This window comes from Periplaneta americana, chromosome 16 (assembly GCF_040183065.1).
Source record: "Periplaneta americana isolate PAMFEO1 chromosome 16, P.americana_PAMFEO1_priV1, whole genome shotgun sequence".
In the NCBI taxonomy this organism is placed as follows: Eukaryota; Metazoa; Arthropoda; class Insecta; order Blattodea; family Blattidae; genus Periplaneta; species Periplaneta americana.
The window spans coordinates 153,061,846-153,133,934 of NC_091132.1; the positions used below are offsets into that span (position 1 = coordinate 153,061,846).

The following is a 72,089-nucleotide window of genomic DNA, read 5'->3' on the forward strand; positions in this document are numbered from 1 at the left end:
CTTCTTTAACATAAATGATATAAATAAATGTTCTAAATCCATTGCATTTATCTGTCAAAATAGTAACAATCTATAATAATAAATCTGTAACGAACATTTATCTCGTAATGTTCGCTTTTCCAAAAATAATTGATGTTAACATGTTAATTAACCATACTGAGACCGAAAATTGCATTTTTGAAATTTTTGTTTGTATGTCTGTCTATCGATCTGTCTGGATGTTTGTTACCTTTTCACGCGATAGTTGCTCAATCGATTTTTATGAAAATCGGAATATAAATTAAGTTCGCTCCATCTTAGATTTGAGGCTATATGACATTCAAATTACTTCATTTAAAAGAGAGGTTATAAGAAAACCTGAATTAAATAAATCGAAATATCTCGCTTATTACAGATTTTCGTGACAAATGGTACATAACAAATGTTTTTAAATACGATTTTCTATAAGGTTTATTTCCTGCAAATTTTTTATAGGATTAATATTTAACGAGATACAAGAGTTTAAAAATAACAAAAACTTTTATCACCGCGGTCTCAGACTAGTAGGCTATAATGAAATGAAAACAAATGACTCCGTCTATTTAAGGCGACCTTGCACACAACAAAAGGAGAAAATTATTAATTTAACACTATTTTATAAGGATATATTTGTATTATATGATAGGACTATATAAATGTTTATCAATATTAACATAAGACAGAGAATGTTTGTGTGTTTGCATGAAGTAATCTCAGAAGCTACTTAACCGATTTGGATAGTTCTTTGAGAAGATGCGATGAGCAAGAAACCTTAGCCCATATACTGGGTTTTTGCCGGAAGGTAGAATTACTGAGAATTGACCATCATAATAAAATTCGCTCCATGATTGCCAATGAACTTCTCCGGGCTGATAAGTATGAGGTGTACGAGGAAATTTGGTGCCTTTCTGCTGACGGTTCAACTCAAAGAGCAGATATCATTATTACAGACAGAAAAAAAAATTGTGGACTCATTCTCGATCACACAATCCGTTTTGAGAACAGCGAGGAATAACCTAGAGAAGCTGCAAAGAAAAACGGCAATTTATCTGCCATGCTGCAGGGATTTGAGGACAAAATATAACATCAAGACATGGGACGTTATAGGAATTATGATTGGGGCTAGAGGCACAATCCCACGGGAGTCCTTAGGAGTCTTCCGAAAATTAAAAGTTCCTGACAGCACCTTGGACATGATATTCTCCACTGCACTGAAGTCGTCGATTAGCATAATTAATCATCATTTATATTCTTTATAAAATGTAATTTGTCTTGTAGCCTAAATTGTTTTTTTTCATTTCCAATAAATTTTTCAATCATAGCCTAAGTAACTAGGGTTTCTATTAAAGAAAAAATTAAATTAAATATAAATATTCATTTAGAATTTATTAGAGGCCGATTATTAAACCCTGGTTGAGACGGCTATCAATTATTATTATTATTTGAAATTGTAGTTTCTCTAAATGCACGTAATGCTATACGAGGACTAAGGTAAGATTAAAATAGATCCTTACGAACAGAAAACTTAATATTCTGTCCAAATGCTGTATAACTTGATTATTTAAACTTTATTTGGTCCATATAAAATACTCCAATTTTATACACTTCTGTTTATTTTTGTTCACAGAACATAATAGTATTTTTAAGAGTTTTGTCGTAATGATGAGTATTTTTACTGGACCAAAAAATACAGAACATATGGAGTAAAAATTACAGAGTGATTTATCTAGAACTAACACATTTATTTATTTCTTTATTTCAAAATGAATGATGCTAGCCACAATTTGTTATACCTCAAATGTGGAGTAACTTTGGGAGATTACTAACCTCTGTAGCAAATGTTGAAAATGTCCTCCATCCTGCATAAGGCATAACACGTCGTTCCATGTTACTGGCCGCAACAACAACCGTGGGCAGTCTAGATGAACGATGTTTGCCTTTTTCATTCACCAGAGATCCAGTTGTTTCCAATTTGTTTCCCAGTTACAATATTGTGTTTCTTTGAGAGGATTGCGAAAATAAATACTCTCTGGTATGCCCTTTGTGTATTTGAATCCGTAATCCAGTATTGCTTCACAAGGGAAAGCCGTTGATTTAATGTGTACTACATTTTCAGTGACTAAAACAAAATGTCGAAAACAACGGTCAACAACAAGGAATGAAGAATAAACATGTGTGCATCTCGTGACAGGGAATCAAATATCCTGCTCTATTTGACGTTAAAACTGGTCATTAAGTGAATTTCCAGCCCAATAAATAAAGAATTTTCAACATTGCTATTGAAGTTAGTAATCTCCTAAACATACGCTACATTTGAAGTATAGCAAAATTCAGTCATTAAGTGAATTTCCAGTCCAATAAATAAAAAATGTTTAACATTTGCTACAGAGGTTAGTAATCTCCGAAAGATACCCCACATTTGAGGTATAGCAAAATTGCAGCTAGCATCATTCGTTTTGAAATAAAGAAAGAAATGTGTTAGTTTATATAAATCACTCTGTAGTATTTTACTGTTGAGCTCAATATAGCAAAGTTATTTTAAAAAGTGTCACGAAATGGCGATCCTACGTTCATAATTTACACATATTCGTTTCCTGTGTTTCTTAAAATAATATATTTATATATCACATTCATTTTCATTTTATATTAAGATAAACAATGATGCACAACCGAGCGAGTTGGCTCAGACGGTAGAATTTGAGACTAGCCTTCGGGAGATGACGGATTCAAACTCTGTTGCCGACCAATCTGACTGGGGTTTTTTCATGGTTTCCCTTAGTCATAAAGGCAATTTACAAATTGGAAATTTACATGCCTCAATTACCAATACAATAAACATTAATCAAATCTATAATTAGTTACATTAATACAAGCCATCTACAACACACTATAGAAACAGGAATTAAACAAGAGTAAAAACGGCCCACTGGTATACCCACACATTCTAAACACGCGACATGATTACAGATGTTAAAGCATGTATAAAAAAAACTTAACAAAGAACGAAAGATGCGCAGTAAGGTCAACATAAAAAATTACCTTCATACACAATCCACTCTATATTGACATTAATTTGGAATGATTTATTAAAGGATGCAGTCAAACTAATTTAGAAAAATGTTAACCTTGCACCAAAAACGGATGTTTTCTGAACCAAATGATCCTATTTTAAATATTTGCATATAATAAAAATTAAGAAACATGTTAGAGGAATTATTCTTGCATCAAATGAGTGATCTCTGGACCAAAATGATCGTATTTTAATTATTTAAATACAATTTCAATTAAGTAACATATTAAGCAATTTATACTTCTGTCAAACATGGATGTTCCCTGAACCAAATGTCCTATGTTAATTATGTAATTACTTTAAATTCATTTCTAACAAGTGCAGCGAAGCGCACGAGATGGTTAATAATATTCACAACATTAAAACCTTCCCAAACATCTGGTCCTCTAGGGAGTTACGCTTGCTAAGTACAGAGAGGTCTTCATTTGCCGGCATTAAAGACAAATATGTGTAAATAGCCATAACGTCATTGGATTGCAGACGGTTGGAGGTTTGTTGCTGAAACTGCTGCAAGAAGGGTACACTTCCTTTGTTATTAATTTTCTTCCGTTGCCTTTTTAAACTGTACGTTATTATTTCTTTTAAATTACAAGTATAAAAATCTACCTTTATGCAATGTGTACTGTATAGCAGGGGCGATTTCTCCGGGCATGCTATGCTTGCTGCGCAAGCCCAATATTTTCGTAGAATGTATTTCTCAAAATGGGATTACGTACATTAAAATTTCTTTTGATTTTTGTAATAATGTCTAGGCATAATAACATCCGCAGGTTGCACACCGCAAGATCGCAACGCTTGCTCGTTTCTCGGAGCTACAGGAAAGACGTAGAAACAGCGAGAATATGATGCGCGCGCAGGTGCCTTCTTCCTAATCCATCCCAGTCGCACATGCTTCTGTTATATGCTGTATGAAGCTCTGGTCCGAGAGCTACAAACAACGACTATTTAACGTTGCCAATTCAGCGGTTTTCCCGCTAGATCTAGCGTTTTTCGGCGTTAGTTTAGAGGGTAAAATTTATGAAACTTGTATTGCTGATCTAGGGATTTAGCGGGTATTTTTAGCACTCACAGCGGCAAAATAATATAATTTTACATTGACAATACAGCAATTTAGCGGTTTCTGCAAGGCTTCACAGCGGATGTTTAAGAATCAAGTTGGCAACACTGACTGGCAGCAGTTTTTACCAGTGAATGTGCTGTGATTTGCGAGTGTAATGTAATTTTATGAGCGGAATGCATATGTTAGCTGCTGCATGTATTATTAGTTCTTAAACGTTAATTTGAAGTGTTGCAATGAGTTCGGAAAAATGTGTTATTGAAACTTTATTATCAAATCCATTTTCCCGGAGGACTATTCAAGTGAAGACCGACATTATAAAGAACGGCAGACCATGTCCAGGGCTCCCAGGTTTAAAAAGACAGCATAAGGAGAAAAATAGAGAATATGTGCGCTCGTTCAGTGCATCTCAATACAACAATACGCATTGGTTGGCAGGGTCGAAAAAACTGAATAAACTGTTTTGTTGTTATTTTCTACAGATAACGGTGTATGGTGTAAAAGTGGATTTGACAATTTAAATATTTTAACATTGTTTATTACAAGACACGAAAAGTCTGCAAACCAGATTAATTATATCCTCCCATCTTCCCCCATCAATAAAAGAGCAAGCCTAACTTTCGTGACCAGCATTCGCCCCTGCTGTATAGCTTACTTACTTACTTACTTACTTACTTACTTACTTACTTACTTACTTACTTACTTACTTACTTACTTACTTACTTACTTACGGCTTTTAAGGAACCCGGAGTTCATAGTCGCCCTCACATAAGCCCGCTATCTGTCCCTATCCTGTGTAAGATTATTCCATTCTCTATCATCATACCCCACCTTCCTCAAATTCATTTTAATATTATCTCCATCTACGTCTCGGCCTTTCCAAAGGTCTTTTTCCCTCCGGCCGCTCAAATAACACTCTATATAAAATTCTGGATTCGTCCATACGAGCTACATGCCCTGCCCATCTCAAATGTCTGGATATACTGTTCCTAATTATGTCAGATGAAGAATACAATGAGTGCAGTTCTGCGTTGTGTAACTTTCTCCATTCTCCTGTAACTTCATTCCTCTTAGTCCCAAATATTTCTTGGAACTTGCTCTCATAGCAGCGTTGACAGCAGCTTTGGTCTCAGAAACACGTTTACGGCTACCAGTATGTGACATATTGAGAGACCCAGTTTCCTTAAAGCGCGAAACTATAACATTATCGACTTGTAACTCGGAGCCCCCAGACACCATACTCCCGTTGAAACCGCCGACTTACAATTTAAAATTGAGGAAACCACAAGACACATTTCGCTCGTTGTTGTGCAGTAAACGGCAATTTGTTTATTCGGTCGTTGCTGAGTAATTCCTTTTGCTTTTTATGCGGTAAAAATGATTATACAAAACTCCCGTGTTTCAGTATTAGATTGAAACTGACATCAATTCCACAGCATCTCCATTATAAATTTTGTAGTCATTTTATTTTATGTCTTTCCATACGGATCGCACTGCAGTTTCTACCATCAAACCAACTGTGAATAGTAATGTTATAGACTGGCATAGTCCCTCAATATCACCAATTGGATATCCTTCGGAAACAAAAGACATAATGTGAAATAGCACGAACATTTTATTATTTGAATTAGAACCAAATATTAATGAGTTAGTATACGAATTTGGTAGTGAAATTGCACGAAAATTCTTTGACTTGTAAACAGAAATTAATTAGGATATATTAAGCATTATTTACAACATAATGTTTTTAATAATAGCTCTTATGAATCAGAATCCTCTGACGAGTGCTGAGGAGAGTCCCTAGGAATGTCCGAAGTGTCCGAAAATACTGATTTTATTGTTGCTTGGACATCTTCACTCTTTCTTTAAGGTACCGGTACTGTAATATGTGCACAAATTTAGTTAAAAATATCTTATAGTAGTAATGACACGACATTACAATTTGTTGAAATAATCTGTGATTGTTGTAATGTGTCTTTATGGCATTAGCAAAAATGCCTGGAAGAAGAACAGAAGGCACCTAATAAAAATAACTAACTTATGCATATTTTGTTACTTTACGTAATATTGTATGAACAGCTTCAATCCCTAAGGTAATCCGTAAATTTGAAACATTTTGAGGAACTGTGTCCAACAAAATATAATAAAATTATCAGTATAGTAATGGCACCAAATGATTTTTAAAAAATATTAAGATGATAAAAGGGAAAAATATCTATATTCGTCGAAAATTTGTGATAAAACATTTTGGCTAGCAGGAATTCGGGAAAGTAATTTATTTTCAGCTACATCAGAGGAAGTGTTAACAGGTGATTTGGGAATGGCTGTCTGATTATTTAGTGAATCGATTCTCAAAACAGATGAAACATAATAACGTCCTTTTTTTTCAAGCGGACACAAAAGTGTCCGACATCTATTAAAACTGAGAACCAGAATACTGAAAATGAATTTCATGTTTGCCATAGTCTATGTATAAAATTAAAATACACGAAAATAAATATTTGGCAAGATTTGCTTGGAAGAACAGAATAAATAATCTTTCGTGGTTGTCGGCACAAACTTCGAGGGAACACAGCAACATTTATTAGAACACTAACTTCCGTTTTGTAGTTCATAATAAATTGGGATGGCTTGATAATGGAGTATGGAAGTTCTGTGAAAATCAGGTATTAGAGGACTTACAAGTGCGTCATCAAGCCGTTATAAATTATTTCAGAGAAAAACATTCTTGAAAGATTTAGCTTATATCAAACAATTTCACACTCGCATTTTGGAAAGTTACCATCATTTCCGTCTCAAATATGTCCACTAAATAATACTTTAATTATAAACGTACAATATATGCAACAGTAATAAACAATTATTGATGAAATGAACTAAACGGTAATAAAAGTGAATTGCCATCAAGAGGATATATGTTGGTAATAGGACAACCTGTTTATATTAGAAGATAATGGAGAAATTAAGGAACTAATAAAAATTTGGATCGTATATGAAATTAACTTCTATTACAATCATATGGTAAATATTATTTCGAAAAACGTATTAGTGTCTTTCACTTGTTAAATTTTATGTTACCTTGTTACATGTTTCGGCCTGCAACTGACCATATTCAGAACTGGTTGATGCTGGTCTTGGCGCCTTTTGTTTTGTTTCCTGTGGGGGTGTGATTGTGTAGTGTAATGTGGAGTCAAAGAGTGTTTGTATTCTGAAATTGAGTTGTGTGATGAGAATTTCATTTGGACAAACATAACCCACACACTAAAACATTAGCAACTTTCGACATAACTAACCTATACACAAACATAGCCGTAAAAGATACACTACAGATACTCGAACAAATGCTCAAAAAACAACACACCACAAGAACACATTAAAGAAATCATCCACATTACAGACATCATCACAAAACAATATTACTTCACATACAATAACAATAATATTACACTCAAACCGAAGGTCTACCTATGGGATCACCCATTTCCAACATACTAGCAGAAATATTCATACACCAGCAAAAACACACACAAGATTGCAACCTCATTAAAGAAATTAAATTACAACATCGCATACAGAACAGCTAATACTCTACAAAAACATCTCAACATACAAACAACACAAACAAATACAATCACACAGGCGTATACAAACTCAAATGTAACACCTGCAACAACTTGTATATAGGACAGACAGGCAGATCATTTCAAACACGTTACAAAGGAACACATCACAGCCATAACAAAATTACGAAACACTTCCACATATGCAGAACACATCACAAATGCTAACCACACATACAGAGACATCAACATAGACATGGAAATTCTACACATCCGACCAAAAAGCCAGAAACTAAACACACTAGAACAATAGGAAATATATAGACACAAAAACACATCCAAATGAAATTCTCAACACACAAATCAATTTCAGAACACACTCACTCTTTGTCTCCACATTACACTACACAAACACAACCCCACAGGAAACAAAACAAAAGGCGCCAAGACCAACAATAACCAGTTCTGAAGATGGTCCATAGCAGGCCGAAACATGTTAACAAAGTAACAAAATTTAACACGTGGAAGACACTAATTCGTTTTCCGAAGTGATATAGTGTTAAAAGTTGCGTAATAAAGATATATATTAAATATTGTATTTCATAAACTGTGGAGGGGATATTGGTTACAGCAATTAAAACAAAAATGCTGAACTATTTATTTTTCTAATTCATAAATCTTTCTATTTTTTTATTTGTTATAGCATTGTGTAAAGCGAGATTCTATTATCTGTTAAAAAGATTAACGTTGCGAAGTTCATGTTTACAGGAAGTTCAAACAAGGAAAAAAGTGAAATGATTTACAGCAATTTTTTTCTTATATTCAGTTATAAATACTAGCGTAATCGGTCTCTGATTTCCATTATCTTCAAACAACAGCTCAGTTTCCAGATTCAAGTACAGCAGAAACAGAGGAGGAAAACGGTAGACTGTATGCAACGAAGTTCAGTAAGTGTTAAATATACAGTATCATACTCAGAACTAAAGATGCATTTCTGCATCTACATATTTAGCATCACCAAGGTCTTCCATTTACAATAGCTGAATGGCTAAATTGTAAGTACAGTCAGCAGAAACTTCTATTAACAAAGCTCGTCTAAATTACATCAACAATACATTTTCAGAGATATTAGCGGCAATGTGCAGCTGTATACTACTACATACTATAAATAACGTGTAACAATCCTGGCAAATTTTAGGGAAAATGTTGTGGGCGGAGAGAAAATAAATGGTTACACACAGAGTATATACTTTAAAATAGGCCATACTTAATGAAAAACTGTTATTTTCTGATACAGAAAGTCATACCACTTACGATACATTTCAAATAATTTCAACATGTTCACTCGCAGTGGTCCGGCAGATGTCCAACCTATACTCCACTTCTATGCAGGTATTCAGCAGCATTTGCAGTGTGGACTTTGGCGATAAATGTTTCGTCGTAGGCCTATACGATCTAAGTTTTCCAGAGGAGTGCTATACACTTGGTTCTTCACTAATCCCCATAGGAAAAACTCCAGTGGGGTCATATCTGGGGATAGTGGAGGAGAAGCGAATGGTTCAGACCCCTTCAAATCCATCAACCGAGGAACGTCTCACCCAAAAATTCTAGCAACTGGGCTGTGAAGTGGGGAGGGGCCCAGCCGTGATAGAAAATGATTCCAAGAGGTAATTGAGGCACAGCGTACTTTTCCAACACACCTAAATAATTTGTTCCTGTCACTGTTTCTCAGCAAAGAAAAACGGGCCTATTACCCTATTTTTCATTAGTGCACACAACACATTTAATTTTTGAGAGTCTGTTTCGATCTCAAGAACCTCACGAGAATTTTTATTACCCCAGATAGAACAATTAAATCTGCTAACTTTGCTACATAATATGTGGAAAGTCGCTTCATTAAAGAAGCACACTTTATTCAGGAAAGCACCGTCCTCTTCAATCTTATTCAAAATGTCTGCAGTAAACTTTGTCGTTTACGTTTGTCATCAGGAAAGATTCGCTGATGTAACTGAATCTTGTAGATCCGTAAAAGTAATCTTTTGTGCACTACATCATGAACCGTGGACCGTGGCTCTACATTGGTGTGTCAAATTGACTTCCTCGGACTTCTTACGAAGGCCATACGAGTCCTTTCCACAATTTCCGCAAACACATTCCCGTTTGCTATGGTTCCCACAAGTAGACAAAAGACTACCAGTTTCTCTTAACAGTATGTCCCAGTTCACAATGCTCAAATAGGAGGGAATATCGTCAAGACGTCCAAGGTTAAATTCACGGCGAAAATTTCGTTGTGCACGCTTCACATACTTCGATTCATCCAGTCCAAGAACAGAGAAAACTCTTTCTTGTGGTGTCCACATCATCGTCTTTGCATATATTAATCATGTGATCATTGTCGTCATTCCTGCAAGCATACATTTCATAAATTGCAATAGGCCTACTAAGCAAAGCTACATGAAAGAAATTTTGATCAGAATCTGATACAACAAAAGTTATAAAAGTTTGTAATGTTAAATCTATAAGACGGACACATTGTATATAATCTGTAGGTCCCATCCCATGGAATGAAATGTGTATGTTGTTATTAGATAAGAATTCACCCTAGTACATGACACAACTCTCTACAGATACACATCGTGTACAGCGTGGCCCGCCGAAATAGTGTGCAACTTCAAAATGGGTCACAGCTCAGCCATCTACTGCAATATGCGGTTTTCCACAAAATAGCAATGGAAATACAGGGTAACTACAGAGTGATTCAAAAGGGCGGCGACATAGACAAACTCCGTACTTGGTGTAAATAGCGAAAAATGGAAAGTGGGCAAGGTTGTTTGATATCTGTACTTTTCAATCTAATGTGCTTGAATTTTCAACATATAATACACTGTTGAGACTGTACACCAGTACAATACATCAGCCAGAAGCAATGCTGCCAAACTAGTGGCTGTTTCGCTAGTATCGGGTAAATTACGAAATGTCGAATATAATTGAATCGGTTATTGTTGAAAGGAACTAAGTCCACTTTTTAAAGTTTTGAGATAATCGAAAAAAAACTTATTTGTGAATAATCTATCGAAGATTAAACCAAAATATATTGTACGTATGAAATATATGTGTACAATATTATTTTGGTTTAATCTTCGATAGATTATCCATAAAACAGTTTTCTTTTTTTGGATTATCTCAGAACTTTAAGAAGTGGACTTAGTTCCTTTCAACAATAACCGATTCAATTAGCAGTTGGCAATACAAGTTCAGGGAAAACAGCAATGCTAGAATGAAATTTCCCCGAATTCTTATGCTACCAACGTAAAGAAATGTTTCTTTGCACTATGAGAACTAAAATAACCGTTGAACTCTTCATGTCAACTATTTTTCTCCGTAATAATGCAACTTACTTACTTATTTACAAATGGTTTTTAGAGAATCAGGAGATTCATTGTCATCCTCATATAAGCTCTCCATCGATCCCTATCCTGAGCAAGATTAATCCAGTCTCTACCATCATTTCCCACCTCCGTTCAATCCATTTCACTATTATCCTCCCATCTATGTCTCGTGCTCGACAAAGGTATTTTTCCCTCAGATCTTTCAACTAACACTATATGCATTTCTGAATTCACCCATACGTGTTACATGTCCTGTCCGTCTCAAAAGTCTGGATTTAATGTTTAATGTTAATTGAGTCAGGTGAAGAATACAATGCGGGAAATCTGCATTCTGTAACTTTCTCCATTCGCCTGTAACTTCATCCCTCTTAGACCCAAATATTTCCCTAAGCAACTTATTCTAAAACACATTTATCGTCTGTTCATCTCTCAAAGTGAGAGTCCAAGTTTCACAATCATACACAACTACCGGTAATATAACTATTTCATAAACTCTAGCTTTCAGCTTCTTTGACAGCAGACTGGATGACACAAGTTTCTCAACCGAATAATAACAGGCGTTCAATATTTATTCTGCGTTTAATTTCCTTCCGAGTGTCGTTTATATTTTGTTACTGTTTCTCCAAGATATTTGAATTATTCCATTCTCTTCAACGAATAAATTTCCAATTGTTTTATTTCCATTTCGCACTATGATCTGGTCATTAGACATAATCATATCCTTTGTCTTTTCGGGATTTACTTCCAAACCTATCTCTTTACTTGCTTCAAGTAAAATTTCCCCAATAGTTTGTGGATTTTCTCCTGACATATTCTCCTCTGATTGAGGTTCTGGCTGATATGTACTGCACAGTTCCCCAAGAAAGGACTGAAACGATGGAATATTCTTAACTCTCAGATGTAAGACACTGCGCATGACCGGAGACCAGAGCACTGATACACAAGACAATGAATATGTGAATTAGGCCTACTTATAATTCAGGATATTTGGTCTGTTGCTAGCATCGTTCCGAAATTCACTTCAAAAACTGAACAATATATGGTAATGTTGACGAAAATAATAGATTAATATACAGGATGTTTCTGGAGGAATTAGTAAATATTTTAAAAGGTGGTAGTATAGACAAATTCGAATAAAAAATTCCATATAACATGTGTCCAATTTTTATTGGGTACAGAGATACAGCTGTTAGAATGCAACCCCAGAAAGTGTTAAATAAAGGCAAATGATTACGTTCAATGCACTTTCGTTTCGTGTGTTGCTACTCCGGATGCTATGGGCTTAATTATCTATTGTCATTTTTGTTTTGAAGGTCAAGTTGTGAAGTTGTGCTTTAGTTTACATAATTGAATTTTTCAACTGTGATTGTGATTTGTTGGACAATTCTACTGTATCGTTTAAGCATGCCGCACGAATTTACAAATGCTAAGTATGCCGATATGTTATTTGCGTTTTGTAATGTAAACGCTGTTGTTGCTTGTAGAGAATACGGCAGACGATTTCCTAACCGCACGTGCTTTCACTAACCTGTGTGATACTGGTGCAGTTCCCAGCAGTCATATTTAATCTGAACGTGTAAATGAACAGAATGTGGATGAAGTAGAAGACATTATTCAGTTGATAGAACGTAGTCCTGCAACAAGCACACGCAGAATTTCTGCACGTATTGGTGTTCCACATACAAGAGTATGGCGGAAAATAATTTAAAAACTTGAATTGCATATAAGTTGGTACAATTGAGAACAAAAAGCAGCATGTTCACCCGACAGTCCCTGAGGTCAGTGTACAGAGACCGGTCCCCTCTATTAACACGAACAATAGCAATCCTACCTGCCCACTGCCCTGTACCGCAGACATACTCAAGGCTGCGCTTTCTTTCTCTCCTTTGTCACTTAATGTTGTTCACGTGAATGCTCAAAGTCTGTTGTGTCATTTTGACGAATTTTCTTCTATCTTCTCACCTTTAGACATTCACGTTATTCTTATCTCCGAATCTTGGTTACATCCTAATCTTTCTTCCACTCTCGTAAACCTTCCTGGCTATACGCTTTGCCGTAATGACAGAGAGGGCAAGAGAGGCGGAGGGGTGGCTGGTTATATTAGATCCGATTTGCGACCTAAAATTATTCATCACTCTCCAAGCCAGTACTCTGCCAAACCCGAGTTCATGTTCATTGAAATTTGCACCTTATTTACAAAATGTCTAGTGTGTGTCGTATATAAACCCCCACATATATATGACGTAGATGATTTCGAAACCTCCTTACTAGACGTAACGCCGCAATACGAGAACGTTATAATCATGGGTGACTTCAATTCAAACTTACTTGACTTACATTCTAGTACGACTAAAAGACTTCAATCATTCTTTCAGTGCCTTGATATGGTAATCCTACCCCTAGCTCCCACACATCATACGGAAGGTACAGACACATTACTGGACTTGATAATTACTAACAATGCTGACAAAATACTGACGCATGGACAGTTGCCTGCACCAGGACTATCAGGGCATGATATCATTTATCTATCGTTTAATCTGCAGTGTCCTAAATCGACTCCTAGAGTAATTACTTACAGGGATATCAAAAGAATAGATGATATTGCACTGAAAGAAGACGCTGCGCAACTTCCATGGCACATGATCTGGACATTACGAACTGTAGACGAGAAAGTAGACTTATTCAATACGTTAATACTTCAACTTTATGACAAACACGCACCATTAAAGACCAAACGTACCAGAAAGACCCCAGCCCCTTGGATGACGACTGAAATACGTAGCCTGATGTCCGAACGCGACTTAGCCTATAGGAAATACACCCGCAATAAAAACGACGAATATTTTAACTTATATAAACACCTAAGAAACAGAACGACTCAACTAATAAGAAACGCTAAACTCAAATACTCCTACAAACTTATAGAGCCCAACACAACCCCTTCCGAGTTATGGAAAAATCTGAAGGTCATTGGACTTGGAAGGGCTAGTGAACAAGCAGACATACCCATCCCACTTGACCGATTGAACGAACACTCTGTAAAGGACCCGACCTTAAACAACACAACGAAACAAGACACAGTTTTGCCTGACTCAGCTCCCCCAACTCGAGACAAATTCTATTTTACTGACGTCACTCCTATTGACGTAATGAAAGCCATCCGACGCATCAAGACGAAAGCTCAAGGGCCAGACAACATTAGCATATTACTCATACAGAAAATACAAGACATAGTAATACCTACAATTGCACACATATTCAATAGTTCCTTAATCACTTCAACTTTCCCTAAAATATGGAAGCAAGCTTTCGTTCTTCCTCTTCCAAAAGTCAAAGTTCCCACCGACCCGAACGACTATAGACCAATCAGTATCCTGCCAGCCATATCAAAAGCACTGGAAAGAATCGTACACAGACAAATTACTAACTACATGAACGAACACAAACTATTCGACAAGTATCAGTCAGGTTTCAGAGCTGGACACAACACAAGCACTGCTCTACTTAAAGTGACAGAAGACATTCGTGAAGCAATCGACTCTAATAAAGTAACAATACTAACACTTCTTGACCTTAGCAAAGCTTTCAACTCTGTAAATTTCGACCTGCTCACCCATAAATTGAGAAATCTGCATTTGTCAGAGACTGCTGTGAGTTGGTTCGAATCCTACTTACGGGAAAGACAACAATGTGTTGTATCCGGGAATCGAAGCTCTTCCTGGTTTAACATAACATCAGGTATACCACAGGGTTCGGTACTCGGACCATTGTTGTTCACGATATATGTCAGTGATATTACATCTCATGTAAGGCATTGTAACTATCACTTGTATGCTGACGACCTTCAATGCTACATCTCTTCCCGCTTAGATCGAATAAATGACGCTATAGATAAATTGAACAAAGACATTGACTCGATTGTGACATGGACAAAGAAATTCCATCTTAATATGAATCCTGGAAAGACACAAGCAATCATATTAGGACACAAACGGCAAACCGACGCTGTAAAGCACCTCGACATTTCCCCCGTTAAAGTAAGTACAATGCATATCCCTTTCAGTTCTTCGGTAAAAAATCTTGGCATTCACATGGGTAATAATCTCAACTGGGACATGCAAATCACAGAAACCTGCAGAAAAGTATATTCTATTATTCATGTGCTAAAAAGGATAAATGTTCATCTTCCCTCTTGCTTAAAAAAGTCCCTTGTGCAGACCCTTGTATTTCCCCATTTTGACTATGCTGACATTTTACTGACTGACCTTTCCAGCGACAACAAAATGAAACTTCAACGTGCTCATAATTTGTGTGTACGTTTTGTAAGCAATGTTCGTAAATATGATCATATTACCCCATCCCTGGAAGCAATAGGTTGGCTTAAACTAGATAAGAAAAGAAATTTACATTCACTTCTCTTTCTCTTCGAAATCTTGAACTCTTCTATTCCTTCGTACCTGTCGTCTCGCTTCACTTACCTTTCTTCCCACCACAATCTGAACACACGCTCTCGCCATGAAACAATACTAACAATACCATCCCATCGCACCTCCTCATACTCATCCTCTTTCACAATAGCCCTGCCAAGACTCTGGAATTCGTTACCTGCTAGCATCAGGGACTGTCGAAATAAAATTCAATTCAAACGCAAACTTACTAGGCACTTGGTCAGTAATTGAGACTCGTTCAGACATGGTTTCTTGTAAATAGTTCTTTTAATCTACCACAAAATATCTCAATATCCGGTAATTTCATCACTATAGAATTTTGTTATTGTAGGTTTAATTTGTAATTTTGTAAATACAAAAATATTTCTTTGTTCTTAACTTCTATGATAAAATGTCTAGCTTTCATTAATCAGGTATTCCTGTCGTACTTTAATTTTTATTGTAATTGTAATTGTAAATTTAATATTAATTGTAATCTTATTGTTCATGTTATAGTTGTAATCCCCTGGTAGAGGGGCAGAGAAGGCCTGACGGCCTTATCTCTACCAGGTTAAATAAATAAATCTAAATCTAAAAAATTACGTATTCACGGATTCCATCCTTATCATATACAGCGTATTCAACACCTTCGAGCAGGAGATGAAGGTAGACGATAGGAATTTTGTCGTATGCTACTTGTAAATCGCCGAGTAATCCCATTCTTACTCTTCACTGATGAAGCCATTTTCACTCGTGACGGTATCAATAACACTCGTAACTCACATCAGTGATCCGAAAAAAACCCACATGCCATTGTGGAGACACATTTTCAAGAACGCTTCTCTGTAAATGTGTGGTGTGGTATGATAGACAATCAGTTGCTTGGGCCTGTTGTATTACCGCATCGTCTTACAGATCCCCGTATCTAGACTTTCTTCAAAACGAGCTTCCAGCATTATTGGAATAGGTTCCTTTGCCTACAAGGATGGGTATGCTCTTCCAGCATGACGAAGCCCCTGCACATTCTAGTCGTCAGGTGATACATCATCCAAACCTAACATTCCCCGATGGATCAGTATATATGGTCACGTTTCTTTGCCACCAATGTCCCCATTAGATTTTTGCCTGTGGGGATGGCTGAAAGGCGAAGTCTACAAAAAGAAAAAGTAAACACAAGAAACGATTTAATCGTTCGGGTTATGAATAATGCTGCCTTGATAAAAGAACGCCAAGACGACATCGGAAGAGCTACACGTGGTGATGTCAAGAAGAGTCGAAAGTGCATTGAAGTCGGTGGTGGAATTTATGAAAATCAACTTTGAACGTAATCATTTGCCTTTGCTTAACACCTTCTTGGGTTACATTCTAACAGCTGTATCTCTGTACCCAATAAAAATTGGATACATGTTATATGGAATTTTCTAACAGCTATATCTCTGTATCAAATAAAAATTGGAGACATTTTATATGCAATTTTTTATTCGAATTCGTCTATAGCCTACTACCACCTCCTCCTGAAACACTCTGTATACATAAATAGTGTAGTTAAATTGACATTTGAACCTTCATGACTAGATCGACACTCCGCGCAGAAAGGAAAGCTTTCGTGTCGTCTCAATAGCTCAGACGCTATGACTTCTGCGTATTGTTAAAAATTCAGCTGATATAATTCTTAGACTATAACAAAGACTTCTTTTGCCTCAATAACATTGAAATAGAATTTTACAGAATCCTGAGATTAATTGTTAATGATCACAGAAAATACAAAATTACAAATTATAATAATACCTATAAACATTAACCTAATGAATGCATTTACACCATTTATATATTACACATATGCAAATATATACACAGTGTAAATGCATATACTATATAATTAAAACTAACATTTACAATGAAATTTAAAAAAATGTAAAATGCTTTAACAATAAGCTTTAGGAAATTGATTTTAATTAAATAACTACATTTAAATATTAACCGTATCAGCCACGCAGACAAGATGGAGAGACAGACATTTTTACAGCTTTTTAGTTTCACCGCAGGCAGGTTCCCATTTAAAATACTGACAAAGAATATTATAGTCATTTAGGAAGACGTTCCAAGAGGGAAAACATGCGAGTGAAAGTGCTGACTTCCCCTCCTCGAGAAGGCTTTAAATCGAGTTTTTTCATTTCATTTACTATAATTTATAGAACATTCGCATTGAAGCTTTAAGATGTGGAATAAGTCACAATTTTTTAAGATTTCAATTTTACGTACAAATTTTTTTACTGTATATATGAGGAGGCGAGATAAGGTATATGAGCTGTGTGGCATGGTAAAGAATGAGCTATCAAAAAGAAAGTTAGTTTCATGATTGTTAATATTATACGAATGTGCTGACACGAAAGTTCATCTATCTTCCCCCTCTATACTCATTGGTGATATGGTCACGACACATGATAAGATCACAGGAAAGATCTTGTCTCCTCGACAACAGTATGGCTCACCTCAAAATTAGTTACTTGACGCTCGATAGAAAATATCCTGAATAATATGTGATCGGTCAGGCTGCTATAAAGCAATTTAAGACCCCGCTTTGAAGACTGAATTATCTACCGTGTGAAACAATAATCACCTGCTAAAGGGGAAAAACATTATTATTTGAAATGAGAATTGTAGAAGCATGATAAAAACAAAAAGGACAACGATAGGAACAAAGACGAGGACGACGACAAGACTCACATGAGCTGCGACACAACAAAGACCAAAATAAGGACCACGAAAAGGATCACGATAATGAACAAGACCACGATAACGACCCTGACAAAGATAATATGGACCACGATAAGGATCACTATAAAGACAAAAATCGTCACGATATGGACCATGACAAAGGCAAGGATCACAGTAAGGACCACAATATAGACAACAAGGATCAGCATAAGGGCCCTAATAAAGACAACAAAGACCACGATAAGGACTACGACAAGTTCAACGAATAGAACCACGATAGGCCTAAATATCACGACCTGAATCACGGTCCTTTTCGTAGTCTTTGTCATGATCCGTGTCTTGAAACTTGTGATCCTTATCGTTGTCCATTTCGTGATCCCTATCCTGATCATTCTCATGGTGCTTATACTGGTCCAAGTTGAAATGTTTATTGTGGTCCCTGTCTTTGTTATTGTCATGGTCCTATACCTATAGTGGTTCTTATCAATCTCATACTTTTAATCTCATAGTTTTAATCGCAAACCTGTTCCTTGTGTCATTACGTGGCCCAATTTCGTGGACCCTTTCATAATTATTCTCGTGGCGCTCGTCATGGCCCATATCGTGATGCATATCGTTGTCCTTGTCTTTGTCCTTATTGTGATCATTGTCATTCTCATAGTTCTCATCTCAATTGTGGGCTTGGTGATCTCTATCATAGTCCTCCTTGTGATCATTGTCGTGGTTCTTACAGTGATCCCTAGCAAACTGCTTTTCGTCATCCTTATCGTGGTCCTTGTCTTTGCTTTGTCCTTGTCGTGGTCCTCGTTATCTTTGATCCGGTCCTTATCTCGATCTTTTCGTGGTCATTTCAGGGATCTTTCTTGGTTCTTATCATAGTCCTTTCGTGGTCCTAGACGTGATCCGTGTTGTGGTACTTATCATTCTTCATGTGGTGGTCCACAACGTAATCGTTGTCGTGGTGCTTATCATGGTCCATGTCGTGATCCTTATCATGGTCCTTGTCTTTATCGCAGCCGTTAGAGCAGTCCTTGTTGTTTTCTCCATGGTTCTTATCATAATACTTGTTGCCATTGTAATGGTCTTTATCGTTCCACTTTTTGTTTCTAACGTGCTCTTTTGAGTGGCATTTCTTTTCTTTGCCATGGTCGTTATCTTGCTGAATTTCGAAGTTCTTATCGTGGTCCATGTCATGGTTTCTACAATGATCCTACTTTTGTTTGTCGTTGTCCATGTCTTGATCCTATGTCGTGGTGTTAATCGTGGTCCATGCCTGTGATCCTTATCGTGGCCCATGTCGGGGTCCTTATAGCGATCCTTGTCATGGTGCTTGTCGCGGTTCAATCCCATGATCCTTATCCTGGTTCTTGTCGTGATCCTTATCGTGGTCCATGTTGTGATCCTTATCGTCGTCCTTCTTGTGAATTTTATTGTGGTTCTTGACGTGATTCTTATTGTGGTCCATATTTTGATTCTTAATGTGATTTTTATTTTGACGCTTGTGTTTCATGTCGTGATATGTCGTTGCCCTTATCGTGCTTTTTGTCGTGGTTTATATTGTGACCCTTATCGTTTCCCTTACTGTAGTTACTTGTGATCCTTATAGTGGTTCTTGCCGTTTATATCTTTGTCCTCTTCGTGGTCCTTATAAATGTCGTTTATATCTTTGCCGTGGTCCATATTGTTGTCCTTTCTTTCTAATAATCCCTTTCGTGATCCTGGTCTTTGTCGTAATCCTTATCGTGGTCCATGTCCTGTTATTTATCGTAATCCTTTTCGTAGTGTTTGTCGTGTTTCATGTCGTAGTATATTATCGCGGCCCTTATCTTTGTTCTTATCGTGGTCCTTGTATCCTTTATAATAGTTATTTTCCTGGATCTAGTCCTTGTAATCCTTATCGTGGCTATGTCGTGGTATTTACCATAATCCTTGTCGTGATGTCTGTCGTGTTTCTTGTAATATGTTATCGCAGTCCTAATATTTGTCCTTGTCGTGGCTCTTGCCTTTGTCGTAGTCCTTACAATGTCCCTTGCTGTCTTTGACGTGAGTCTACATTTGTCATTTCAAAAATTAATATTTTTCTCCCACTTTTGCGAATGACTTTCGTGTTACAGGTATATTTCAAACTTTCATAAAAGGTAAACAATCAAGGACGTAAGAAAGAGACCTATACCAGATATAGACACTTGATAACATTTTTCACTGGCGTGTACTTTGGAGTAGGATGAAAATAGTCGTACGCATGCACGACCAGATGTCTTCCTGGCTACGTCGATATCGCATGAACAGCGCTGTAGAACTTTAAGAGTCGTCTCATTTCTTTTTTGGGAAACTGTACATCTATTATCAGACAGTACATCACATTTGACGATATGTATCAGAGGAAGGATGATTGTTTGTATGCATCTGAAGTCAGATTAGTGCAAATGTAACTGGTAGGCGATGTATGTAATGGAGGAGGAAAGGAACTGCCCACCCTACCCCATTGTCTCCGGACTTAGTTGCTTCATAAGTGGTGTCTCCTTAGTATCACTTGTGAGTTTCAGACCTGTCCTCGGACAGTCGACATCATCCGTATAAATAAGCAGCTGATATTACACGTAGAATTTAAAACCCTCTCTGTTATCCTGAACTATTGTAATGGCGTATTCTAGAACAAGTTAAAAATTAAAGACGATAGTGCATCTCCTTGCTTTAGCCTTTAGTGAAGTGGGAAAGCATCAGACAGAATCTGGCCTATATGCACTCTGCTGTACGTTTCAAGAGAAACATTTTAATTATTCGAACTAGTTTCTTGGGAATACAAAATTCAATATGATTGAATAAGCAGTCCCGGACAGCCGATAACGGGTGTCCTACAGCTTGGGGGTTGGGCGAAGGGCTAAGAACATATCACCGTAAAATATAGCTTTTTACGAAACCTTAACATAAGCCTCCGTTTAATAATAACTAAGTTATGTAAAATCTTGTAGAATCAGCGGAAAAGTTACTAATTTGGCAGCATTGGAACTGGTGGTGTGTCGTACTGTTGTACAATCTCTACGGTGTATTCTACGTTGAAAATTCACGCACATTAGATTGGAAACTGCATATTTCCAACAACTTTCCACTCTTTCCATTTTTCGCTATCTGCAGTAATAACGGAGTTCGTCGATGTCGCCGGATTTTTTAATCACTCTGTATATACATTATGTGAGTTATGTATACATACATGTTATAGTCAGAACGCGAAATCCGTCAAAACATGAATGCATATCAGACAAAATACACTACACTACGGTGTTGAATAAAATACATACCGGTATTATGTTTTATTATTAATTTACGTACTGTATATTGTCTCTCGCTCTCCCTCCCTATAGGCCTATACTTAAGTACTTAGTGAATTATTTGAAAGTAGTCTAGAGATAAATACTATATTCTTAGAAAGCCACATTTTGGTCTACTGCTAGTCAGGATGACACATGAGTGGAAATAGCGCTCAGTAACAGGTTCTATTCCCGTTTGGGCTAATTATTTACTAAGTAGTTATACATGACTGTAAGGCGAATGTCAAGTAATCCCAGGGGTAATCTTCCAACTCATCTTGCTGAAATTAACATCGATTTTTTTAATAATTCCATCGATACTATTTCGTTAATACTGCGATATGATAAATTAAGCAAATTCATTTGCCTGTGGATTACATAAGCGCTTTAAATCAAATGACAAAAATTCTCTTAGAGGACTATGTCAGATTAAACAATATAAATATATAAAAAGAAGTGATAGGATTGTGTGTGACGTCTATACGGGAATTAGAGTAATTCAATAAGGATAAATAAGTACAATTTGCTGTAAGATTTAAGTGTTTAATGAACGGAATGAAATAAGCTGTCGATAACTGTGAATCCTATAATAATAATAATAATAATAATAATAATAATAATAATAATAATAATAATAATAATAATAATAATAATAATAATAATATAGAATTTAAAAGGAGAAGGCTATGACAGCCATAGCACTGCGACCTGAAAGAACTTGGCACTACTGTCCATCCCCGATATAATATTCTATCAGTCCAATAGTATGATGTTCTTAATGAAGTGAATCAAACTAATGACTGGGACAATTGACAGCTCATCAAACTCTTGAAATGTTTTCCTGAGATGAGAGCTCTTTGATTGGCGAGTGCATTGCAGTCGCACAACAGAGGAGGAATACTCATCTCCCATTGAACAACGAGCACAGGCTGTGTTGATGTTATATCCCATCTTGTGCACGATCTTCTTGAAGGCACAGTGTCCTGTAAGGAATCCGACTGCCCAGCGGAGCTGTTTCTTGCTCAATTTTAACAAGTCACTTGACCTGCTTTTATCAAAATCTCTTATGAGGGCCTTAGAGTGTCTGCAACCCTCACTTGAGTTTCAGTAGTTTCTGTGTTTCTTGAGAGGCCAGTCCCTGATAACCTGCTTAACTGGTCTTAAGAGATAATCCCAGCACAGGCTCAGGTCCTATAAGTGGGATCCCAGTCCCGTCTTTGGCAGCCTCATCTGCTCGCTCATTACCACGAATCCCTGCATGTCCTGGCATCCATTTCAGTTGAAACTGTCTTATGTTCGGTCAGTATCATGAGGGACTCACGACATTCCGAGACCAGTTTTGACTTAACAAATGGGGCTTTAAGTACCTTAAATGCCGCTTGACCATCTGAAAGTATAAAAATATGTCAACGATTGTAGTCCTTCATAATACTTTCCCTAACGCTGGCTAAGATAGCAGAAAACTCAGCCCGAAATAGTATGGCGTATTGACCCAAGATAAAAAAAAAGCTTGATGCCATTTCCGAATAATCCAACACCAGTTCCTGACTTGGTTTTGGAACCATCAGTGTACCGGACTGGGCTCTTATTGTTCTCAGGTTTATCCTGACTTTTCCATTCACTACGCTCTGGATGAGTGACAGTGAATTTATTGTCAAACGAAACCCTTGGTTCCAAGATGTCAGTTCTCATATTGAGAATCCGATGAACATCGTTGTACCAAGGCAGTTTTAGATGACCCAAATGTTCAATATTGAACACCAATGTCTGGCGACCAATTCTTTGAAATTGCATGAGGGTCTCAGTCTCAACCCAGAATAATAATAATAATAATAATAATAATAATAATAATAATAATAATAATAATAATGCACTTATACGATGTACTAATAAGATGTCAAATAAAGAACTATTTTTGAACCACAGACAATTAACAATCAGAGTACTGTACATTATTAGCAATGTTGTTACAGTTATTTAACCAACTGTACTAACTTTCTATAGTTACGAATATACAGAATTTTGCACGGTTTTATTTTCCGTCCACGTTAAAAACATAATGAACATTATTGTTTTTAATATATTCTGCCATTTAATTTCTAAATCTTTAACGTATTTTAATTACCAAGGGTTAATTTCGCCCATTGTTGCCAGTAAAGTTAGCTAAATTCAAATAGTCAATAATAGATAGAAGGAGAGAGAGAGAGAGAGAGGGGGGGAGTTACAGAAATATAAAAAAGAGAAAATTCATTGTTGTGCTTCTTACAACGTAGAACTTTGATTTTCTTAAACAGCACTTCACAAATAGGTAAAAGAAATTACAATTTTACTGTGAAGCGTGAAATAGGTAAAACGTCAAAACAGGCTATTTTAGGCATTCTCAAACCGCTCTCTTATGCATAAATGTTCACGAAACGCCATACACGTTATCAATACAAAAATAAGTTTCTTTTCCTAAAGATCCGCGGTCTACACTTGGCCTATAATTCTTTTGAAATATTATAGTACTATGTAATAAAGGTTAAGCTGAGGGGCTTGTTTGCAGATCCCAATTGGCGCTCGGGCATGGGTTCGATCCCCTCTTGGGCTGATTACCTGGTTGAGTTTTTTTTTTTTTTTTTTTTTTTTGAGGTTTTCCTCAACCGTAATGTCAATTTCAGGTAATCTATGGCGAATTCTCGACTTCATATCGCCAAATATCATCTCGCTATCACCAACCCCATCGACGTTAAATAACTAGTACTTGATGCAGCGACGTTAAATAACCAAATAAACAAAAAAGCTGAACAAGTTCACAAACATTTCAAAAGAGCAAAATGCGTGTGATGTTTGTTTGCGCGAATTTTCACTTTACAAATCAAATGCTGACTTAATCTCACTGTGTGCTATAGCATTGTCTCACAACCGACCAGTATCAAGATTGAAGAGGACACTTGAAGGTACACGAGGATTGGCTGCACAGAAAATGTCAGTGAATGATGAAAATTTACCTTATTAATCTCTGCAATGTGTAGGCATGCACGGAGTATAGGTAGGCGGCATCTAACCCTACTTAGACAATTTATGTCTGCTGTTCAGTGAACATAAGAAAACAAAACAAAGCTAGGAGCTTGGAGATTAGCGCTTTAATAGAAGAATTTCGTAAGAACACGTCATAAGGACATGAGAAAATGTATTTATTAGGAAGGAGAAGAAATGTTTGATTCGAAACACTTAAAACATATTTAGAGTAATTGATTGTAATGTGCACTCGTAAAGCACGCGCTCATCATTTGTTTTATTTTAAGTTTGTACTGACATGTATGTATTTTCATTTGATTACAAACTTTAATTACATGTAATGTCTCTACATGCGTTTTACTTCTTGTAAACACCAGGGGCAGACAAATTCTAGATGTCACATAGCCATGGCAACTAAAAATGTTATGTTGCGCCTGAGTTTTATTTTATTGATTTCAATTTTTTTTAAGACTTTGATTTTCTTCAACTCCCAATGATTAATACAGTCGTAATGTTAAAAATTGCGAGTTTTAACATCAATATTGTTAACATTTGTTAACTGTCTCAAGATAGCATATTGAAGAGCACAGAGCGTCTCTGAGGGCTTGTGCTCTGAGGGCTAATATATTTCACCGTACTGAAATTGCAACAATTTCCGTTATCGTTTACTTTTCAACGCTAAAAGGAAAAATAACATAAACTTAATTAATTAATTTGCAAGATATAATTAGATACCGTAGGTTAATATAGTTAATATCAATTTTACTATTAAAAACTATAAAATAAATCAATTACATCTTCCTTAGACTGTTTGGACACTATGCATAATAACACTGATTCAAATAAGTAGTTAATTTTTTATCATTAATTTAATATATTTAAATAACGAAAGAAAATACAAAGTTACATACGGGGTGTATCTTACTTAGACTGAAAAACTTCTGGATCATACTGATGGACAATTTCGGTATAGAATGCATGGATGCTGAGCGCATGTTTTCATGTTTCAAGGCATATTTTTAACGTTAGACACTGTACTAGCGTCTCTTTAACTTCCCGTGCTTAGTGTCATTTCCACGTAGTTTAGTAACCTCAGTAAACTGGTTGGCTAGTTAAGTGTAAGAGAAAGCCTTATGACCTTATCTCTGCCAACGAAAATAAAACATTCTATTCTATCTTACAATGTGTAAGGGGTATAAGTGCCATTATTTTAACTGATCGACGTTTTGCAACGTTTCTGGATGGAAAGGAGGGCGTTTATAAGTACACAGTACAGCTCAAGCGGGTACAAACATACCGGTACAAAACAGATGCTCTGTTCTAATGCAGGGGTGGACAGGACAATTGTTGTTTACATAAAACGAGCGGCAAATACAAACTTTCAATCTCATTAATAGAACATTATGTTAAATTTACATTTTATTTAACAATATTGCTCCATTTTTTAATTGTACGTCTAAAAAAATAAACAATAATGGTTTACTGCACAAAATCACACGAACTTTATTTTTCTAAAGAAATATTTTAATCTCTCTCGTTTCCGTAAAGCAGTATCATCTGTAAAGAAATTTCTCGTTGTGTGATTTTCGAAACGGGTAAGAGACTGCCAGTGTCTAATAATCGTTGAGAAACTGCTACAAGATTTCGCTGATTAGGTAACTTTCTTTGCGGAAAACTTTGACGGTACATCCTTCTTGCCGCACTTGAATTACGAAGACTTTCGACATAAATTAACAACATATCATGATATTCCTGAATTTTGAATGACATTTTAAGTTGTTTATCGAATAGGTCTACCTGTACTGAATTGCTGTCCATTCGGCAGGAGACCTATGGACAGGGAGCTTGAACTCAGCTGATCTGTAGTCTGTGCAGACTGCTGTCAGCAGCATGAATCTGCTAAACAAGTTGCCACATCTCTCACGCCAGAATATTAACAAATTTAAGCATGCATTATTATTTAATTTCACGAAAACGTAATAGAACACACAAATTTAAACTAATATTAACTCTTTGCTAGATATACCTACTGATGTAGTAATTTTACTCACGATAAGGAAAGAATTTTTTTCTGGGAAAACTATAAAGTTTTGACCCTATGTTGTGTGGACATTTTCTGATCCTGTAGACCGTCCCCAACGACTGTGAAAAGGATGGCACTTATACAGTGGCGATTCCTCCATGAAGGATATGAGGATGATCCTATAGTTTAATTTCGTGCCTCTGAGGATAGAAAACATTTTAATTACAGATTTAGATTTTCAATTGGTCCCGACGTATTAATTTCCTTTAAGCTTCCACTTTCTATTGTGAGTTGTCGTCACTGCACAGCTCAGAAATAATTTCCTAGGAACCATCCAAATATATTACAGCAAACGGTAATTCTAGCAGTGAAGTTAATGGACAGAGGAAGGTGCGGAAAGTGGGGTACGGCTTGAGTTTAGCCGCGTTTGAGGATATGACCGAGTATCCTAATACTACGACCCTTCCTTCTGGGTGATGGAGATCCTGTCAGAGACTACAATAAGAATTTTAAAGTATTCTTATAGCCTCCTTCAATGCAGTTCATTGGTCATTTTAAAAGAATAGAATAAACAAAATAATAAACAATTTAAAATGATATAATATAAAAACAAAATGAATAAATAACAAAATGGCATAAAATTAATAAAATAAGCTATAATAAATACGAGATTTAAAAGGATTTTCAGACGACAGGACAGCCGAAAGAATATCTGAAGTTCTATTTAATCGTTTAGAAGAATTTAACTGTAGCAAGAAATGAACTGCGCAAACGTACGACAGAACATCGGTAAATATCGGACAGTACAATGGCTTGGGAGCCATATTCGCAACTAAAACGGGGAAGAGACTCGAACTTCACTACTAATAAATTGCCAGTTCCAGAATGGTGAGTCAAAAACTAACATAGGCCTACTTGTTTTGATTATGCATGCTCTATTATTATTATTATTATTATTATTATTATTATCTTTATTATTATTAATATCGTTATTATTAATATTATATTATTATTAATATTAGTTTCTGTCTTGGTCATCAGTCGTCAATCTCATATCCTAAATACAAAAAAATCACGAGTCGTCACTGCACTTATATCCCTTACATCCTGTATACCAAAGTGCATCATGGAATGTTTCGTATCCAGTGAGTTTGAGGACATGAACATGGCATAATGAGTAGCATCTGACTCTGGTCTTGGTCTCAGCGAATTTACTAGAAACAATTCCCCAATTGACAAATTACTCACCACTCTACATTAAATTTGCCAGAAACGATAGCAGACAAGTGACTGGGGCTCATTAATTTAAAAATAATTGATTACCTCAATAATTTCCTGTAAATTCGACGAACATGGTTTATATATCATGGCGCTTTCGAATCATTGATATTATACTGTGTCTCGGCATTTCAAAATATACTTCACAAAAAGTGGGTTCAAAACTAATACAAATTCAACGTGGATTCATTCTACGAATCACGAAGGCTTACAGAACCACATCGACAGACGCAGCCCTAGTGATCGCGGGTATACCACCATTGTTTTTAACAGCCATGGCTAGAGCTGAAATCAATAACGTAAAAAGAAATGGGATATTTTTAGAACAAGAATCACATCTTGAGGTGGAAAAAAGGTCACGTTTTCAATTAACTGGTCATCCGAAAGATTTTCACCGTGCATCAAATACATGTACAGATCGACATGAATACAACATCTATACCGATGGCTCTCGGATGCAAAAGGAGAACGACGTCACCTTGGTGGGCTGTGCTTTTGTTACCTACTACAACACTACTGAAGTCCACTCTGCCACGTTTCGCCTGGCGCCCATGTGCTCCGTGTTCCAAGCAGAAATATTTGCCATCTTGCAAGCAGTGAAATGATGCATTACCAACGGGATTGACTCATGTATTCATAGCGACTCTCGATCTGCCTTACAAACCATTGACGATAAATACAACTTGCATTCCATAGCCGTCGAAATTAGATCCCTACTACTTAAATTTGAAGATCGTATATGCTTACTGTGGGTGCGCGGCCACACAGGTACTGAAGGAAACGAAAGAGCGGATACATTAGCGAAACATGCAGCCTCAACCAACTCAGAATATAAATATTCCACCTGTCCTATTTCATGCATTAAGCAGAGGATCAAGCACACAACTACACTCAAGTGGAATACATACTGGAACTCTAGTGTTAAAGGCTCTGTGACCAAGAAATTATTCTTACCCAATGTACAAGACAGACTATGTTGCAGTCAGTTCTCACCCGACTTCTTTTTCACTCAATTTATGACCGGCCATGGAAAATTCGGTTCCTAATTTGAAAGATTTAGGATCAAAAGTGCAGAAGGATCTATGTGCATATGCAAAGACAATCAGACTGTTGAACATTTGATTTTTCACTGTCCAGTCTTCGAAAGAAAAAGACACTTTTTAAGATATCATATCTCGGACTGCAATTAAAATTACTGCACACTCCTTTACCATTTACTTAGGAAAAAATGTTGTTACAAACAATTCAGAGAGTTTATACACCACATCTAGGCAAGACTGTAGCTATTAAGTGTATGTAAATTCATGATGATATAAAATCCTAATGCACTATCTAAAACAAGTTGTCTCTCTTTGGGATATAATAGTGATAACAATAATATTGGGGGATTTCAACGCTAAAGTAGGACGGGAGGATATTTTTAGACCAACTATTGGAAAAGAGAGCCTACACGTAACTAGTAGTGACAATGGAGTTAGATTAGTCAACTTTGCCACATCGAAAAATTTAATTGTCAAAAATACAACATTCCCCCATAAGGATATACAAAAATATACTTGGACTTCTCCAGATGGATTGACACACAACCAAATAGATCACATCTTGATAGATAAACGGAGACACATAGTATAGTAGACATTCGAACTTTCAGGGATGCAGACTGTAATTCTGACCATTATTTGGTAATTGGAGAATTAAGAGAGAGATTATCAGTAGCCAAGCGAGTAGAGCAACAAGTTAATATTACTAAATTCAATATTTTGAAATTAAAGGACGAGGAAACTAAGCAAAATTATCAGGTCGAAATTTCGAATAGGTTTGCCACTTTAGAAAGTTCCGACGAAGTTGAGAAAGAATTAGATGTTAAAAGCGTGTGGGAAAATATCAGAGATAGTATCAAAATTGCAGCTGAGCAGAGCATAGGTTATTATGAAACTAAGAAAAAGAAACCGTGGTTTGATGAAGATTGTTGCATGGTAGTAGAAAGAAGGAAACAGGCAAAATTGAAATTCTTACAGGATCCAGTTGAGGAGAAGAGAGATAATTATTTCAATGAAAGACGGGAAGCAAGTCGTACACTTAGGAATAAAAAGAGAGGTTACTTGAAGGAAAACCTGAATGAGGTAGAAACAAATAGTAAGAATAAAAACATTCGAGATTTATATAAGGGTATAAAGGAATTTAATAACGGATATCAGCCAAGGGTAAACGTGATCAAGGATGAGAATGGTGACTTGCTTGCAGACTCTCCATCAATCCTAAACAGATGGAAAAACTATTTTGCGCAACTACTAAATGTACATAGGCCAAATAGAAATGATCGGGACGAAATTTAAATACAAACTGCTGAGCCATTTATACCCGAACCCACGCTTTCAGAAGTCGAAATTGCGATAGAAAATCTGAAAAAGTACAAGTCTCCAGGTATCGATCAAATTCCAGCAGAATTAATACAAGAGAGTGGAAGTGCATTATATAGGGAAATTTATAAACTTGTACTTGCAATTTGGGAAAAGGAAATTGTACCAGAACAATGGAAGGAGTCCATAATCGTACCTATTTTTAAGAAGGGGGACAAAACCCACTGTGGTAACTTTCGAGGAATATCACTTTTGTTGATGTCGTACAAAATTTTGTCCAATATTCTTTTGAGAAGATTAACTCCATATGTAGATGAAATTATTGGGGATCATCAGTGTGGTTTTAGGCGTAATAGATCGACTATTGATCAGATTTTTTGTATTCGACAGATATTGGAGAAAAAATGGGAGTATAAGGATACAGTACATCAGTTATTCATAGATTTCAAAAAGGCATATGACTCGGTTAAGAGGGAAGTATTATATGATATTCTTATTGAATTTGGTATTCCCAAGAAACTAGTTCGATTAATTAAAATGTGTCTCAGTGAAACATACAGCAGAGTCCGTATAGGTCAGTTTCTATCAGATGCCTTTCCAATTCACTGCGGGCTAAAGCAGGGAGATGCACTATCACCTTTACCTTTTAACTTCGCTTTAGAATATCCCATTAGGAAAGTTCAGGATAACAGGCAGGGTTTGGAATTGAACGGGTTACATCAGCTTCTTGTCTATGCGGATGACGTGAATATGTTAGGAGAAAATACACAAACGATAAGGGAAAACACGGAAATTTACCTTGAAGCAAGTAAAGCGATCGGTTTGGAAGTAAATCCCGAAAAGACAAAGTATATGATTATGTCTCGTGACGACAATATTGTACGAAATGGAAATATAAAAATTGGAGATTTATCCTTCGAAGGGGTGGGAAAATCCAAATATCTTGGAGCAATAGTAACAAATATAAATGACACTCGGGAGGAAATTAAATGCAGAATAAATATGGGAAATGCGTGTTATTATTCGGTTGAGAAGCTTTTATCATCTAGTCTGCTGTCAAAAATCTGAAAGTTAGAATTTATAAAACAGTTATATTACCGGTTGTTCTGTATGGTTGTGAAGCTTGGACTCTCACTCTGAGAGAGGAACATAGGTTAAGGGTGTTTGAAAATAAGGGTCTTAGGAAAATTTTTGGAGCTAAGAGGGATGAAGTTACAGGAGAATGGAGAAAGTTACACAACGCAGAACTGCACGCATTGTATTCTCCACCTGACATAATTAGGAACATTAAATCCAGACGTTTGCGATGGACAGGGCATGTAGCACGTATGGGCGAATCCAGAAATGCATATAGAGTGTTAGTTGGGAGACCAGAGGGGAAAAGACCTTTGGGGAGGCCGAGACGTAGATGGGGGATAATATTAAAATGGATTTGAGGGAGGTGGGATATGTTGATAGAGACTGGATTAATCTTGCACAGGGTAGGGACCGATGGCGGGCTTATGTGAGGGCGGCAATGAACCTTCGGGTTCCTTAAAAGCCATTTGTAAGTAAGTAAGTAAGTAATAACAACAATAACTATGTATTATGGATTTTACTATTGTTCAGTGTTTGATGACAGGTATATAGTTTGTAACCGTAAGAAATTTTGTTTTTATTTCTTTACTATCGCAAACCATGCATCGAAAATTGTAACTAAGTTATTTCTTCTGTTATCTTTATTTATTTTTTTTTTTCTTTTTGCTGCTGTTTATTGCCTCACTGTTTGTAATTAAGGTATTTATATATAAACACAGCAACTGAGTATCATTTCCGTATTCTTTCCTATTGCTTATTGTTACTATCTATATATTAGGTGTTTAATTTGTAACTAAGTCAATTTTGTGCATTATCTCTTTACTATTGCTTAAAATTATGTATAAAATCGCAAATTTATGTCTCTCTACACCTTCGATTATAATTTATAATCTTATTTAATTTTGTTTTAATTGAATGTAATTATTGCATAATGTATTTAGTATTGTTTACTGTCTATTAATTAATATATTTATATTGTAACTATGACTCATGCCTACTACTACTTCTTTAAAATTGTGTATTATCTCTACATAATGTATTTCACATATAATAACTACAACCCTAATATACCAAAAGGTAAAATAGGGTTTCAATATTTGGATAATAATAATAATAATAATAATAATAATAATAATAATAATAATAATAATAATAATAATAATAATAATAATAATAATAACATGGTTTCGTGATGCGCTGAAAAGAAACATCACAGGACGGGGATTACTTAACAAAAAATTAAAAATTATGTTCTCTACCCCATCCCGAAATGTCTCGGTCTAATAAAGGTTCATTATGTACATATATGCATTATTTTCTAAACGCTGGCAATAAGCAATTGTTGTTTGGAGAATATGTCCATCGGTTCAGTCCAAGGTACATTTTGTGTATGATATGTGCATTGCATTCTAAACGCTCGAAGTAAACAAGTGTTGTTTTGCAGAATATGTCCATCGCTTCAGTCCAAGCGCAGACGACGGCGCCCGCACCTATGCAGCTGCTACTGCTGCCGTTGTTCAACTTGGCCGTACATAACATCACGAATGACACGAATGGTAACCTCAAGGACACGATGGCAGAACGTTTAGACTTGAACGCCACAAATATTAACAACACACATTTTGAAGCGACGCAATCTTTCATCAAAAATAACTTACAGGTACAGCAGAGTTTCTTGGAGAAGAAATTCAAAACTGCAGCCACGCGTTCCGGAGATCAGAATTTTCTAATTTTTCTGATTTGGTAAAAAATAAATGATAATAAAAATTTGCTAGAAAAGAAATGGCAGGAACTTACAAGTAATATGCAGGAAACACACAAGGATCAGACCACATTCATTACGAAGAAATTTAAAGATTATAATGATCTTCTGGAAAAGAAGTTCCTGGAACAGAAAGGATCAAAGGAGAAAAAATTCAAAGAGCAATATGAATTTATGATGTATAAATTTGAGAATAATAAAGGATTTCTGCAAAGGAAAATGCAGGAACATAACGGTTTTATGGAGAAAAAGTTAGATTATCACAATAAAATACAAGATAAGAAGGAAGACAATATATAGAAGAAGTTAGATAAACTGGAGAACTTGCAATCCAAGACAAATTATGGTAAAGATTCTCTGGGAGGTCTTCGGAAGGTGAGTTAGTAATTTACGTAGCATGCTTTTTCTTCCAACTCATCACAACTACTTTCCAAATACTGCACTCCCTATTGTGAAGTTAACGTAATACGCAAAAACTTTTAAGATAACTAGACCAAAGGACATCGCTAGTATCGCGGGGATAAGTCGAACCATTGAACCACGCTCGAGCAGCCATGAGAGTGGCAAAGACTTTCACAGAGAAGTTTCCGCAGCCGATGAGGTAGGCTATTTTTTTTCGCTCTTCGATTCAAATTCAGGCGTGTTTATCTAGAGTAAACATAATATCCTTGCTTGTTATACGAGTTGGTTAGAAGCATAACTCACTATTTCCAAAAATGAAAATTTTCATAAATGAGGAAAAACATATTTGTTATACTTGTAGTCCATTTTCTTCTCAATGATGAGTAATAAATGAAAGAGCAATAATTAAGAACTACTATTCAGATTTGTAAGCGTATTTGTTTATACAGGAGTAAAAGTTATTTAGCGTTAAATTATGGATCATACGAGTTTTGACAATGACCTTTGGATCATGAATGTTCTGAGAGTGTTCCGTTTGGAACATGTGAGTTTAGAAAGTGACCAGTTGGGATCATGTGAAATTTGACAGTAACAAATTAAAATGTTACACAAAAACATTGCCTCAAGCATATTTTTTAGTTTAATGCAAAAAATAGGTGTCCAATTATTAAATTCTTCAGATGAGTACATTTTACAAAATAACAAAATACAATATAAATTGGGGGGTCCAATCAGAGAGAAGGTCACAAATCTTTTAATAGAGTAATTAAGTATTCAGAGAACAGTCTGCGAATTTCTGGTGGAAATTTAAATCCCAGCGGGGTAAGCTATTCCCAGAGTTATTGTAATTATGACAAAACTTTCTAGAGACGAAAAAGAAATAAATTTTCTTAGAAAAACGGGCTCTTCCCTTATTTGAGTTGATCCCTCAATTTACAAACTACACAACAAATACTGATTATAAAGTTTATCAAAACTCAAATTTGCTTACTATGTTCCTTTATATCACAAGATTATATCTGCTTCCATCACTTCGCACATATGTTCAGTAGCTTTTGTACAATTGATTATTATTCACGGCACCATCAATGACATACATGTAAGACTTGAATATATTTTTAATTGTGATAAAACACTCGGCCCTGTTTAATTTACCAACACATGAGTAGGAACCAAGCAGAATCAGAAGAGAATACGAACCTGATAATGTGGCCTGGTTTCTTTTTGTTATATCTGGAGCTGCTATGCGTTTCCGTGGTCGTCCTCTCTCTCAAACCGGTGATACATTATCGTCCATAATATTACGTTTACAAAAAGCTCAATTACAGCCGCTAGATTCACTGACATTTATAAAAATAACAAGGCACATGCAAAATACTCATCCACAACTCTATTCTATACAACATGAAGTGGAAAAGCTGGAGGGAAATATTGATTGGTGGTCCGGCGATAAGCGCTATACAACAGAAGTCACAAGATCCAGTGGATCATGAGACTTTTGACAGAAACCGGAAGTTTGTCATCCTTTTATACAAGCATCATGTAATAAATGTGAAAAATTACTTCTGAATCGTGTTCTATGCAGATAATCGTATGGGAATATAATGGTATCTCAATTTTTCATTTTTTGGAGCATGTGAGTTATGACTCTAACCGACTCATCTCGACTTTCGAAAATTTAATTTATTTTCAACCAGAATGGAGAAGAGTTGTGTTGCTTACAACTGCAAGAAAGGATTTGGGAAAGGACTGCAAGTAGGCCTAACATTTCATAAGTAAGTATTCAGCCTAAACTCGTATATGTACATTATAATATATTGTTGAAAATGATATAAGGGTGTTTATTATTATTATTTAAATAATTTTAAATTGCAGATTTACATTTACAAGACTGAATCTTTTGAAGTAATGGGGACATGTTTTGAAAAAAAAAAAATTATTTTCTTCCTACAAAATATAGTATGATTCTATGTTCCGATCATTTCACATCAGAGAGTTTTATGAGGAATTATACAAACAGGAAGATACCCCAAAGATGATTCTGTGTCCACAATCTTCATTTTTCCACCACATCTTCAACAAAACGAAAGTCGAAATATATATCACAATTTTTTGTTGTGCTAATATATTGATCTCATACTTTAAATGTTGATAAAAATGTTTGGTTAATTTTAAATGAGATTCTGTCGAAAAATTTTTAACGTAAACTTAATTTTCATGTGTACTTAGATATTTGAAATATTAAAAAAAAATCTTTAAAATATTGTATATTTTCTTATGTGGTATATAATTCAAAATACTATAAGATGAGTAAGAAAGGAATGAAGTTACAGAAGAATGAAGAAAGTTACAGAACGCAGAACTGCACGCGCTGTATTCTTCATCTAACATAATTAGGAACATTAAATCCAGACGTTTGAGATGGCAGGGCATGTACCACGTATGGACGAATCCATAAACGCATATAGAGTGTTAGTTGGGAGGCTTGAGGCAGAAGTATCTTTGGGGAGGCCGAGACGTAGATGGGAGGATAATATTAAAATGAAGATGAGGGAGGTGGAATATGATGGTAGAGACTGGATTATCCTTACTCAGAACAGCGACTGATGGTGGGCTGATGTGAGAACGGGAATGAACTTCAGGGTTCTCTAAAAGCCATAAGTAAGTAAGTAAGTATAAACTGAGGTTATCATACCCTAAATTTTAAACTCACAAGTTCCTTTGCAGTGCAATAATTTTTTTCATTTACTTAAGAATCCGATCTCTAATTACTAAAATTACTTTTCACTTATCACGATTATGTACATTTTCTAATGTGAAATATGTAGTATGGTAATTATTATTATTTATATTATATTTTTAATTTTAGGAAGAAAGTAAAAGACAATGCTGTCGAAGAAAAGTGGAACGGATCCAGAAAGCAATAATGAAGAAAGAGTTGTGAATAGTAAGAAGAAAGAATGATTTAAGGAGTTGGTGTAGTGGGGAAGTAGTGGGAATAAATAGAAAGCAAAAGTAGATCGTAAGGGGTACAAGGATATCAATAGCAAGTGAAGTGAAGTGAAGTGAAGTGAAGTGAAGTGAAGTGAGAGGTTTTAAGTGTGGGAGACAGTAGTGGAGAAGTGGGGAAATAATAGGTAGATAGGTGGGAAGTAACAAAGATACATTTAAGGAACGGATCCACAGAGCAATAATGAATGAAGAGGAGTGAATAAGAAGAAGAAACATGATTTAAGGAGTTGGTATAGTGGAGAAGTAGTGGGAGTAAATAGAAAGACAAAGTAGATGGAAGGGGGACAAGAGTATCAATAGCAAGCGAAGTGAAGTGAAGTGAAGTGAAGTGAAGTGAAGTGAAGTGAAGTGCAGTGAGGGGAGTTTTAAGTGTGGAGTCAGTAGTGGAGAAGTGGGGAAATAATAAATAGATAGGCGGGGTAACTTGTGGTGACAAAGATACATTTAAAGGGAACATGAATGGAAGAGAGAAAGAAGTAAGTAATTACTTCCATAAATTTGCTACGTAATAAGGTGGGATGGCACTGTATACAAAATATGTGAATTACCATCTCACCGAAAGTAACACTTAACGACAAATACACAAGGTGATTCACGAGGATTTACCATCCCTTAGGGAGGTTATTTCCGAAGACATTCTGAGCAAAAAAGTCGTATAAATATTTTTCCTAATCTCAATATTTACAGAATTACACTAATATTAAGTTGTTTGTAAAATGTCATTATTCTTGAGTTTTAAGGGTAAAAGAATATTACAGGTAAAGAATTAACTATTCATTATTTCTATGAACTATGCATAATTTCTTTAATTAGTTTAATATTCTGAAGCTAAAAATGTGTTGTGAAATCCACAGTTGCTTCGTACATATTTCTTTGATTTTTAATTACAAAATTACATTTCTTGCGCATTTATCACAACAATTGTTACAAATCACGCCACTCTTGTAAATTTTTTAAGACTGTATTTTAGGATGTATAATTAAACTGTAAAGAATCAAATTCCTAAAGTCGTACGATTTGTAACAATTTTTGTGATAAGTGCGTAAGAATGATGTCGTTTTTAGTTAAAATTGAAAAACAAAATCTGTACAAAGCAATTAACAACATATTTTTAGCTTAGAACACTAGCCAATTAAAGAAATGATACTTCTGAATAGTTCATTCTCTATTTATAATATTTTTTTATCCTTAAAACTAAAGAAATAAGATATTTTACTAACAACTTCAAATTAGCGTAACTCTGAAAATATTGACATTTGGACAAATGTTTATATGCCTTTTTGCTAGAAAGTCTTAGGAAATAAGCTCTGTAAGTGACGGTAAATCCTCGTGAATTACTTTGTATATCATATCATATTATCACACAGGGTAATGCAATAGTAATTGGAATCTGCTGTCGCCCATCCAGTTTTGTCACTGCTCATGCTATATAATATGTAGAACGTCCTTTAAATTAATAAATCAAATAAATAATGGAGAATACATTAAGTTAATAAATAACAAAATAATAAATAATATAGCAAATGAATGAAAAATAAAACATAACTTTAGACGTAGATAAATACTTTTGTTGAAATTTACTGGCACAATTTTTTGTAATATTTCTTCCTTCTTTCACTATCTCTATTCATCTTTATAATATTCAGTGTATATTATTCATTTTCAATAAATTTTTATCGTTTTGATAGCTACCACATCTTGCCGCAGAATATTATTTTTAAATTTTATTATGTATTTTTCTAATATTAATTTACATTTTCTTCCTTGTTCATTTGAATTGATCAGGATGCCGATATTTTAAATCAAGATTTGGACGGCTATCATTTCGATATACTACTTCCACAATAAATATTCTCTGTGATTAAGTAAAGGAGATTTCATTTTTCATTTGTCGAACTAACACTCACTCACAAAATATGTAACAATGAACACAACACACGAATCTCCGTCATACCTTCCGATAATATTAGTGACCCTGTGTTCGCAACTCGGAAGTCTATTTTTCGTTGGGTCTCACTGTAACAATGATTCATGTGTCATCGAAACTGTTAAAACGCTACAGTAATAGCACCATTCTACCTGTATTAATATGACCATTAAGCTACAAATATTAGAAGGTGTATTTCTAAACAAAATTTGCCCTGGCTCTGGAATTTCAGTAGTATCGCTAGTAGTCTGTTCTCTTCGTCGTCGTCGTCTTCATCGCCGCCATCATCATCATCATCATCATCATCATCATCACCACCGCAATCATCACCATTATCTTTTCCGCATGAATACTTATGGAATGTTAGGAGAAAATACATTGGTTCGAATTTAGACATAGAAGTTGTTTGGTCTGAGGAGTAGACCTCATTATGAAACTGAAGAGCATTTAGCAAACAGAACCTTAGTCCGAATATAAATTTTCTCAGGAGAGTAAAAAAAAGTCCTCTCTTTGGCATTTGTTGAATCAGTACATATTTTATGTTACAATATAATAAACATATATATATATATCTTATTATATTACTTTTCCTTTTAGTGTAACATTAATTCCTAAAACCAAACTTAATATGCGGTTTTATCCTAAAAAATGCATTCTTGGCTAAGAAATTAATAAAAAGGGCAAAGGAGAACAAGTAAAAGCTAAGTAATAAATAACATATTACTTGAATTTACATTTTAAAATATCGTCGCTTAAGAACCAATACCGCGTAACTGACAAAATGTAGATTTTACAGGAGAAGGAAAAACCCGAATAAAAACCATAAAAATAACTCAATAGTCTTGAAAAGTGGTGTATGGCTATGAAATAGCTTAACTAATTTGTAACTAAGTGAAAATGGATGATCATGGTCGTAGACATTTGGCCATGTCACTTACGCGGTATTGGAACTCTGCCGTTGACCACATTTTGTTAGTTACGAGGTATTGTGAGGCAACTTTAGCACCTTCAGGACACACGTTGACAAGCGTTTTCTTTGCGTTAACACTGCCTTCTGGAAATAATATTCGCGCTCTTGTATATGTCATTGTGTTATCTGAATTGTTGTCCTACCGTCTGACTTGAGGTCAAGGTCGGTAGGCTGTAGCTTGAGTCAGCACCTCGATCTACGTTCCAGACAATGATTGCTGCATTCTTACAGTCCATCAAATGCTGAAACTATGGGAAAGGAAAAACGAAGACACAGTTAAATGTTTATTGTTATAATAATAATAATAATAATAATAATAATAATAATAATAATAATAATAATAATCTGATAACAGGTATGCCTACTTTATTTTCATACTAAGTATTTGAATAGATAAGTAGAATTGTTACTAAAACGTTTCTGACAAATATAATTTTATTATAAAATTATGATAAATAATAATAATAATTATTATTATTGTTATTATTATTATTATTATTATTATTATTATTATTATTATTATTATTATTATTATTGACAATGGACTTGACTGACTTGCGAATAATGGAGAGAAAATCATATAAAAATGTAAATATTGATGATAACAATAATTTTTCAGGCACAATATTCGTTAAACACAATAAATAAATAATTATAGGCCTACACTAAATCACAAAAAAGTGATCCTTGACTAACCCTAGTGGGGAATACTATCATAAAAGCTATGACAGTCTCTTGGAATAACATTCTTCATTGCTGCAGATGATTCCATTTTGAGTCATTAATCTTCAGTCTACTGTTGTCCATTTTTGGAAAAACAACATTCCTGGAGAGCTTCTTAGGGCGCCCAGGCATCTCTTGCAAGTCATCATTGAAATTGAACTTGAAGATTATTATACCATCAGGGTAATACTGAATGACTCTTAAGTCAGTGACCGTAGAGTCATTTTCATTCCCCCCAGGTCGAATAGAGTCATATAACCACAAATCCTTAGTCGCAAAGTTGGTGAAGAAGTTATGAGTCAGATAATGGACTTCATAGGGGAATGGTTTCTTCCTAGTCTCTTTAGAAATCAAAGCATACTGGCTAGGAAGTGTTATTTCGCGCCCATTCCGTTTACATTCAATAAGAACTATGAACGGAATCGCATTCCATTTGCGTATGTCCTTTTTCCAAAACTGTCTGTGTAATTGTAACATCAGTATTAATGGCTAAACTTAATAAGGCATTTGCCATTACTACGTTTCTATTCTGGTAATTACAACCATCAGAATACAAAATGACTGGGAGTATACGATCTTTCAGTTGCTTTGTTAACGTATCTACCACGCATGATGCAAAAGTTGATGCCACTACATCAGACTTTGTCTCATCGCACAAGCAGCATACTGCTTCCTGAGTGGCTAGATTGTACATTGTGAAATTATGCACAGCTAATTTTGTGTTATAATACATGGAACTAGCCTTCACAAATGATGCTACTTTAACTGCTTGGACGTCCATTGTATAAACTATACACACATTTTTCTACCCATTTTCTTTGTATTTATATATTTTTCTTTTCTTGCCAATTCTTTCCTTTCACTATGAGTTTTCCACTTTTTTCTTTGATATTTCCGGCTTTATAGCTGCAGCAAACATTACATTGATCCTTCTTGGGCCTGAAGAGACTGAGGTTAGATTCCTGGAACAGACTGTCGAAAGTATGTCGGCTTAAAGCTTCTACGTCACTGTCGCCATATTCTTCTTTGTAATGCTCATATATTTCTGACTGTGACTGCACAATCGGTTCTAGATACAATTTTGTGGACGTTCGTCTACAATAATTAGACGGTAATTTAGGCAGGCTACTGAAGAAAGAAGTAAGAAATTCTTTCGAATGCTCTTTTTTCTGTACTTTTGCACGAGAACATGACTATTTTTTACAGAAGGGACGCCATCACTACTATTAGCTAACCAATATCGCACAGTCCATTCTTTAATTCCCAATGAACACAGAAGCATCATTTTTGCAAACCTGAATAGTTTTGTCTTCAACGTTTAGGTTGTAGACAAATGTTCTCTTTCTTCTCGATTCAGAACTTGTACTGCCAGGTCTTTTCGTAGGAGTGAAATCCACAAGATTTGATACGTAAACTTTCCTCTGTTCCCAAGTCATAGTTTTCCAGAATGCCTGAAAGATGTGCCTTCTCTCATTAGAAATTAAATTACAGTCCCTTACTTGGAATTTTGGCACATTTTATAACCATACTATGGCCCCAAATTCCTTGCATCTCTTTCCGTATCATGTGTCACTTTGCCATCTTTCGATCTCTTGTAGCAAGATAAGCTTCCCCTTCTATTCTAAATTTTCTATTTTTCATTTTCTTCCACTTACCTTTTTGTGGCTTTGAACTTATTTTTCTATTAACCCAGATATGCCTACTGTCCTATTAAAAGGACAGTTGTCAATGTTCCAAATTACCCTCCCTACAGTTAACGCATTTGATTTTTCACAGGTGTCATTATTACTGGTCTTAATTAGAGGCTTGCTAGGTGTGTTAAGACTGGTAATTAGAGTTCTGATCATCGTTGAGTTTGAGATGTGGACGTGAGAATTGTTCGTTTATTTCAGCTATGGCATCCGAGACGCAAATCAGATAAGAATGTTAAATATTTTTACAGTTCGGAATTATTTTACAAATTGTTGTAGATCAAATGACTCCTAATGAACATAAATATAACGTGAAACCATAATGCTTTCGAAATATCTATTGCGACATGACAATGACGAAAACTTATGTGTCCTTTGAAAAGGACACTAGGCATATCCCCATACATTTTGAAATTGTTTCGCTATTTCAATTTTAGTGGATTTTCCTTGCAAGAAATGCTATCCACGTTTGAAAATTATGCTACGAGCGAAATTTCATCTCAAATACAGACATATCACTATAATGCAGCCTACAAATGCCACACTGAGTTCTTGTGCACTCAAAATTGTGTTTCTGGCGTCTTGTCTGTCCACTGAGGTGTGTGGATATGAATGGAAAAGTTGAGACAGAGTCGGGTGTAGTTGCTGGGTTTATTGGAACAGAAACCGCAATTTTTTAGCTGTTTTTCAACAAACTCCCCAAAGCAATTGTCATACCGTGGAATTAAATTTTGTATCCCTGTGTCGTAGAAGTCTGGCACCTGGGATCGGAACCAGTGTGTGATAGCAGTCTACACTTCTCTGTCGATTCCATGACATGACAAATGTCTCACTTTCTGTGGAAAATATCTAACAAAATAGCTCTACAGTTGTTGTATCTGTTATAATAAATATTTCCAATGAAATTGTGTTTCCTTTGTGTAAACGGCCTAGGGAAACTTATTTTTTATAAATCTCGTAATTGTGCTTTCAAGTGGGCAAAATTTATATAAACACTTGTTTTGACATTATTAACAACGCGAAAAAAAAATATATTTTTTTCTTTTGTCCGCAGGAGAATGTTTTAGTGTACGTTTTTCTAAATAAATGATTAAGTAGCCAATTTCTGTCTTTCACAGATGATATTCTGACGTAGAATTCTCACCCATGTTTGCGGGAATAATTTAGTTTATATTGTTACGGATAATCATATACTAAAATTAAACAGGGAGATCCAACGATAACTGGAGCCTGCCATCAGCCCTCCAGTTTTGTCAATGCTCGTGCTGTATAATGATTATATAGAATGGCCTTTAAATTAATAAAGCAATTAAATAATGGAGAATAAATTATTATTAAATAACAAAATAATATACCAATTGAAAGAGAAATAAATAATTGAAGCATAACATTAGACATAAGTAAATAACAATTACTATTATTGTAATTTATTGACACAATATTACGTAAGAGATTGCTTCAATATTTTGTAATATTTCTTTCTTACTATATGTTAAACAATAAACATATTCTGTGCTAAAATGAAAGACATTTCATTTTTTTATTTGCCAGTCACTAACACTCACTCATAAAATATGTCACAATGAACATAACACACGATCAATATACATCCGCACTCCAAGGCTGTTTGATGACGGGAATCTCCGTTACACATTCCCATAATATTAATGGCCTTGCTTTCGCAGCTGGGAAATTCACTCTTCGTTGGGTCTCACTGTAACATTGATCCATGTATCGTCGTATATAATGAAAGTGTTAAAACGTTACCATAATGTGTTAGTGCCATTCTACCTGTATTCATATAACCACTGAGCTACAAATATTCAGTCTTTTATTTCTAAACAAAAATTTCTATGGCTCTGGAATTTCAGAGTAGGTACCACTAGTAGTCTGTTGTCTTCGTCGTCTTCATTACCATCATTATCATGATCAGCTTCATCACCATTATCTTTTTCCGCAGGAATACTTATGTAATATCATACGAAAATACATAAGTTCGAATTTAGACAAAAAGGTTGTTGGGATTGCGGAGTACACCTCATTATGAAATTGAAGAGCTTTTAGCAAAAACAATTTTATTTTATGGGTTATTTTACGACGCTGTATCAACATCTCAGGTTATTTAGCGTCTGAATGAAATGAAGGTGATAATGCCGGTGAAATGAGTCAGAGCTCCAGCACCGAAAGTACCCAGCATTTGCTCGTAGTGGGTTGAGGGAAAACCCCGGAAAAAACCTCAACCAGGTAACTTGCCCCGACCGGGATTCGAACCCGACCACCTGGTTTCGCGGCCACACGCGCTGACCGTTATTCCACAGTTGTGGACAACAAAAACAACTTTAGTCCGAATATACCGGTAACATTATTCGGGAGAGTAAAAAGAACTTTCTCTCTTTGGAAATTAATGTTGAAAGAGTGTACATTTTATGCCATAATATAATAACCATAATATAGAATTCTCCTATTATATTCATTTTCCTTTAAAAGTGTAAATTTGTTGCCTAGAACCAAGCCTGAAAAATTATTAGACATGGACTACGGTGTTTTTTTTCCTAAGGAATTGTTAAAAAGGGCAGAGGGAAACATGTAATAGCCAAATATTAAACGACATATTTATTATTTATACCTAACTACATTTCAAAATGTTTATTTTAATAAAAATACAGATTAGATCCTGATTGGCCAGTACGTTTACAGGTTTTCTGCTCAACTGCTACTATCATCTGAGGTAAAGTCGGCATTTTGTACTTCATCGGTTGTGTGATCTATGTCACCTATATTGTCACAGAATATTTTATTTTCAAGGTTCCTGAGGTAGTGTGAAGGTAGTGGGGTTTAGTTTCTTACGTTTACCTTCATCAAAGGACCACAGTATGCATATCGTACACTAATTTTAGCTTCTTCGTCGGACATTTTTAACATTCGTAAGTTTCTCAGCCTCAGCCTTGATTTAGGGGTTTAAAAAATAAGATGTATTATGCTAACCTTTACAATGTTATCAAAGACCGTCTATAGGCTCTAGAGTGAATGGCGATTTAACAAAATGGTCTCTGTGATGTCTTTGTCCCAGTTTTCCTTTACTTCAGCTGTAATCTTTCGCTTCTATTTCTCAGATACCAAAATAAAGTTTAAAATGTGACTATGTTGTAAACTAAAATTATTATTTTCAATCATTTTATCAAAAAATATACAAATATGCATACATATGTTTTCTGAAGTCCTTATATAATGTGGTGTATCTTTTCAATAGTTCAAAATAAATAAATAATTTTAGTTTGTAACATTCTCCAAATGTAAGGTATTATTTTGGCAAAAAAAGTTTTACGCTATGTCCATTTCTAATGAAGTAAGATAGGTCCAAAATTCTCTTTTTTTTTTTTTTTTTTTTTTTTTTTTTTTTTTTTTTTTTTTTTTTTTTTTTTTTTTTCCAGAAAATAAAAATTCTTTGGGATCAAAATTCAGTTTTGAAGTTTGAATTATATAAATTGCCTACATTACTTTCAAGAAACATGTCAGCAAAGTTTGAAAAGCATTAAGGAGGAAATGTAGACTTTTAGCCTAAGAGTTGATATGCTCCTTAAATCGATGTAGGTTATCCCAAACTACGTTATCTCGAAGTACTTTACATTCCTCTTGAGATCTTGTATAAATATTTCTATTACTTTTGCTTTTAATAGTATTTATACAAATGCGAATACAACCGAGGCTGCTGTAATACTATTTAGAACGCTCTACCATTTTTAATGTTAGTCATCTATACTGGCCGCGCCGTGACGTTGTGGTCTAAGGCATCCTACCTATGACTCGAGCTACGGAATGCGTGCTGATTCAAGTTCCCATGGGGAAAGAAATTTTCTCATGAAATTTACAGTAGGCTAGTGTATGGAATCGTTGCCCACCCAGCATCGTGATGCACTTGGGGAGCTACGATAGGTAGCGAAATCCGGTTGCGAAAGCCAGGTATAACGGCTGGAGTGATCATTGTGCTAACCACATAGTATCTCCATTCTGGTTGGATGATAGTCCACCTCTGATTTGGCATGTGAATGTGAGGCCAACAGCTGGCTGCTCGGTCGGAGCCCTTTTCAAGGGCTGTAGCGCTTGGATTATTATTATTATTATTATTATTATTATTATTATTATTATTATTATTATTATTATTATTACGCCATTGCCTACAGAAAATCAAGGTGCTGTTGTCATTAAAACCGGTACGAATACAATTTATCTTGTCTGTAATAGGAACTTGCTGCACTCAGCAGGTCTGAGAGGGAGCGTCGTCTGTTCGAGGTGGCCAAAAGCGGTAACGTCACACTGTTGATGGGCCTACTGCAGGTGGGCACAAACTTCTCTGTCATGAATGAAGAAAAAAGAACTCCTCTACATGTGGCGGCAGGCTACGGCCAAGTCAATGTGATTCGTGTCTTGCTGGACGCCGGCGCGCCTGTTAACGGCAAGTCTAAGAAGTGGAATGTTACTGCCATGCACCATGGTTGCGGCCATCCGGATGTGCTGTACTTATTGTTGGACCGTGGGGCAACATTGGAGGAAAGATCGGTGTATGGAGAAACACCTCTCCACTGGGCAGCGTGGAATAACCTCCTGGAAGGAGCGCAGGCTCTCGTAGCAAGAGGAGCGAACATCCATGCACGTACCAACGGCGGGAGTACGCCACTGCAACAAGCGCAGAAGCAGAACCACCAGTCTCTGGTGAACTTCCTGTCGCAGTTGTAATCACAACTAATATAAGCGGCACTCAGTGGTTCAGTGCAATGTAACACGCAACCCTTAATACTTATGAATGACATTGATTACCCTATCATATCTCATACTTTATAAGTAGAGTCCGAATTTTTATGTAATTTTTCCTTAGTATGTATCTGTCTGAAAACTAAAAATGTTGACGAATTAGGCTACTAATACCATTATATTTAAGTTTAATTAGATTAGATTAGATCAGATTTTATTAAAGTCATGAGTATTATACAAATACTACGGACATAGTCATAGTAAAAACAAAACAGAGTGAATAAGATAGGATAAACATTGGTAATTTCTTGGCAGTGGTTATTTCGTGATATTTTTTCTTTGCTCTTTTGTGAACTAACCAATGGTGTTACGAGATCCAAATTTCCGCCAAGGGATTGCATATGTTGTTCAGTTTCCAGAAACATACAGCTAAGCTTTGTGTGACTATTGTACTTGCTTCAGTGAGCTTTTGTGTTTGGAGAGAGCAAGTTTGCGTCGACTTCTCAGGCGTACAAATTTTGTGAATGTTTGTAATTACATTACAGGCTTATTACTAAAGGTAAGCATATGAAATTTGGTACAAAGATTTATTGTATCTTCATGAAATTTTAGGAAATGTTTTTGAAATTTTAGATACATCTGTAGTCGCCATATAGGCTTAGCTTTACTGATAGAAATCTTAGCTATTTGAGGCAAACTTTTGTTGAGCATTAAGTGTTACATTTTATACTATTTTAAAAATTGTATTACAATAGGAATTTTAGAAATCTGAAGACAAGATGTGATAGCAAAAAAGAAAACGGAGACGCAATGGGTTCAGTTTAGCTTCTGTTTGATTTGTTATCACGCTAAGTGTCAATGATAAGTGCTAGATGACTTACTTGCAAGAATTGTGACAGAAGATGGAACATGGCTCCACCATTTTGGACCGGAGACAGAGGCAGACAGTGGAGTGGCATCATGCAAATTCACCAAAGAAATAGAAATTCAAAAGTACACCTTCGGCAGGAAATGTTATGGCTACTGCGTTTTTCGATTCAGAATGACTCTTGCTTGTGGACATCATGTCACACGGAACCACTATTAATTCTGACGGGTATGTTGCAACTCTCAAGAAACTTCAAGTTACACTGAGTCGTGTTCGACGACATCGGGAGAAGCAGGATGTTCTGCTATTGCACGACAACGCACAGTCATATGTCAGTCACAAGACCACAGACCAGATCAGAAAATTCGGATAGACAGCACTGAAACATCCGCCTTACAACCTGAACTGGCACCGTGCAATTACCATCTCTTTGGTAAACTGAAGGATCCCTTCGCGGAACGAGGTTAGAAGATGACTCCCTTGTGCTCGCTGCTAAAGAGTGGCTCAGACGTCTTGGTCCAGACTTTTACCAGGCTGGTCTACAGGCCCTCGTTCCTAAGTTACGTAAGGCAGTTGAAAGGGACGGGGATTATGTGGAAAAGTGACATTTTGTTCCTTAAGGATGCATCTACATTCTGTGAAAATATCAAAGCTGTAGGATAAAAATATAATTTTTAAACAAACGTTATGCATTACTTTTGGAGTTACCCTAGTAATATAGGCTATAGTAAAGTCCGTAATAAAAGTGTTCACCCTTTCAGGGCAAAGAAGATCCCTTTTCAATTTCAATTTTTACTTTGATTTCCTTCTTATTATGTGTTGATATGTATTTCTATGTTTTCTTGCTATGAATATTAGACGGAATTACTATGTTTGAAGTCTTCTAACAATAAATGAGAATTTCATTTCACTTTAATGAATTTTTCCACAATTCTTCTACCTCTCACGAAACTATCTATGCAATATCACGACATTACCAAGATTATCACGAAATAACCAACCTTTCAGCTTAAGTTGTAAAAGTGGTTTTTGGCACATATTCAAGAACGTATCCAATCTTTTATGTCTCCACATTTGTACAGCAAGTTATCGTCTTTTAGATGAAAAAATAGGAATAAGTATATATTTACACATTTGCATTTTAAATTAGTTTTCATGAAATTATCACGAGATTACCAATGTTTACCCTATAGGCCTATTAGAAACGTAAGTTATTAACAGAGGACTCAAAGTATTCACTGATACTATAAAAGGGATGATTAATCATCCAGCATTTTAAAACATTCTGAAATGTGTTACAGTTAACAGTGTGTGCAGACTTATGTAATCTATTAAACACAGATACTGCTATGGACATAAATTGTTTTTTTAGTTATTTCCAGTCTAAGTTTAGATTCAGTCAATTGAAAATTGTATCTTGTATTGTAATTATGATGATCAGACCTGTGATAATAATATGCTAAATTTTTCTTTACCTTCAGCAAAGAAGTGAAGATGTAAAGATTAATAACAGTCAGAATAGCCTCCTTTATGAATAGTGGCTTACAGTGTGCAACATAAGCAGAACCAGTTAAAATACGTAAGGTTTTTTTTTTTTTTGTGTGTAAAAGGAGAACATTAGATACACTAGAACTATTTCCGCATACAGAAATACCATAGGTTATTATACTATTGAAGAATGGAAAATAAGCACTTCTTACATATATTTTAGGCACCAGTGATTTCAATTTGCTTAATAAATAAATAACACTTGAGAGTTTAGTACGAACATAATCATTATGTTGGGCCCAAGATAATTTTGGATCCAGTACAATTCCTAAAAGTTTAGCAGATGGCTGAGAGTTTTAAATTCTGGGATCACTTAACGTAAACAATACAGGTTGTGTCTTAGTCTGATTTAAACAAAATCCATTAGCCTCAAACCAGGCAGCTGCTTAAAGGAATTGCCAATAACAAACTTTATATCAATAATTATGTCATGATTAGTATGACACAAAGTACTATCCTCAGCAAATACAATCGAGTTGTTATACATATTTTTTGGCAGATCATTTATCATAATTAAAAATAATAGTGGTCCCATAATACTATATATGTTTACATATTTCGCACAATACTACATATTTTAAGGTAATTACACATCTTTACATAAAATTAGCATCCATGCCAAATGTCGTTAATTTAAATGCCTTGTAGAGAAAATTAATCAAATTTCAGTATAAACTAAAACGAAATTATAAACATATTTATACACTTTTATAATTATACAATTTTGTCAGTACATAATGCGATACATATTTCAGCATTGAGGACAAGACAGCAACTTCGACAGTCGTGAAAAAATTGGAAGCAGTCCTTGAAAGAAATCGGGTTACGCCAGTTTTTTACTGTTATCCAGATCTTCATCGCAAAAACGCGAAACCTCCAGAAGACATTGCTGACAGCCAGATATACTTGTTTAAATAACTGCAAGTAACCTCATACGATGTCGAGAGATCATTTTCTGTGTATAAGAACATAGGCTACGTATTATCAAATCACTGATGGAACTTCAACTCCAGAAAATATGGAGGAATGTCTTGTAGCACATTGTGCTTCATGTCTTGATTAACTTTAAAATCGCATCCAGACATATATAAATATGTGATTTGTATGAAATTAATCATATTTAGTAGTAAAATTAAACTATTTTTTCCAAATAATTCATTTATTTCTAACTCTCTGTGCGATTTCGATATTACATATTTTACATCTTGATTACACAACTTTTAACACTGTATCACTTCGGAATATGTATGATAAGAACTTTCTTGTGTTAAATCTTAACCTACCTTCGGTCATCTTCGGAATTGGTCGTTGTTGGTCTTGGCGCCTCTTGTTTCCTGTGTGGGTGCGTTCGTAGTGTAGAGTCAAAGAGTGTATGTGTTTTGAAATTGAGTTGTGTGTTGAGAATATCGTTGGGGTGTGTTTTCATATTTAGTACACATTTTGGGGTTTTTAGTTACATATTTATGTACACATTTTAGGGTCAATATTACATAAAAATCCGGAGTCTATTTATAAGTAATTGGCATGAATGTTCTCCTGTCTTTAGTGATTGGTTAATATTATGATTTATAACTAAAGTGGCTAGCCCCTCGGACTGACTGCCAGTGTAACTAAAACGATTATCTCTTGTACCAGTTGCCACTGTGTTTGTAATAGCTCTCTTAAGGACTGATATAGCGTAGAAACCAAACTCTGGTAGAGGGAAAGAGAAGGCCTGATGACCTTATCTGTACCAGATTAAATAAATAATTACTACTAAATACTACTAACAATTTCAAAATAGTAAATTCTGTTAAAGACGTTGACTCACAGAAGCTAGCAATCTACACCATTTCTAATACACAGAAACATCTGTTTCGTAAATAGCATAATAGCCTTATATTCTGTACTGGTATTGTTAGATTAAACTTTTACTTATGGATAACAATGTCACACCCTATGATACCAACAGTATATAATATCGTAAACTAGATGTTACATTTTAACTTTGCTTACATGTATTATAACCTCTGCTTTGATCTTATTCAACACTTGTGAGAATTTCCCAAACGCATCTGTTAATAGAAAAGTGATACAAAAATCAATAGCGCATTACTTACATGTAGTTTACAGATTATGACAATACTTCTGCATGTACAAATTTTCAAGGAGATGTTCGACCTAACGATTATGGATGGTTTCCTTTTGAGACCCAACGTTGAACTGACAGAATTAAAATCTTTTTACTCAATGATTTACTATCAAATTTTGCTGACGAGTAACTTGGATAACTGACTTGCTGATTGTGTACATTATTATTTTCGTCTACCAAACCTGCCTGGATATTTTTACTATCAACAGTGTGAATGACAATTTGAATGAATGACGCTGCAAACTAACTGGCTTTCTGAACACATGTGGCTACATATCGGCAGATTAGTTGAACTACCTCACAATCATAGTTGTGGTGTGTACAGTTGTACACGTTCCGATCGCCATGTGGAGCTTAATACTGTTTTCTGAGATAGGTAATTGTGCTGAGCCACGGCACAATATGAACTTAGCTGTTGTCCAAGAGGAAATATACCGAGAGTGTGTGAACCCGATTTTTGTATTGTTTTTATTATTTTACGTCAAACTTCAATGTTTAACGTCAGCCATCTAACGTTAGTTGGTAGCTTGCATCAGCTGATCGTGTGGTCCCCCATATTGGCAAGATAGTGCTGTAGTTCCAATCACAGCCGCAAACTGTTATGTCCAATCTTTCAAAAAACCGGTTTATACTAAATTCAAGATAAAAACAATACTGAGGTAAACAAACATCTGATTCGAAATGTAGAACGCCGCTGTAATACCCCAGGTCACAAAATGACAGATTGATAAATTCTTACGGGATTTGAATGCAGCAACGTTTATCAATTTTACTATGCTGCTATCTAGCGACAGTAGAAGAATTCTCGTTGTAACTCCCATTTGAATTGCATGGAGCAACTGTATTTCATCTAGCGATCGTTACTTATCGACAGTGACGATTGTGGTGGTTGTTCTCTTCTACATGTTGCCGTTTTTGACATGGGAATGACCAATCTGTTATATATGTGATCAGAGGTAATGCGTTAAGTGATTTGTCATCTTATTACAGCGCGCGAACTCTTCACGTGCGTTCAGTACAGTCTGTTACTATGCAAATTAGAAAATTAGTTTTCATTTCTATGAAAACAGGCCATTGAATTCCATGAGGTAACGCATTTTTATAAAACATTGTTGACCATTAGTCCGAGTTTTATACACAACAACGATGTGGAAGTAAATTATTTTTGTTTTATTTTAGTAGGTTACTTTACGACGCTTTATCAACATCTTAGGTTATTATTTAGCGTCTGAATGAGGTTAAGGTGATAATGCCGGTGAAATGAGTCCATGGTCCAGCACCGAAAGTTACCCAGCATTTGCTCATATTGGGTTGGGGGAAAACCCTGAAAAGCCTCAACCAGGTAACCTGTTCCGACCCGGAATCGAACCTGGGCCACCTAGTTTCGCAGCCAGACGCGCTAACCGTTACTCCACAGGTGTGGACTGTGGAAGTGAATATTTGATGATGATGATGATCATCATCATCATCATCCTTGGAAGTAGTAGGCCTAGAGGCCTCTTACGATCTGCAACCGTCTCTTGCGAGATCTTCCAATAAGTCTTTTCAGGCTTGTGCCTGAAAAATTAGGTGAAACACAAAATTGTTGCAAGGTTTTCAAAGCCCATGTAGGCTAGTTGCAGTGATAATTGGAACTATATCTAACTAAAGTAATTTCAGCCCATAAATTCTCATGATATTCAATCGTGGAAAGTGATTTCATTGTATTTATTTCTCCCAGTTATCAATGCACATACCGGTACATGTAAATTATGATAGGCTTATTGCTTACCTATCTTTTGTACACTAAGTTGATCTTCCACTCCTTCAGGGCTACGAGCCTCCCAATAACGTTCTTATAGAAGGGCTATGATTCCACCATCTTGTCCAACACATCGTTTTGTAGCGAAATATTCCCTAACGCTGACAGTCTCTTCTGTGACGTTGAGTGTCTCTGTTTTGTTTTTATTCGTTTAAACACGAGAAGCTCCTCCCGAACGATACGCTAGTAGATGGTAGTATTAAAATGAGGGAATATAACTTATACACTTCTCCAAATACATCTTTGTTGGCATCGTTGTCACGTTGGCACTTTCTTAATTGGTATATTCCTATATTCACTGTTCTGGTACAAAAGCTCAAGTTCGGTTTTTAGAAGCTGCGTCTTTTTTAATATACTGAAATAACTAGCTTGTAGTGAAGAAAGCGGATCATATGGGAAGTTTCTACTATAAGTGTCAAATTTGGAAGTATCAGCCAGGCTGACGAAACGAAGTTTTTATAAATCCCCAAATCTTTTATCGATCTGCATAATGATATTTTCAATGAACTCAAAGAACAATTTCTTGTAATTACGATCATGTTCTACATCACTTTTTTAACTGTAGCAGCAGTCTGTACTTTCTCCCTGAGAATTCACTTGTACTTTTCGCTACGTTCAAAATTATAGCATACCTGAAATTTTGCACGATTAAGCGAAAAAGTGCTTTCGTCATGGACCCGAAATGATAATTCCTGCTTACTTAAAAAGAAAGCAGCGTCGATGACTGACCGCATAAAATGTCTGTTTCAACGAAAATTTTCTATATATTGCACTAAGAATAGCCTAGCATTTTCTTTCATAGTATTCCCAATAGTGTTCACATTCTTCTGTAAATGTTTGAACTACAGCACGCAGTTTAAATGTTCCGCCGAATTTTCATATTTTTGTAGAGCATGACTAACATTATTTTAGAAAATCACTGAATCCGGTTTCATTCCACACATGTTCTTTAACTCCAAACAGCAGGCATGACTAACAAAATAGCATTTTAATGTAGTGACTCCCAAAAACCACTCACTGATGCTTGCTGTACCATATTGTTTTAAAATTAAATTTGTAAGATTTACCAGCTTGTGACTTTACCTTTTTACAGTTTATGTCTAAAATTGGTTGAATTCTGTCTAGAAACAATACATATCTCTTATCCTGTCCACACCAGCGATTAAACGAGGTTTGAATTAATGTACACACTGTATCATTCAACGGATTCATTTTCACATTGCAACATAACAATACAAAAACTTATTAGTAGGTCCTAACACACTTATTAGAAATTCATTAAAAACTGAAACACACTTAATATCTTCATCTAATAAAGTAATAAGGAAAATAAATTATATTTTTAAAACTATCACAACTGAATAGCGATCGTCGAGAGCTCGACATACCGACACAAAACACGACGAAAAGCAGACTAAGGCACTGAGGAAAGGCAAAAATTCATCTACAACTTGCACTAACAAGGCTGTGTTCAGAATATCAAACCTTCTTTCCATTGCTTTCATAGTATTAATTTTTAGTGGAATTTTCCTATGAGGTCCTACAATAAAATTGTAACCAGAAGAATAAAAAATAAAAGGAATGAAGATATCAGAACAAAAATTAAAATCATAAAACATAATAGGAAGAAGTTTTACAAAGCAGAATTTTTAGGAAAGAATTTTCTTGACGGGCCATGTTGCTGGACAGACAAGTATTCGTAAATCTCCGTGTCACCCACTATACAAAGCGCATCGGCTGGGCTGAAGACCAAATACGTGTTCGTCACAGCAATACCCGTTTCTTGAAGAATATGGAAGTGAGGGGGGGAAATGTCTCAGTAGTTGTCATAGCACCCACCCTAACATAGAAGAACAATATAATATTTTAAATTTGAGAATCTTTGCCTCGTAGCTGCCGCTCTAGGAACTGAGACGTGGAAGTTGCAGAACAGCGGGAATATTTAAACAGACTAGTGATACTGTACTTGAGATTTATTGGTTTATATTGATTTTTATTTTTTTAAATTGAATAATTTAATATATGTAATATAGATCAAATGTCTCGCAAAATAACAAGTGAAATGTTCTCCACCTTCTTCATTTGAATAGCCGCTGCTGATTTTCCCTCGTGATATGTAGTGAAGCATCTGTCTAGACAGTCTGGTACGCTCCATTCTTTGCACATCATGCTAAAGCCAGTCTTGTCTGTATTGTTGTAGATATTGTACAATAGATGTTATTTCTAATTCGTCTGCAATATCATTGTTCCTCTTGTGATCCAGAAGACTATAGCCAGCAGTTGTTCGTAAAAATCTCATTTCTGCAGCTGTCAATCGTCGGTCATCTTGGAGTCGAATAGCCCAATATCAATACATTTGATAGTTCTATGAAGATAATTGTATTACGCAGTCGTCTTCATGCTGCTGCCTAAGCAGTCCACCACGCTACAGCATAAATTCCGATCTCTACAGTGGAAGTGTTTCTATTCATTATTTATGTTCAGCATAATATTAATAATGCTTATGTTTAGATACGTACAGTACAGGAGGAGAGATAACTTTGTAGGGTCACGAAAGAGTGAGACAAGTCTCGGTGTAAAATGCTATAGTCGCGTCGCTGTTATTTCCGGTGTGACTTGTCCCCTTTGCTTACGCCTTAGGAAGTGAAGGCTCTATAAAGTCTAGGTAGGTAGTATCGTTCGCCATTTTTGTTCTTTCGTTGTCGAGCTACCAGACAAGAAATATATTTGCCGCACCGTTAAACATTATCATGTCGTAGCTTCTAAGATAACAAATCAAACTCACTGTAGTTGAGCAAATAATTGAGCGGTAAATAACGTCCTCGTGTGCCTTCTGCGAACGCCAACGAAAGAACTAAAATGGCGGCCGATTATATTAAGTATTTATAGAGCCCTAGGAAGTGCATCACCGCGTGAGACAAATAGAGCTCTCCCTCTATAGGAGGAGGCCTTTGCCCTTAACGGGACACTTTTAGGCTAATCATTTCATTTCATTTCAGGAAGTGCATAACGTCGTCAGCAGCGGATGACAAGAAACACTGGTAGCCGACCATCAACGTGATTGCCTGCCGGAACTAAGAGTGACGAGACTATAAGTTGTAGTTCTATAGGTTATGTTAAGTTGTGAAACACGTTTTATTTTCATGAAATGCAACAGTACGTCTTAAAGGAATCAGTTCTAATTTTACCCCATATCTCGGATGACTAATCCACTTCAATAATAATCGTTCTCCCCTGATCGGAAATTGACTGAAACTCCTGATCGATATCTTAAACACGAGAAGGGAATGTCGGAAGGATCCTAATGCTTTAATTAAGAATTGATGTCCAAACACTGTAACGCCAATTTAGGACTGAGTTTAAAATCTGCCGGAACATGACTTCACTCACACATTCGGCTATATTACAACTCAGGGATGTCTTTTTTCGGAAAGTGGATCAGCTTAAAGTCACGTGAGAAAAGGGATGAGTATTTATGACCCTCTTTCCAGGTAATAAGGCCGTCATGCTTTGGCACAAACTATATATGTAACGAAGCCACATAATGTTGACGATCTGCTAGAGAGAATAAGGGATGTAAACGCCAATGTCGAAGCCACAGACCCTACAAGAAGATGATAGCCACTCACTTTCACCTCCAAAACAGAATAGGACATGTTTAACATTATCAGAACACTCTGTTGGCCTAGAATATTTCTTATGCCATGAAAAATTAAAAATTAATATTTATTTTGCCTTCCTCCATCCACTATTCTAGCATGTAAATGTACTGTCTATCTCCCATCTTACTAAGTTCATTTTGTTTCCTACATCCAGTTTAAAAACGTTTTCTCTTTTAATTCTGGAAATAATGACCTCAACGTTTTCTCAATGCGAGCCATTTTACATGCATTAACCTTTGACTAAACCAACACTGAAGAATGTAGAGAATTCACATAAACCAATATAGTGCGGCGTATTATATCGCGGTTGAGGCTAACCCTTCATCATGATAGTGAGTCATAGCGAATCAATACCACACCCTGACTCCTCTCAAACTTGCGCGTGCTTCTGCCTATGAGCGAGACTACCCAACTTATATTGTTACTGGATATAATAACTCAAATTCTATGGGTGGGTTAAGCATCAAATGCCTCTTAAGAGCTTCTCTACTGTAAATTTCAGGAATTTCACATATGTGCATCTAAACTCTGCACACCATTTGACTTGACTTGGCTTTAAGTGGGCTGGACGGCTTTACGTGGCTGGACTCAGGGCGGATCTGTACACTTAGGCACGGTTTGGCCCCTTGTGCGCCCACATATGCTCTGATTGGTTTTCAGCATGAACTGGACTACCGAGCACATCGTTATCTTCAGATAAAGTGTCCATGTTCCATCACTATCACACCACAATGTCTGTCCTTCCGACATGTCCATGCCGCCACTGACATATTTCTCCAGGATGATAATCAACTCCCGTGCAATTCGCCTGTCGATGTATGTTGTATGCGTGTTGTCCGCTGGGTAATTCTGTGTCATCTCATTCAACAGTATCTGTACCACAGCATGAGGGTTACAGCTCATTTTGATAAACACACAATAGTATACACGTATTTCAACTACAGTATTCTTTAACACACAAACAGGCCCATGCCCTGAATTGTTCTACCTACAGTGACTTCATACAGTCACTGTAGTACTACCTAGCCACTTATGGTTATACAAAACGCACTTATTTATACAAGGCAGGAGACCCACCAGGCATGCGCATTATCACAAAATGACATCATGTCTCTCGGGTACAGCGTGTTTCATAACTTATGACTACAAACATTACAGTTGTGAACCCTACTTTTATACGCCTTGTTTTAGGAGTAGCAAATGATTGCGAAATGCCACACTTCGCACCAATTACTTTGGCCTCATACTTGTTCAGTCCAGAATGTTTCGTGCCGATTTTCGTCGGAAGGTCCGAAAGCATCCCTTGTTAGTTTCTCTGAAAGTGAAGTGCTGTAGTGCTACGAATTATTATTATTATTATTATTATTATTATTATTATTATTATTATTATTATTATTATTATTATTATTACTGAGGACTATTTCTTTTTCAGTATAATAATTTTTTACTATTGTTTCTGTGATACCGGTTTGTGTACAAGTCATTGCAGTTAGTTATGGTAAATTATGGTATATTGCTATCAGTTTAGTATTTTAAACATTTTGGCATAATATCCAGCATCTTGCTAATCAATATTAAAAGAAAGACTTATAAAACTGTTTGTTTTAAAATAATTAGATGTAGGCCTAATTAAACAATAATATATAAATACTTCAGTGCATTATTTTTATTGTCATTAATATTAAAATCAAGTGTAACTTGCAAAAAGAACAATTTATTAAAGTCAAAATAACGTATCTACAACACAACCTTTTTTTTCTCTTACGTAACACATAGCTTAAACACAAAAAAAAATTGGAGCGGATATAAACATACACTAATAACAATGAGTTGTCATATAGTCGCACACAATAAATAGGCGGTAACAGTGGTTGCAAAACACCTTTTGTAGATACGTCGTTATGACTCTAAGCCCCCGAATAAGATTTCGTTTTCATTGTTTTGTAACAGAGTGCATATATATTAATAAATTATTGCTATGAGAGAATTGTTTAAAGTGTAAAGCTTTACCGGAAAACTAGCGGGATAAAATTGTCAATTTTATTGTAATATGATGACGTCAATCAGAGTATAATGGGGACAGAATTGTAGGTGGTTTCCTACTGGGCATGTCTGCCTCTATTCTTTACTTAATGTACGTCCAATATATCGTATAATTACGTTTTTTATATTTCTATTATGTTGTAGCTATGGTTTGATCTTTCATCCAATTTCTTCTCAAAAATACAATAGTATTCCCAAACAATAACTGACAGTTTAATAATACCGATAAATGTAAGTAGATCATTAGCACAGTTTTCGGTACAATCTAAACAATAAAAACGTTAATAAAATTCACAAATTCAGACCTATTCTTATAATTCATTTTAAAAAATTAAATTAATGTTTCCATATGCATTTATCAAAATGTTGATATCTAAAATGATTTATTTTGGCATTTTCAAAATTATAGCCTTCAAGCAAATCGGAGAATAGTACAACACAACCGCCTGTCCCAATGCTGCCAGATTAGGACTTTTCCATTAGTTCTACCGAATTTAGATACATAGTGTGTCGGGTAAATTACAAAATGATGACGATAATAGAAGTTGCCAATACAAAATCAGGGAAAACAGGCAGGCAAGAATGAAATTCCCCTGAATTCTTTTGCTAGCAATGTAAAGAAATGTTTCTTTGTAATATAAGAAATTAATTAACAGCTGAACTCTCCACGTCAACTATTTCTCTCCGCGAATCAATACAACTTACTTATTTCCTTAATTACAAATGGCTTTTAGACAATCCGTAGTTTCATTGTCACCTTCACATAAGCCCGCCATCGGTCCCTATCTTAAGTAAGGTTAATCCAGTCTGTAACATCACATTCTACCTCACTCACATCAATATTAGTATTATCCTCAAATGTACATCTCGGCCTTCCCAAAGGTATTTTTCCTTCAGGTCTTACAACTAACATTCTGTATGCAATTCCGGATTCACCCATATGTGCTACATACCCCACCCATTTCAAACACCTGGATTTAATATTTCTAATTATGTTAGGTGAAGAATATAATGCATGCAGTTCTCCGTTGTGTAACTTTCTCCATTTTCCTGCAATTTTGTTCTTCTTAACTCCAAATATTTCCCTAAGCACCTAATTCTCAAACTTGCTTCGCCTCTGTTGCCCTCTCACATTGAAAGTCCAAGTTTCACAACCATATAGAACAACCGGCAATATACTGTTTTATAAATTCAAACTTTCAGCATATTTCAGAGCAGATTGGATGACGTAAGCTTCTCATTCGAATAATAAGAGATAGTTCCAATATTTTATTCTGCGTTTAATATTTTTCCTAGTGTTGTTTATATTTGTTATTATTGCTCCTAGATTTTATTTATTTTTATTTTTTTTTATTTTAACTAGCAGTCTAGCTAGTGAGTATAAATTAAAATTATAAAAAAAAAGGTTTCTAGCCACTACCGTAACAGCCATGCTCGTGTATAGTGTGGCCTTAACCTTGGACTCAAGCTTCAAGTAAGACTCAAACTCCAAGTAAGACTCAAGCTCCAAGTAAGACTCAAGCTATAATTATTGGACATAAGCGTTTAGTTAACTCCCTTAATAACAGCAATCTTTCAGTTGTTACCCTTAACAACACGCTAATCCCTTATTCATCTGTCGTAAAAAATCTTGGCTTCTTTTTTGGTAATAATTTAAGTTGGAATTTTCAAGTTAAAGAAACGATAAAAAAAATCTGTTCCTCCATTCACTGTTTGAGTCGCTTGAGAAACTTTTTGCCCCAGCAACTAAAACTTACCCTAGTACAAATCCTAGTAATGCCGCACTTCGATTATTGTGACGTTTTGTTAAGTGACCTAAGTTCTGAACTTTCAGTCAAGTTACAGCGAGCTCAGAATATGTGCGTCAGATACGTGTGCAACATCCGACGATATGATCACATATCACCGTTCTTCGCAAGTCTTTCGTGGCTCCGACTTAAAGAACGCAGAACTTTACATTCTTTGTCTTTACTCTTTCGAATTCTGCACACCTTCACACCAAATTACCTTTCGTCTCGTTTCTCTTATCTATACTCTAGTCGACCTGGTTGGCAAGTTGGTATAGAGCTGGCCTTCTATGCCCAAGGTTGCGGGTTCGATCCCGGGCCAGGTCGATGGCATTTAAGTGTGCTTAAATGCGACAGGCTCATATCGGTAGATTTACTGCCATGTAAAAGAACTCCTGCGGGACAAAATTCCGGCACATCCGGCGACGCTGATATAACCTCTGCAGTTGCGAGCGTCGTTAAATAAAACATAACATTTAACATTTCTATACTCTAACCACGACGTAAATACCAGATCACTTATCTGTGGCACGCTAAGTATACCGTAGTTTCCCCTAACTATGGTCCACATTTGTCACATTTTTCTTTGTATATTCAGTACTATTCATACAGATTAAGTGAAATTTTGGCTTCGGACTCTTGTAAGTTTATATTAAATAAATATTGACATATGTGTTTGAAATTATTTTATTACAAGTGTTGAAAAAATAATAAGCATTGGTACAGAGTTGTATTCTGAGTTGCCCAACTATGGTCCACTCATACATTCATGCTTGAAAGCATGAATGGACTATAGCTGGAGAAGTAATTATTCGTAAATCAATACATTGAGTTTCTAATTTAAGGTCAGAAACATAATCTAGCACAGAACTATTAAACAAAAAATGAAAAGTACATGGATTCTTTTTATTAGTACACATTACATAAACACTCAATAAACAAGTGAAATCTGAAAGTCATTTTTCTGCAATAATGAACAACTACACTCACCGGCAAAAATACCGGGCCACCTAAAGTTTCTCAATTTTTTATGAGGCGAGAATCAGAAAATCCTTTATGAAATGAAGAAAACATTGCTTCCTAGAAAAAAAAACTTACCAATTATATCAATTTTCTTCCAAACGTTCAACTGTTTTTGTGGCCACCCAGATGTTGGTAATAGCGGATATTGCATCCCCGTGACTGTATGACTGTTACCATTCGCCGATTCAGCCCTTCGATCAGATTCTGGATGTCAGTCTGGTCGATTCTATTCTATTCTTTACGTAGAACACTTCGGAGCTGCTGTAAGTTGCTGTGAGGAGTTAGACGACTTCTAATTCGCTTCCCTAGCATACCCCACGTATGTTCAATAGGGTTTATATCAGGACTTCTTGCTGGCCATGTCATCCTATTCAATCCAACGTCGTGAAGGAACTCATCCACGATTCTTGTAGCATGAGGGCAAGCATTGTCATGCATTAACTGGAACTTTCCACCAATAAGTGGGGCATATGGTACCACATGTTAAATTAGACCTTCTACTATGTATCTTGGAGCAGTCAAAGCACCTCCATTAATGAACACAAGTTCTGTGTGAGCTTCATACGAAATGCCACCCCATACCATTACTGATCCACCTTGGAAACTGACACGTGAACTGAAGTTCTCTTCTCCACACTCTTTCACGTCCATCTCTAAACTAAATCTCGGTTCATCTGTGAAGAGAACTCGTCGCCACTCCCCCAGGTTCCGATTAGCATGATTGTGAGCAAAACGTAATCGTTCAACGTGATGTTGCTGGAGCAATTCTGGGCCTTTACCTGGTCTTCTGGAATCAGCCCACATTCATCCAGACGTCCTCTTACAGCTCTCTCACGCACTTTAACTTGTCTTATTTTCTGGAAGGCTCTTCTGGTCTCAATAGCTGTGGAATGGCGAATTATTAATGTGTTTAGGAGAATAAAATTGTCGTCACGAGCCGAACTTACTCGTTTTCTCCCTGAACCGGGTCTCCTGGAATAATCTCCTGTCTCTCTAAAGCGATGGTACACTCGTTGTACGTTCGATCGAGGAATCCCAAGAACTGCAGCCACATAACGCTGACTATTCTCACCTTCTATCAATGCAACCACTTTTGCTGAATCGGTAGGACTTAGTGACATTAATATACAATGAAGTACTCCAATACTTCCTCAAAAGGTCTTATCAGTCTGTAGACATCTTCAGCTTAGCTCGAAATGAGTCTGAGAAGTTTACAGACAATATTACAAGAAGAACGAATTTTCTTTTCAGATCATTGTTGGCTATTACGTATTCAGTATTACATTGTTACGTATCACAAAATAAATGAATAACTAAATGAACCTCAGCACACCTACAATTATTTAAAAAACCTACATTTTTAAAAAATTGTAAAGAAAAATGTAGTTGGCCCGGTTTTTTCGCAGGTGAGTGTATATTAAAGAACATAAGTACGGTATCAAAATAAACACATTCTTAGCAAAATATTATTCAAGTAAATTAATTGATAATGTGTATTTATCGTACTGAGAACTACATTGATTAGGCTCACATTGATCACATTTTATTGAAACAAATATTTCAAAATGAAATACAACTATGGTCCACGAAAAATTGTGGTACATAGTTGAGGACTTACTTGTAGCCTTGAGGTTAAACATTTTTCACGCAGAGTTCTTAACCTCTGCCAGTATAATTATTACGTGAAAGTAAACACTATATAGCCAGGTTTAATTGTACCAAGAATCATATATCTAGAACGTACCAGTTCTACAGAGGAGAGCTTAATAAAACAGACAATGACAAACTGAATGATTTCGTGTCTTCACACATTCAGTAGAACGATGCACACTGACATTGTTAAGCATCCATATCATTGCCGCGTGTAATGGTAGATAGAAGCTTCTATGGGGAACATAATTCCATCACATTGGCACCTTAAATGGCAAACACCGAACTCTTGGGGGACTAAGTAGTACATAATGCGTTTTGGACCATAGTTGGGTGCCTGGACCATAGTTATGGGAAATTACGGTACCTCTTCATAGAACATCTTGTTATTCATCATCTTTTACAGTATCCAACTCGCGTCAATGGATTTCCTTGTCACAAAGTATTAGGGGCTGCAAGACAATAAACACCTTTAAGATCAGCTTAAAAGATAACCTTATTAGCATTTTACTCCAATCATACTGATTTAAACTATCACTGACTACATTGTTACTTCTTTCTTTTAGACATCATCCTGATTGTGCTGTATTTTCAAAATTGTCTCATAATAATCTCTTTCTATTATCTAATATTATTTGAAATATATTAACATTCTAATTAATTCTGCTACATAGTTTATTTCAGTGTTTAATTAATAGTTCATAGTATTTCGTTGTTTAATTCGTAAATAACTCTTGTATACATGTAACTCTCATCTAAATCAAATTGTTGAATTCTTTGTAAGTTCATGCATATGTATATACTCTTTTTGCTGGTTGAGTGGAAGAGAAGGCTTTACGGCCTTAACTCTGTCAACTAAAATAAATCATTATTATTATTATTATTATTATTATTATTATTATTATTATTATTATTATTAATATAACATAAAATTTACAAGGACAGTTTACTAAACATAGTAAGTAACTTCATTCAAACCAATAAATAACACACAAGAGCAGAAAAAAAAAGAAGAGAGAGAAAAAGAGAGAAAAATGACAATATAAATAGGCAATCGCACAGAAGCCAGTGATATTCAATAAAAACATGAATATAGTCGATATAAATAAAAGGTAAAAAAAACACATTTGTTAATATTATATATCACGAAAAATTTTATAAATTTCTTTTCTAAATGCTTCAATTTTAAAATTGTTATATTTTCATTTCGTACTATGTTCGGGTCATGAGACTTAGTCATACACTTTGTTCTCGGGATTTACTTTCAAACCTATCTCTTTACTTGCTTCTAATAAAATTCCGTATTTTCCCCAACAGTATATGGAATTTCTCCTAATATATTGTCCTCTGATTCACATTCTGGATGATATGTACATCTAATATTAGGCAATACACCTCATTTGATGATATGTGTCAGAGGAAGGACAATTGTTTGTTTGCATCTGAAGTCTGAATAATGTGATACGTAGCTAGTTGGCGATGATGCATTGGAGGGGGAAAGAACTCACCAATCTACTACATTATCTCCTGGCCTAGTTGCCTCATAAATAATGTCCTCTTGGTATGAGTTGTGAGGGTCAGATCTGCCTTCGGACAGTTGACTAAACAATCATATTCACGTCATCCGCATAAACAAACAGCTGACATAACCCCTTTCAATTCCAAACTCTCTCTGTTATCGTGAACTTTCCTAATAGCTTATGGTAAGGCAAAGTTAAAAATTAAAGGTGATAGTGTATCTTTATGCTGTAGCCCGCAGTGAATTGGAAAAATATCAGACAGAATTTGGGCTATATAGACTCTGCTGTACGGTTCATTGAGACACATTTTAATTAATCCAACTAGTTTCTTGGGAATACAAAATTCAATAAGATTGTAATCTATTGAATAAGGAGTCGTGGAGAGCCGATATGGGGTGATTCTCCAGCTTGTGGGTTGGATGAAGTGCTAATAACCTACAATCGTAAAAAACAGCTTGTTAAGAAACCCCAACATATCCCTTCGTTAAATAATACGTAAGAATCTAAGATCCTGTAGAACTATCTGAAAAGCCACTAATTTGGCAGCATGTGGACTGGCGGGTGTGTCGTCCTAGTGTACAACCTCAACGGTGTATTCTATGTTGAAATTCAAGCACGTTAGATTGAAAACTACACATTTCCAACATATATATCTCTATCTCTATCTCTCTATCTCTATCTATATCTATCTATCTCTCTCTCTCCCCTCCCACCTCCCCCTCCCCCTCCCTCCCTCTCTCCCTCCCTGCCGCTCTCTCTCTCTCTCTCTCTCTCTCTCTCTCTCAGTAAAAGTATTACTTTGTGAATTATTTGAAAATAATTTACAGATGGATGCTACACTGTCAGAAAGACACGTTTCGGTCTACGGATAACTAAGATGACTCGTAAGCCGAAATAGTGCTTGGCAAAGAGTTCTATTCCAGTTTGGTCTATTTATCTGGCTGGTTTTAATCAGTAATCATACGATTATCAGTGTATGGCGAATGTCAAGTAATCCCATGGGTAATCTTGCAACTTATCCTGCTGAAAATGTCATCGATTTTTTAAACTAATTCCATCGACGCTATTTTGTTAATATTGCGATATGATATATTAACCAAATGTATTTGCCTGTGGAATATATAAGCGCTTTAAATCAAATAGATAAAAATTCTCTGAAAGCTCCATGCCTAATTTAAACGATACAAATATGTACAAAAAAGAGACAGGATATAACTATGGTTGCGTTTAACGTATATACGTGAATTAGGATAATAGAATACGGATTAATAAGTACGTACAATTTGCTGTAACATATAAGTGTGTTTAATGAATGGAATGAAATAGCTGTCAATACTTGTGAATAATAATAATAATAATAATAATAATAATAATAATAATAATAATAACGATAACAATAATAACACTAATAATGATGATAATAATAATAATAATAATAATAATAATCAGCAGGGAAGATAAGGTTTAAAACTGACTATGCTCAAATTCTTCTCACCATATACTTTTTAATACAGCAGATGTTTCTTGGCTTTTTTATCTGCGACACAGATCCCAAAAGAAGATGATGACCACTCATTTTCACCCAGGATAGCCAGATGCACGATTTAGCGGGAACGTCCCAATTTTGATATAAAAATCCCGAGTCCGCTTTGATTGAAGGCGGGACGCAAAAAGTCTCATCTTTAGAAAATTGATGTCACTTTTATAATTTTAACATTACCTAGTAATTATTTTCTCCTAGACCGACATAATTGCATTAAATTTAAATCAATTTTCTCAACAATGTAGGTTTGCATACATAGAAAAAATGAAGATTTTTGCAAGTGTAAGGTTTAAGACAGCCAATTCAGTATGAGATACGATATTTCTAAACATTTAGAAAGAGACATTCATCAGAAAATATGCATGGCACAGAGAAAGGAAGAAAGCTTGTTGAAAATGTTGAAGTCCAATGAAAAATATGTATACAGGGTGTTAAAAAAAAGTATAAAATATTTTAAGAGGTGCTAGTATGCATCAAAATATGAAAATAATGTCTAATAAACATGGGCCCTACAACACATACTTTCTGAGATCTGAACACTTGTTCATAGGAGGTGCTCAATGTGACGTCCATTCATGGCAATGCATTCCTCTGCCGATCGGCATAAGGATTCACTCTTTGAAATTTGTTTTAATACGTTAAAAGAATGTCCTGATAACGATCCCCAGTTAATCTCTGTGGTAGCACGTACGGCCCTATTAATCTATCACCAAGAACGCCTGCCTATAAGTTGATTGAGAATCGGTGCTGCTGCCTTGTTTCTTCAAGTGCATGGGGATTTTCATCAGTCTGCAAATGCTGATTACGAAAATTCACAACACCATCTATGCTGAACCCCGCTCATATCCGCAACCAGTCTTTTGTTTTCAGTATTCTTTGCGACGTATCAGTATTCCATACCAGAGGTGTCAACTACGGTATGATCAGCTACGGTAGTCTACTGTATTGTAGGGCAGAAAATGCATTTCATGCATGGACGTCACATTGAGCACCTCCTATGAACAAGTTTTGAGATCTCAGAAAGAATGTGTCGTAGGACGCATGTTAATTAGACATTATTTTCTTGTTTTGACGCACACCTCGTAAAATATTGGATACTTTTTTAACACTCTGTATAACCTCTGAAAGTGTATACTATATGTTAGAAGATGAGTTTGAATCTATAATATGCTAAGTCACGAAATAAAAATGAATTTAGGTATGAATAAATTTTGTCATTATAATCAGTTAATAAACTTTGAAATTTAAATATTTTATCACATGTGATGCCATATTTTAAAATTTGTATTTTACAATTAATAATAAACAGCTGGGGAAATCTATATATATATATATATATATAATCATCCTTCACGAATTAGGCCTCTGTAGACCTGTTTCGGCCCCATCTAGCACATATATACATATATATATATATTTTTTTTATATTCTATTTTTTCTGTACAATCATGAAAATGTCCACTCTGACCATACTCATATCATACTTCTTATAAAACTAAACGTAATTACTGTATATGATGGAAAAAGGATGTCCCTCCTCTGGCAACCCTGTTTTCACCCCAAACAGAAAACAGGCATAACAATATCAATTATTTGTCTCAGAGCATCCTATTAGTCAAGGATATTTATCATACGATGAAGATAGAAATTTTCTATTTTGTCTTTCTCCATCCACTATTTTACTCTCGATACGTTGTAAGCAACTGGATACGCTATAAGTGACTAGTGATATAGACCGTTGCTCCAACCAAGAAATTCATGGTTGGAAATCTTGTAGAAGCGCCCCTGGTACAGATATTGAAAAACTATTTTTCTGATAGCTGTGTAAGCTGTTAAAATTCGATTTTTAACAAATGTAACATAGACCGTTATTCGGCCCAACGCTTCAATTATTGAAGCTGTATCATAAGTGCGAAATATGGTTATAAATAATTAGAATGTAAGAATCATTTGGTGATTGTTGAGAATTTGTGCAACATTAATTAAATTTGTATACAGAAAATGAAAACTCGACAAAAATTCTTGATGTAACGAATGGTCTGATATCAGTTCTATGACCAATAGTTAAACTAACGAAGATATTCTTAAAATAAGGTGTACAATTTACCTTCACTGAACACTGTACAGGTAAAAAGGATCAATAACTTACAGTATTTCGGAAAAGAGTTGGTATTTTCTACGCTTTGTTAATTTTATATTCAAATTCACTGTAAGTTATTTGAAAATGTTGTTAAATATTAGTTTATACTTCAAATTGTATGTGGCAAATAGATAAGGTATAATGGAATTAAATAGAACTCTTTTGAGAGATAAATCAGAGAAGGGAATTAAACATAAAAGTCTAAAATAATTATTGTTTATTGTTACAGCATTTTGAGAAAAATATTATTTCAAGTTGAATATTTGAATGCGTAACTCAGGAAAACGGGATACGTCAGAATAGTGATCTTGGAGGATATTGTAGAGGAAATGCCAACAAATGTGTTCTTTATTGGTTTGTTGCATGAATGAGTGAAAAGTGAAAAAGGGTTAAAAGAAATGAACAAGTGACAGCATAAAATTAGTACTGACATTTGAACGTTGGAACAGTAAATGAATATAAGAGACAGATAGGAGAAAAGGTCAAAGAACAAGTAAGGCAAATAAATCAATATGATAATTTGTAGAGAATAAGTGAAATTGAAATCTTAGTGAATAGTAGTTAGAGGAAAAAGGGGGTTTGAAAGGCATATATAAATTTAGATATATTACGATTAATGATCAAATAGAGAATAGCAAACGAAATGTAGGAGAAATACTGAAAGGGAGATTGAACAAGTAATAATAAAAAAAAGTACATAGTTTAATTGGTAGAAGTTGTGTAGACATGTACTGCAAATATGTGTTACTGTAAGTGTTAATGGTGGCACCGGATACAGAAATGTGAGGTACACCATTACATGTAAAGAAGTGCTGTGACCAAATATATCAAATATCAAATATCAAATATTGGTTTGTTGCGTAAAATTTAGGGCAGAGGATTAGACTGTAATTTCATTTAATTTCTACTGTTATTTCTTCTGTTAGCGGCTCATACCATGGGCAAGATTCGTCACCTGTAACATAACGGGATAGAACACACCAAGCAACGCCATTGCGGCATCTCTGTAGGCGAGTAGCACCTTGTTTTCGTCAATATTATTTTGATATAGTATTCTTTCGGTCCATTGTTGACAAAATGTGCTATTGTTTCCTGGTTTGTCTTCGGTAGTGTCTTTGTTCAAGTAAGCTGTGAATGGAGCATCTGAATTCATTTTTTCGGCAACTAAATTTGCAATGTAGGCTATAGGACAAGATCGCAGTCGTTTCGTCATCCGACATCCAGATGTCTCCAATATCTTGTCGGATTCTGTTCATTACGTCATCAAAGGTTGAGTCCAAGTAATTTTTGCCCACCGTTGACTCAGAAGGGCCGACTGATGGCAGTATTTTTCAAGAAATGTTTTGAATATTGGATTTCCTAGTTTCCTCGATGGAATGTTAGCTGCCACAACAGCATGAGATAAGTCACCATAAAGCTGATTTTTTTCATACTTCAGGTGATGGTGTCAAAAGAGTTTACTTAATTTCAGATATCTGTTCGACATTTGCCTTATATAACGCTCATTGTGTATGCTGAATTAAATGCGACATTTTATCATTTTATCACTGGAAACCTAAAAAAGAGAGAATCCTGTATAGTGCGCAGAAAGTAAACTATTTTATGCTTACGATGATTTCAAATCTATGTCATCTGCTTGATATTTGCTTACTTTAATATTAGGCCTAACGCATTCATCTAATAATATCGTGAAAGAACACTAACTCTGAAATAAAATCAAGGAATAACTACGAGAAAATAAAATATTACAACTAACCTCTTTGTTACATGCCTGGCAGAATATAATTTTTTCAACTGTCGAAAAGTTCGGATGATCTTGAAGCCACTGCCTTATACGGCTTTCTTTGGAACTCGCTTCTTTCGGTTTTATCACCACTGAATTGACATGAAAACTGAACTCAACTAAAGAAAGACTTTTACAAACATATTGAAACTGAATTTCGAAATCCTGGAGTATTACAAATTACCAAACTGTGATTGCACCCATTGTTGTCAGTAAAGTTAGCTAGATTCAAACATCAATCATAGAGATAGAGAAAGAGAGAGAGAGTCACACACTATAAATGAGAAAAGTAATTGTTGCAGTTGTCACAAAATATAACTTGGAATTTTTAATAACACTTCACAAACATAGTAAAAAAAAAACACAGTAAAATTTAGGTGTCTAGTATGAAATTGGAAAAAATAGGCAAAATCTAGAAAATAGGCGCTCTCAAATAGAATTTTTAAGTATAAATCTTCACGAAACGTGTAAATACTAAGTCCTTACGTTAACAATACAAAAATAGTTCCCCCCTCTCTAAAGATCAGCGGTTTAGACTTAAAACTCTACTGAAGTATTAGGCTATAGCCTGTATTAAGAAAGGTTAAGCTGAACAAGTTAACCAGAGGCGTACCTTAGTCGGCTGAGGAGTTTGCCTGCGGAATCGTTCGTGGGTTCGATTCCCGCTTGCACTGATTACTTGGTTGATTTTTTTTGAAGTTTTCTTCAACCGTAAGGCGAATGGCAGGTAATCTATGGGGAATCTTCGACCTCATCTCTCCAAATACCATCTCACTATCACCAACCACAACGACACCAAATAACCTGTTACAGTAGTAGCTACAGCGTCGATAAGTAACCAAGTAAAAAAAGCGGAATAAGTTCATAAAATATATCAATACAGCAAAATGCGTGCAATATTTGTTAGTATCAATTTTGACTTTACCGATGCTATGCTGACTTCATCTCACTCTGTACTATAGTACTGTCTGACAACGACCAGTATCAAGATTGAAGAGGAGACTTGAAGATACACGACGATTGGCTGCACAGCAAATGTCAGTAAATAAATGAAAAGTTATCCGTTATCAATCTCTACACAGTGTAGACATGTATGAAGTATAGATAGGCGCCATCTACTTAAACAGTTCAGTTCTGCTGTTCAATGAACATAAGAAAACAAAACAAAAAAAACTTAGACGATTGGAGATTAGCGCTCTAGTAGAAGAATTTGGTAGTTTGCACTTCATATGGATAGAAGAAAATGTATTTTGTTAGAAAGAAGGAGAAATAGTTCATTTGAAAGTCTTATATTTATAGTCATTGATTGTAATGTGCAGAGACTCGTGATGCACGCACTGCATAAATATTTAACATTGTTTAATATATTTGAGTAAATATTTTTTTATCTCAGGTTCAATGATTTTCTCATTGAATGTGTAGGTAAAATGAGTTGACTCCTGAAAATAAAGGGGCTAGCTCCTGCAAATTATTTAGTTTAGTTTATCCCTAGTTAAAATCAATTTTTACTGCATACAAGCTGCATTCAAATAAACATTTAGTTATTATTGTTACTAAATTCAGTGGTATTTTGCATAAGAGTGCTATTTCTGTTATTCACCGACGTATGCACACGGGTACACGAGTAAATATGACTAAATGTAAACACACAGGATTGGAACATTAGGGGGATCTACTTCACTGCAGCGTGAACTGTTGACTCGCAACTTGCTCTCCATGCCAAGCGAAGCTAGTAAGATTGACGTAAAGCTAACTTGTACTCAAAGTAACCAAAAGCAGCACTACTTATTGTATTATATTTCTTTGTATCAGGATCTCTCACAATTATCAGATTCGCATTTTGTTTTGTGACTTGAAGCCATGAAATGCAGAACAACACAAATCCACTGACTAAAGTTTTGAAATAATAGTTTTTTTTTGTATATCTCTGAACTTACTAAAACTACAAAACTATTTTTTTCACATAATTATATACTAGGAATATTCGAAGCAAGAAATAATGTCAGCAAGTTATAAAATGCCAAATTTCCCATATTTTTACGCAATTGAAAATCATGTTTTTGTGC

At 35.4% G+C, this 72,089-nt stretch overlaps 1 protein-coding gene across 1 annotated transcript; it reads left to right on the top strand.

Annotated features, from left to right (window-relative positions):
• The first annotated feature begins 8,572 nt into the window (after positions 1-8,572).
• On the top strand, positions 8,573-50,018 carry LOC138691367 (ankyrin repeat domain-containing protein 10-like). Its single transcript, XM_069813270.1, has 3 exons — positions 8,573-8,652; positions 32,733-32,948; positions 46,018-50,018. Exons 1-3 carry the CDS (start codon positions 8,638-8,640, stop codon positions 46,507-46,509), a joined length of 723 nt encoding a protein of 240 aa, XP_069669371.1. The 5' UTR covers positions 8,573-8,637; the 3' UTR covers positions 46,510-50,018.
• The last annotated feature ends 22,071 nt before the right edge of the window (positions 50,019-72,089 follow it).

Excerpts from the sequence above, each read along its gene's own strand:
- LOC138691367 (XM_069813270.1), top strand. Across the intron at positions 32,949-46,017 it reads TCATCAAAAATAACTTACAG|GAACTTGCTGCACTCAGCAG; the intron begins GTACAGCAGAGT and ends TGTCTGTAATAG.